The 72,089-nt window shown below is 39.2% G+C and overlaps 1 protein-coding gene across 3 annotated transcripts; it reads left to right on the plus strand.

Moving 5' to 3' along the window:
- The first annotated feature begins 18,587 nt into the window (after nt 1–18,587).
- On the plus strand, nt 18,588–51,323 carry LOC310648691 (lipid droplet-associated hydrolase-like). 3 transcript variants are annotated; one of them, XM_083376682.1, is made up of 5 exons: nt 18,588–18,707; nt 21,188–21,343; nt 29,162–29,296; nt 49,968–50,137; nt 50,748–51,323. In XM_083376682.1, exons 1-5 carry the CDS (start codon nt 18,671–18,673, stop codon nt 50,751–50,753), a joined length of 504 nt encoding a protein of 167 aa, XP_083232808.1. In that variant the 5' UTR covers nt 18,588–18,670; the 3' UTR covers nt 50,754–51,323. The 3 variants fall into 3 exon arrangements, with proteins under 3 accessions (XP_083232808.1, XP_083232806.1, XP_083232807.1); XM_083376680.1 differs by lacking the exon at nt 50,748–51,323 and having other exon boundaries at nt 49,968–50,264; XM_083376681.1 differs by lacking the exons at nt 18,588–18,707; nt 50,748–51,323 and adding an exon at nt 19,731–19,797 and having other exon boundaries at nt 49,968–50,264.
- The last annotated feature ends 20,766 nt before the right edge of the window (nt 51,324–72,089 follow it).

The raw sequence follows: 72,089 nt of genomic DNA on the forward strand, positions 1-72,089 counted from the left end.
GAGTAGACAGTCGCTTGTCTGAAATGGTATAGATTATTTTGCTTGAGCAGCAGGCTGGACTAAAAGACCTCCAAGGTCCCTTCCAATTCTATTCTATTCTATTCTATTCTATTCTATTCTATTCTATTCTATTCTATTCTAGTCTAGTCTAGTCTAGTCTAGTCTAGTCTAGTCTAGTCTAGTCTAGTCTAGTCTAGTCATTATGAATTCCAATGAACAATATTAATATATATCAGCTTAGTCTTTTAAAACATTATTAAATCTATGCTAAATATCAACAATATAGGATAATTTTCTTAGCTAATCCTTATGTCTGATAGAGCCAAAGTTCTTCATAATGTGTAAAAATCTCTATTTTTGGAATTTATTAGCAATTTCCCCAGTTTGTGTTAACTTGGAACCCAAAGTAAGCCATAAGGAAATATGAACATATGAGCCAAAGAGCACTCAAATTTATTTCAGAGCCAATGCAGAAAGTCTCATGTCCATCTTTTTTTTCTTTTGCATTTTCCATGTTGATTTTGATAACTGTCCTCAACAACATCTGGAGGACCACACATGCACCATCATTTTAAAGTATGAGTAGCCTGGGGCTGATTTATTTTTTGTTTCGCTCTGGCATCCAGTTTTGCTCAGTTTCTCAGCATCACTTGTAATCCCACACAGTTCCAGACATCTTTCTTAAAGCACCTTTTTATTGTTCGCTCACTGAGTATTCCTGTAATCATCCTTTTTAAAAATCCTATTTTCAGTTCAATTTTAGTTTTATGCGGGGCTGGGGGTTATGGCCATCATTTTTGGATATGACAAGATTCATTGCATTGCTGTTGCCAGCTGTGACAATACTAGGCTAGATGGTGATTCACCTAAGTTTCTAATTTATCCAAATTGTGAGCTAACTTATATCTTAGAATAAAAGTGGGGAGAGGCTTCAAAGTCTTACTCTTTGAGACAACAAAAGCTCCTATACACGTCAATAATCACTTTAGTTTTCCAAAATAACCACTCAAGTGCAAAGTATATCCATTCCAAGTTTCAGTTTCTCTAGATCAGGGGTGTCAAACTCAATTTCATTGAGGGCCGCATCAGCATTGCAGTTGCCCTCAAGGGGCCGGGTGGGTATGGCCAGGGTGGGCGTGGCCTACTGGGTGGGCATGGCTAGAGTGCATATGGCCTACTGGGTGGGCATGGCCAGCTCTACATCGTTCGCATCAAGGGTGCCTATGGGGGCCTGGGCAGGAGTGGGACAGATCTGAGGGTCTCTGGCAGAAGGAGGGTCTCTGGGCCAGGGCCAAGGCAGTGGGGGCCGTTCCCTCACTGTTTCCAGGATGGCTTCTGGGCCTTGTGTTTGACATGTCTGCTGTAGATGAATATAGATGGGTGGAGGAAAACCATGGAACATTTTAAAGTGGGCAGGAGATAAATGTCAGCTCACACAGGGTACCCACTGATTGGTGGAAAAACAAGTTCTCAAAGTCATGCATAAATAGTTTCTTGGAACTGACTTTCTGAACTTGAGACATTCTGTACTCAGGGCAGCCCCATATTAAATTATCACCTCTATGCTTTTAACCACATGTATGCCTCAACCTTCCCCTCCTTAAACACCCTCTGGATGTGTTGTGATCAATACCTAGAATGCTGAGTTCTGGGAGTCGTCTCAAAATGTCAGGATAGCTCAGGATTGGGAAAATCTGGTATACAGACAGCTTGTTCTATGAGATCCTTGTAATGAAACAGCATTCACTCAGTTCACAGACTCCAGCTATGCATCGTCGTTGTTTAGAAACATGCCCTCCGTTTTTTCCTTTCTGCTCCACAACCCAGCCAGCTGTCTTCCCTTATCTGCAAGAATGTCTTTCTGTGATCAATCTAGTCTTGTCCTCAGTGCTTTAAAATTTGTTTTTCTTGTGGCTTTCAAATATTATAAATGCTCATTGAAGTTTATTTTTAGGCCACCGGTTTATTTTCATGTGGCAAATTGAATGCAGCCATATATATATATATATATATATATAAAGCCTCTTCTTTTTCTGTGATGAAGTGCCAGCTGTCCTTCTCTCAACTATTATCTCTCTTTCCCGCCATCCTTAAAGGTTGTTTCATGAAAAGCCTATAAAAATGTCAGCAAGGGGCAAACTGCTATTGCTGTGGCTGCTGCGGCATCAAGGTTTTAATTAACCAACCGGTTGTGAAAGATTCAGCTTTTAGCTGGTACAGTTTTGTAGCCCTTCCATTCTCTTCTCTTGCTGTTGTGTTTATTAAAACCTGTGAGGTATATGGATCTTTTCACATTGTATGGAAAAGGAAGGAAGGAAGGAAGGAAGGAAGGAAGGAAGGAAGGAAGGAAGGAAGGAAGGAAGGAAGGAAGGAAAGAAGGAAGGAAGGAAGGAAGGAAGATAGATTACATTTACAGAAAACTCCATTTTGTTAATATAATATCCTTACAATGGGTGACCTTAGAAAAAGGTAAAAGGGTAAAGGTAAAGGTTCCCCCACACATGCGTGCTAGTCATTTCCGACTCTAGGGGACGGTGCTCATCTCTGTTTCAAAGCCGAAGAGCCAGCATTTGTCCGAGGACGTCTCCGTGGTCATGTGGCCGACATGACTAGATGCCAAAGGCGCACGGAACGCTGTTACCTTCCCACCGGAGTGGTCCCTATTTTTCTATTTACATTTTTACATGCTTTAGAACTGCTAGGTTGGCAGAAGCTGGGACAAGTAACAGGCGCTCACTCTGTTACGCAGCACTCGGGATTCGACCCGCCAAACTGCTGATCTTCTGATCGACAAGCTCAGCGTCACACTTATTTATCACCTCCTGTTTTATGTTCTGCTGAATGGGAGAAAAAGAAAAGTAACTTTTGGAAAGTATTTGGAAAACTACTGACCCCAATTTAAAATCTATAGGCTTTCCTCTGTATAAAGCTATTTTTGGACATGTTCAAATGAAGCTGCAAAAAAATAATATGGTCACTAGATGGCAGCAAAGAGTGAAAGTTAATTGTATCTCCTTGTTGCCATCTATTGGTCACCCTTGGTCACCCAAATGTTTACAAATCAGACTTGGTAGCTCTAATTTACTCTGATATCATAGAAAGACTGATAAATAGATGAATCTTTTAATTTAATACACAAAAAATCTTGTATTTTTCAATATAAAATTATTTAAAATTTTAAAAATGATTAAAAATTAATACATTAGAATAAGAAGGAAAAAAAGGAAAAAATAAAGACGGAAGCTAAAGTGCAAAGAGAAAAAAAAGAAAAAATGAGAGAAGAAAAAAAAAGAAAAAAATATAAAGAAGTAGCTTTCAATCTTTACAGCAGTTACAACTGCAAGTGTGGATTTATCTTTTTTTTCCTAAAGTTTCATAATGACTCTCTTCTTTCTATAATCTATCCTATCTAATCATCAAATCCATAGATCATAAGTTCATTTTTACAGTTTTAAGGAAAATGTCCCTTATGGGTTTCCAGTGAGCAATAAATGTAGATACTGTCTTTTCTCTAATCAAGTTAGCCAATTTGTCTATCTCAACGAGTTCATTCATCTTCACCAACCATTCCTCCATTTTAAGCATGTATGTACGTAGTGTGTATGCATGTATACATATATGTATGCATGTAAACCATTTTAGCTTTGCCAAACCTTTTCATCTTTATGTGTGCAATAATTTTGCTATGTTATGATATATATATATATATATATATATATATATATATATATGTGTGTGTGTGTGTGTGTGTGTGTGTGTGTGTGTGTGTGTGTGTAGTATACACACACACACATTCTCATGACTTTTTCCCAAATGTTTATCCATTGGTCCCAAGAGGAAAAGCATTGGTTTCAGTTGTATATTAAACTTGTTTATTATTCATTTGCATTAAAAAGTTATAACAGATATGTCACAGATCTTATTAAAAAAATAAGACCAATTGCCACTATTTATGGAGTGGCAAATCAGTGGCAGCTTCTCTCATCGTGTGAAATGCTCTTTATCATTTGAAATAAAAGCAGATTTTAATGTTTCCCATAAAATGTCCTTTCATTGAAGTAAAATTGTAGATTCTATTTCAGACTCTAGAGCAGACATGTCAAACTCGCGACGTCATGTGACATCGTGCGACGTATCAGAGCTTTTTCCCCATTGCCAGCAATGGGGTGGGTGCGGTTTCGGCGCAACGCGTCCGGCCCACGGGCCAGGAGTTTGACACCCCTGCTCTAGAGTATATCGGGCTGGGGAATTCTGGACACTGAAGTCCACACATCTTTTTTTATTGTTTTTATTATTTAATATATAAAATATAAAATAAAAATAAAAGTACGGGATTAAGGGAGGGAAAAGGAAAGGGGAAGAGGAGGTATGAGGTACAAGGGAAAAGAAAAAAAGGTGTTGACTTCCCACTCTTTTTAGCACAGTACAAAGTAAAAACACTCTCAACTTTTTGTTTTTACACATTATTATATAATTAGCCATTTCTATAACAGCAAATCTATCTAACTGACAAAACCAAATTCAATTTTTTTTTTCATCACAAGCACAAAATCCAGAAGTGGTATCCAAATGAAAAACATACCCAAGTACATTTTCCTCTTTAAATGGGACGATCCATTTGACCGTTCCTACTTTACCCTTGCTGTGAAAATAGTATATGTTTCTTGTTGTGTACTGGGTTCGTTGGGCAGGAATGAAGACAAGGTGAGTGAGTTCAGCAAAGAGCATGGTTTATTTCTTGCAGGATCTGAACTAGAGAGCTGGGCTGCAGATGCAGCAATTTATACCCTGGCCACTAGGCGGCAGCCAATAGGTTTGAAGCAACCCATTGCCGCCTAGGGGCAACCAATAGCAGCACTGGAGACGGGTTGTCTGAGGTGTTGGGAGCCTTAGCTAGCTCCAGCTTAAACAGCCTACCAGCTGTTACCACGTGGTGTTACAAACAAGGCCAATACATTACACCCCTCCCCCCTTAGAACGAACAACATTATAGCAACACAGAAAGTGATTATAGTAATACAATTTACAAAGACTTAACCCTGGTGTGAATAGGTTCCACTTAGCAGCATAATACAATACTTAACATTATAGCTCCATTGTTTAATACAATCTTGTAGGTCAGCAGTTAACACAAGTACATACAACATTATAGCTTTATTGTTTCAGCACATAATCTTGCAAATAAGCAGGAGGTTTGCGTGCCCTTGTGGAACACCTGAGGGACCCAGGCGCTTCCTGGCCTACCAGCTTGCCTGCCCAGCTGGGTAGGCCAGTGTCTCTCAGTTCAATTGATTCAGGCTGGCTTGGGTTTCTCTGGCTGGCCTTTCCAGGTTGGCCCATCCCAGAGTCCGTTTGTTCAGCAGAGTTAGCACAGCGGCTGTAAAAGTCTGGTTGGCTTTCTCCGTCAGGAGACCCATGTTGCACTTCTGGACCCCCCTTCTTTATGGCCAACTCCTCATTGCTTGGGCTATGTGAGCCGTCAGCGTCTATGCATAGGCCGGCTTGGCTGCCAGTTTGTGGGCCTTGGTAAGGACTAATGACGTAGTCCTCACTTAGTGGCCGTTCTGGAAAACGCTTCCTGAGTTGGTCGATGTGGCGCCTGACAACTCACCCACCCTCCAGGCCCACTTCATAAGAGAGGGGGCCTAAAGTTTTAGTAATTTTTCCTGGTACCCACAGATTCCCATGCCCATAGTTCCTGGCTCACACTGCATCGCCCACTTGCAGCCCCCTTGGGGGTTTTGGATGCAAAGCTTCTGCTGCCAGCCTATCTGGATGTAACTTATCCAGTTTCGTGATCAGCCACCTCCCCCAGCACAGCACTGCTGGGCTTTTCCCTGTAGCCGTGCAGGACGTGGAATGCTGGCAAAGTAAAAAATCTGCCAATCTGTGATGCCAGTCCCCAGTCACTATACGCTTCAGTGACTCTTTTGTGGTCCGGATCATCAGTTCAGCTTGACCATTAGAAGAAGGGTGAAATGGGGCCGACGTTGCATGCCTGATGAGGTTTGCTCTCAGGAATGCCTGAAATTCTGCCGCTGTAAATTGGGCTCCATTGTCAGATACTATGATGTCTGGCAGCCCATGTGTGGCAAAGAGTTTCCTAAGCACCTGGATGGTCCTAGCAGTAGTCATGTTAGCAACTGGAATTACTTCAAGCCATTTAGAGTGGCTGTCGACCACTATAAGGAAGAGCTGTCCCTGAAAAAGCCCAGTGATGTCTATGTGAATTCTAGACCAGGGAGTGTGAATCTCCTCCCACCTGTGAATTGGAGTCTGCGGCATTTCAGGCCTAGATTGTTGGCATGTGTAACATCCATGCACCTGGGCTTCAATGGCCTTGTCTAAACCTGGCCACCATAAGTAGCTTCTAGCTAAAGCTTTCATATGGACAATACCCGGATGACCCATAGGATACAACCCTTGTGAGCTGATAGCTCATGTCTTCTAGTAAAATAACTCTGAAATTCAGGGCCTGGGCTCTTATGTAGCCACCCTGTGTGCACCCAAGAAAGCACACTACTTAGTGTCTTATCAGCTGTTGTTTCTGCAGCTATGTCTCCAGCATGGAGGGGAAACTCTGGCAAATCCTGAATGGATAATATGCGGGCCGCTGGGGCCAGATCTGGTTCAATCTGTGGCAGTGGAAGCCTACTCAGGCTGTCTGCATGGCCCATTTCTTTGCCGGGTTTGTGAATCAGCTTAAACGTGTAAGCTGATAAAAAAATAGACCATCTCAGCATTCTAGGGGATAATATGTGGGGTGTCTTTTTGTCTGTGGTGAATAACCCCAATAATGGTTTGTGGTCTGTGAAGACCATGAAGTCCCTGCCATATAAATAGTTATGGAATTTTTTTAACTCCAGCTACAATGGCCAATGCCTCTTTATCAATTTGAGCATAGTTACGCTCAGCAGAGGACAACGTCCTCGAATAAAATGCAATGGGAACCTGGGTTCCATCTTTCTCTAAGTGACTCAAGACTGCCCCCACCCCGTATGGGGATGCGTCACATGCTAAACAGACTGGTTTAGACTCCCTGAAATGAGTGATAGTGGAACTGAAAGTCCTTCAGTCCTGAAAACTTTATCGTGAATGTTGGTCCACTTACAAGAAGCTTTTTTATCTAAGAGCCTGTGAAGCGGCTCTGCCACTGTGGCCTTGTTAGGAAGGAACGCGTGGTAGAATTTGAGGAGGCCCAAGAATGCTTGCAGCTCTCCTTTTGTTTTAGGACTAGGTGCCATCTGAATGGCCTTTATTTTGGACTCAGCTGGGTGGATGCCATTGGCATCAATGCGAAAAGCCAAAAATTCAGTCAAGGGAACCCCAATACTGCATTTGCTCTTTTTTAGTTTGAGGCCTGCTTCACGCAGCCTCTGTAGGATGTCTCTGAGCCTCCTTGCTAGCACTTCTGTGAATTCTCTGGCAATAAGCACGTCATCAAAACAGGGGCAAACCTTGGGATGTCTTTGAGTGTGTGTTCCATGATTCCCTGAAAAATGCCCGGGGCTACATTGACCCCAAATTGCAAGCGCTTTATTCTGAAAGCCCCCCTGTGGGTCACAATTGTCTGTGGTGCCGCCGTGGCCTCATCAACAGGTAGTTGCTGATAGGCCTGCACCAAATCTAATTTTGCAAAAGTGGTGCCATCCTGCAAAGATGCCAGGATGTGGCTCACCACTGGGACTGGGTATGCGTGCTGTTTAAGGGCCTGGTTAATTGTACATTTGTAGTCTGTGCATATTCTGACTTCCCCATTGGCTTTAAGTAGTGTTACAATAGGAGTTTCCCACTCCCCACCATCTACTGGTTGCAACATGCCCTGTTCCACAAGCTTGTCTAGTTCCGTGTCAATTTTGTGCTTGAGGGCAAAGGGGACCCTGCAAGGCTTAATCCTGACGGGAACCACATTTGGGTCTAATTTAAATGCTATTGGCGGGCCCGTGTAAGTTCCTAAGGCTGAATCAAATAAGTCTGCGAAGTCTTCACAAACTGATGCTAGACTTGCGACTTGTGTCCGGTTGATACCGGTTACTTGGATGCCTAGTGCATCAAACCAATCGAGCCCAATTAGGCTTGTTCTCTGGCCACCTACTACAACATCCAGGTGCCCTGAAAACCCTTTAAATTTAACGGCCAAGGCGGCTTCACCCTTGACTACAACTTTTGCGTTCTGGAAATCTGTTGAAAGTATGTCAGAGGGCCTCAGCTTGGCCCATCTCCTACTGCAACTGCACACGGAATTAAATGTGTCCAGAGAAATAATGGAAACGGCGGAGGCTGTGTCCAGCTCCATCTTACAGGGGACCCCTTGCAGCTCCACCTGGAGTCTATACTTGGGTTTAAGGGGGTGTTGGGCCCCGGTGCGACAGACATTTCTGCGGCTTGAGCAAAAACCCACACTGAATGGCCCTGCGGCCCCAGTACCTCTCCCGGTCGGATCATCTGACTGGCGATGTGATGGCTGGTCCCTCTGGAGACCTCTTTTGGCGAGCCAGATCATTCGGACGGCTCCACCAGCAGCTTCGTCCGCCATGACCTCATTCTGGGCATCTGCGAATGACAGGACCTCTCTGGCAAAAAGTTTTTGCTGCAGCTCTCGATTGCGGAGGCCGCAGACGAGCCGGTCTCAAAGTCGCTCTTCAACATCTGAAAATCGGCATAGGCGTGCGGCCTGCCTCAAGGCCGCGATGTATTTGGATGCGGTTTCTCCTGGCTGCTGTATTCGTTGTTCGAAGGCGTAACACCATGCAATCACCGACATCTTCGGTTGGAAGTGTTCTCCGAGCTTCTTGTTCAGCTCAGCGTAGGAGACGGATTCCAATGGCGTGGGCACAAACAGGTTTTCAGCCAGATCGAATGTCACTGGGCCGCACACACAGAGCAGTGTGGTGGCCTTTAGTCTGTCCTCTGCGACCTGGTTTGCCCGAAGGTAGTTCTCGACCTGAGACAGGTATGAGGGCCATCCTTCTGGTTTCCTGATGTCAAACTCTCGCACCCTTCTGACCTTGGGCATTCTGCTGGTCTTCGCAGCTGGCTTCTGCTTCTTCCAATCCTGCCTCTCCGTTGCTCAGGGAGTGCTCCTCTGAGTGCATGGTCGCTAGCATGGCTTGCTAGCCAACCGTAGGGGGAGGGATTGCTTTTCCCACCAGGCATGTGCTGCCTCTCCCCTAGTGACTTTCAGCTCCGATGGGGAAGCAGGATACCACCTTCATCGCCAGTGTTGTGTACTGGGTTCGTTGCGCAGGAATGAAGACAAGGCGAGTGAGTTCAGCAAAGAGCATGGTTTATTTCTTGCAGGATCTGAACTAGAGAGCTGGGCTGCGGATGCAGCAATTTATACTCTGGCCCCTAGGTGGCAGCCAATAGGTTTGAAGCAACCCATTGCCGCCTAGGGACAACCAATAGCAGCGCTGGAGACAGGTTGTCTGAGGTGCTGGGAGCCGTTAGCTAGCTCCCAGCTTAAACAGCCTACCAGCCGTTACCACGTGGTGTTACAAGCAAGCCCAATACATTACATTTCTATTTGCTCCTTTGTAAACTATCACCATTTCTGTTAACAAAATTAGTTGTATACTTTCTCAAATTCTTTGACCTTACTGGGAAAAGTACTTTCTTTTTCCACAACCCCCCCTTTTTTTAAAGAAAAATGCTAATGCTAGTTTTTTTTAAAAAAAAAAAACTTTGTGTTCTAAAAAGGATGTTTATAAAAGGAAGCGGAGGAAAATATATTATTCTATAAGGATAGTTTGGAGGGTGGGAGCTAAATTCAGTGTTGAAATTGAAAGTCTGTATGTTAAGAAGATAGTGGGGGGGGAGTATTAAAAAGTTTTGATTTTAAAAAAGTGCTTAAAGAAAGAAGTTCAGACATCTTCAAGCTGCCAAGGTTGAGAACACTGATATAGACCAACAAATACTTAAAACACACCATGTCCCACCTAGGTCACAATCCCTCCCCCTCCACACCCAGTTAACTGATTCCCAGCTTTTCTCTCAGATTATCACTCCATTGCCTTCTTTGTTCAGCCCCACATTGTTTCCATATACCTTTCCAAATCTGTCTGCAAGGCTACTAATCAAAAAAGGATGAAGCAAGGAACACTGACTATTTGATGACTTGCCCGGCATATTAAAAATACGAGTTTGACATCTTGCAGCATGTTGAACAGTCTTTTTGCAAATTACAGCATGGCTAAATACAATTAAGCTCATTCCGTCGTACACAATAACTGTTTAACATATGTGGCGGAGTTTGTGCTCAGATCATGACGTTGGACAGTTCTTCCTTTTAAACAGCTGTTAGTTTGTAGTCGTATTTAATGTGCTGAGGTCTCATTAGATTTCTCAAGATAAACAGGGATAAAACAGACTTTTATTTTATTAGTATGACAGAGAAACAACCTCCCCTATTCCCAAACAAAGCTACTCCAGGATATTGTCAAGGAAAAGGTTGTTTGAGGAGTAGAACCCATTTTTCTTGTTAGCTAAGTAGAAATCACAGGATAGTTCAATATAGTACTTTTGCTGACCCATTTGGTTAGATTACTATTACATATTTAGAAATTCCAGCTGGTCCAGATGCAATAATAAGATTCAGTAATGTACTTTGTAGATCATATGATACCAGTTTCCGGGCTGTATACTATTGATGCATTGACCCTGTGTCTCTGTGATGTCATAGTATAGACACTGAGCAGCTCAATCCATCCTCTTCTAACTTTATACTGTAATAATTGCAACACTGCAATTCCATGTGGCTTAGAGGAAGACTAGGTTCCTATATGCAGAAACTCCTGAGTCCCACCCTCCTAGATTCTTACATTTACCATTTCCTCACAGCTGGTATAAAACCCTCATATCCTTTATCCTTAAGGGCAGATTTACAGCTGGTAGCAGCTTTTTTAAAAAAAAACAACAACAACAACCTTTTGCTTCATGAAAATAAATACAGCAGAGGCAATAACTAGGTCGGGAGAAAGGTGTTACATACTGTATCTTTGTTGGCCACTGGAAAGAATTTTGGTTGGCTCAGCCTCAGTTTGCTTATGCTGAGATTGGCCTCCTAAAGTGAGGACATTGTTTGGATGAATGAAAGTACCCTTCAATTCTCAGAATATTAAGCTAGGACAATGGTAGCTGAGGCATTCTGTGGGTTGAAGACTACACATATGGAGATTGCCCTGGCTAAGGAAGATTGCATTACATCAACTATTCTGGCTTCTGTTTCCAGACACAATTCAAAGCATTGACTTTCACCTAAAAGTCATTATGGATTGAGACCAGAATATTTAAAAGACCACCTTCTTCCTCCAGAATCTGCCTATCATTGAGCAGTACAACTGAACATAGAAGGGAATGATAATCTGCTCATAGTCAATTACAAAACCAATGGAGACATCATTTTTTTTAAAATACAGAACCTGAATGTGGAGAGTAAATGTCAGTTAAATTTAAAAGTAGAAAGCGATTTAGATACTAAATTCCCTGAATGCCATTATCCTACTATTTCCCAATGAAATAGTCTTTATTTGTTTACTATTTGTAGCCTAATTATATATGTTTAGATGTGTTTAAAGTATTGGATATCTTACTTAAGAGAGGAGTTCAGAAATGAAATAGGATAGGACAGGACAGGACAGGACAGGATAGGATAGGTAGGGTAGGGTAGGACAGGAAGGCAACTCAAAGCTGCAAAAGGATCATGAAACGTAAAAGGCATGAATACAGGAAACCTCAACATAATGAAAAATAAAATGAAATTACCATAAATTGACATATAATGCATGAGCAAATTGAAATGGATTGGGATTTGGACCCTTTCAGTCAGAATATCATATTTTTTAATGCTTAGGACATGAAAAGCAAAGTAGAAAACAGCGTTGCTTTTTTTTTTGTTAGGAAGGGCATAGCAAGATCTACTGCTTGTGACTGGAAACTGGAATGCCAATGTTGGAAATATTAAGGAGGAAAATGAAATTGGATTGGATGGCTTAGGAAATGAAATTAAGAGGAGAATGACTTATCAATTTCTGCTACTCAAAATATGTTTTCATAGCTAATACTGTCTCCAAACAACCAGAGGAACTTTGGTTGTATACATGGACATCACCAGATGGAGTACATAGAAATCACATTGACCGTATTATTGCCAAAAGGAGCAAATTATAACATCAAAGACATGGCCAGATGCTGAGAGTAGAACAGATCATGAACTGCTCATGTGTAAGTTCCAAATTGTGTTAAAGAAGAACACTAACCAGATGCCACAATATGATCTTGAGCATATACCAACCATTTCCAAGGAGAACATCAGGAATTGCCTTGAAGTCCTGAACCTTATGGATGGAGAACCAAAGGAACTGTGGGATGACCTTCAAGAAATTGTTAAAGATGAATGTGAAAAGAGCTTGCTAAAAATGAAGAAAGAGAAGAAAGCAAATTGGATGTCAGAACATATCATGGAAATTTGCAAGAAAAGAAGTGAAGCCAAAGCCAAGCAAGACAAAAAATCTCAGAAAAGAATTTAATAAAGTTTCAGAGAATTGTTAAAGAGACAAGAAGCAGTATTCTGACAACATAAGTAAAGACACTGAAGATGGAAACTGGACACAGAAAAACTAGAAAAGTTCTCAAAAAGATGTCTAAACTCAGAAGGAGAACCTCAAATTGCTAGCTAAAGGATGCCAGTGCACAGATAGTAAGCAACTCATTCAAAGGCCAAAGAAGGACAGAAGGAATAAACTGAAATACTGTGCAGCAGAGATGTCAATATCCAAGATACCTTAAAAGATATTGCCGACTTACAAGAACCTCTAGTAGTACAAGTTGAAGTTAGGTCTGCACTCTGGAAAGAGCATCACTTACCTTTGCTGCCTTGAGTTATGTATGTTAAAAAAAAGCAGGGGGGGAAATTGTATAAAAATTCACTTTTTCCCCCTACTTCTCACAGATAATTCCCGTTATTCCTTACTATACATTTATGCCAGTCAATGTGACGTGTCAGCAATATTTGCAGATTTGGTGGAAAACGGTTTGAGCTTGCGTGACACTTTCCAGCCGCGCTAACTGATTTGATCATTCAAATAAATGGCAGGAAACTTTGCTATTACCCACGCCTTTAACCTGTGTCTCTCCCTGCACTGGAGGGTCAAAGGGCATTGATGAACAAAGCAGAAGACTGTTGTGAGAGAGTAAACTTCCCAAAATTTGGCTAGGACTCTTATATAAAATTACTTTAGAATGTTTATGGGAGGAAAAGTTTTTTTCCTTCCCCCATGTTCCCCGTACATCTCTCAGGAGGGCCTCTTAACCTTTCTGAGAATCTTTTTGAAGTTTGCGGTAGGAAGGAGGGATGGGAAATTTTCCATCCCCTAAGCTCTTAATTTAATTTCTCATAGGGTCCAAGCTAGGGATGACTGGTATATCCATTCCGGCTTCCTTCTGTTTCCCATTTTTACAAATTGGTGAGATTCAATTTATCCAACTTACACATACAAAAACAAAACAAAAAACCCCCAATTCAGACTGAATTTCATATGTATACCTCTAACCATAGGCATTTGCTTAGAAATTTGCCTACCCTATTTTTATTTTATTTATTTATTACTATTATTATTATTTGCAGTTTTTCTTAATACAATGCATGGAATGTTTTTGCACGGTCTTCTCTCTGGTGAGCATTTTTTTTCAAACTATCAGGGAACTGCCTTGCGAAGGTGAAAATCCAGATTTTGAATAATCGTTTCAGTGTGTAAGTTGGTTTGCAAACGTGAACTTTGATACATTAGCTTTCTTCTCCATCCTTAATCCAAGTCAAGCCACCCACTCTCTGCCTTTACATAAGGATGTGCTTATAGACCAAGAACCTGCTTATATCTCAATGGTACACAGGCTCCCTATACCTAGTATATATTAACTGGTAGCAATATATTAGGTGTAAGGGTAGATGGGAAAGGACCTTAGGAGATAACAGATTAATGAAGATGAAAAGGGAACAGTTAGATAAGAGACAACATAACCCACTGCTGGTTAGTAGGTGAGGCAAGAGACTCAGAAGGAATGCTCTCTAGTTTTTCAGGCTGTAAAGGACCCTGTACTTTCAGGCTTGCAAGATTCTGCTAATGTTTTGGGGACATGTATTGTATTTTTTTTTTGTAAAACTCTTTAATAAAAAAAATTGAATGAATAAAAAGAAAAAAAGAAAAAAGCACGGTTACTGGTGGGACAATACTGGAAGAAGGATAGTTTGCCTACCATAGAAGAATGGGTGTTTAAAGTATCGAATCTTGCAGAAATGTCTAAGATTTCTGCTTATTTGAAGGATCATTCACAAGAAAGATATATTTCAGTTTGGAGGAGATGGATAGATTATATTCAGAATAAATATGGGACTAAAAAGTTCCATTTAGCTTATGAGTAGATTTTAGAGGGATATTGTTATTAATTTTAGTGTTAGTACTTTGTATGTATCTATGTTAAAGGGGAGTTAAAGCACATTATGAATTTGGTTAATTTTATATTATGGATCATTTTTAGTTAGAATATGATTATTATATCTATAACCCTGCATTTAGCTCTGGGAAGCGGGGGGGAAGGGGGGTGGTTTGGGGTGGGTGGGTTTGGGGGATATGTATTGTAAAAATTTTTTTTTGTAAAACTCTTTAATAAAAAAAATTGAATGAATAAATATTCTGCTAATATAGCTTTACAATTAGCTTATCTGATTATATTTCCTGTCTAGACTACCTGGTAAGGCTGATATCAAGATTGCCGCCCTTCTCAACATCACTTACATCTTCCTTGATATAATGTGTCTTCTATGTACTACTTTTTGGTTTGGGCATCTTCCAGAATAGTACAGAAGAAAGAACTAGACACTGCAAATAGGAACTATTACTCCCTGTCCCCTTCTTCTAACGGAAAGCTTCACAAATTTGTTCCTTTACATTTGGAAGGAGGGAAGTCTGGATCCAACTTGTTTTCAAATTCCTCCTCTAAGGAAGTTTACCAAATTTTGTGATTATCAAGATTCTCCAGCAAGTCAGATGAAGTGTATAGTTGGGGTGCCTGGTAAAAATCTTCCACACTTTATACACGTAGACCTCCTCAGACTCAGAGTAATACGTATGGAGCTGATCTGCCACGGCATATGCGCCAGAAACAACAAACTGCATTAAATCAAACCCAATAAAATGTAATAGGAGTAGAAAGGGATATTTTCCAAAAAATCAAATGTTATATTTCTTCTGTAATATTGCTGAAAGCCGAAATGTTACCATGTAAAATGCAAGCAGTTTTGATAGCTTCTCTACTTTTTCTGTACAGCCGATCTGAATTTCATTATCTCGCTAACTTTAGATCATGAAGAGATTGGAAAGGATTCATTTTCACATCCTTATACTAACTACATGAAGTAAACTTATAATCATGAAAATTGATGAGAACCCACTGAACATCTTTCATCCACAACATGAAGTTTTATTAGTTTCTTCTTCAGCACTTTTCCCCATTTATGTTTCAGACATAAAAATATGCAGAAATAATTCACTCTGAGAATCAAGGTGGCCAGAGAGACTGATGAAGCCCAATCTGCTGGAAGCATTGCGTTGTTTCTAGACTAGAGCATGCCATGTTTTATTTCATTCATGTCCTCTTGAGTAGAAATACAGGAAGAGTTATTCTGGCACACACAGCTGTGTTAATCAAACATTCATCTCCACCTAACACATTATATGTTGGGACACTTTGAAGCCTTTTCTTTACTGTTATTTTATTATGTATTTGTTCAGTTCCAGTTCATGTTTCATGTTTTTTCCACATGTTTGATTCTTTCCCTGCCCAGATTGCTTTTTAAACTTATTTTCCATACATTCAGAGGGTAAAATTAACATAGGAGGTGCCATCTGTGCCTGGATGGCATTTGCTGTCACAACGGTTGACATGTAAAGTGAATTTTGTATTTTGCTTGGATACCACTGGTGCTTTCTTTGGAAGAGGTATTTTGAGCTGATCTGCAAAAATGGAGTAAAATCCATAGGTCATAGCAATTAATGCATTATTTACATTATTAAACTGCAAAACATATAGATCCTATAACTTTAAGAACCTTGGCCAGAATAACCCATCTCCTGTAGATTAGATGCTTTGAGATACTACCACAAACTTCTGAAACTCTTCCGTATGCCACTGGGCCTGCAGTTGTTTGCCAAGGAAAATACCTCAAGCCAATATGTTAGGACATTGATGTTTCTTTTGCCTTCTCTGGTAGCCAAGCACTGAAAGTGTTCACACTAAACTCTGCTGGCTCTGAACTCATGCAGAACCCCCACTGGGATGATGTAACAGGATCTACTGCTCAAGAAAGTAAGGGTGGTCTTGTTTCCTTGGCTTCCAATGCCACATTCCATTTGGCATTTGTACACCGAGAACTGATGTCGACTAGTCTGAGAAAAAGAAGGTTCATAAATGGGTAGTAGAGCATTTCTTTTGCAGACCAAGATCCCAAGTTCAATTCCTGGCATCTGCATGGAGGATGGTAAAACTTCGTGTTTGAAACCCCAGCGTATAGTTATCTTGCCAATGAGGTTGTATTTTTTCTTTTGCCAAATAGGCAGACCTCAACAAGCAATGCATCCACAGTCTGGCTAACTCTACCCTTAGGTTCCTTCTCTAAAAAAGTAAAGGTAAATGTGCACCTGTCCAAAATCATTTGGATGAGCTGAGAGGATCTCAAGGGAGATACTGTGGAAGGAAGCAATGTGATGGAAAAGTTGCTGATTCACTTGAGTTCAGCTCCCATCTGAGGCCTTTTCTTGCACAATAGCTATGTGCCACATTTAAGATGATAGACCTAATAGAATTGTGTGAGTGTTTTTGTACATGATACTTAAATTACAAATTCTGATTTTCCGCATTTGTAATGCCAGTAAAATACATGTTAGGATACCCAGACAATTAAAAATACCTCTCTTTTGCTTTTTGTCCAGCATTATGTACATAGAAGTAGTGCTAAAGAGCAGCTTCATATATAGTTTTAGACTTGTAAGAGGATTCCTGGTGCCTCTCTATTTTTGATAGTTGTAACCCTGAAAACTTGGGAACAAAGATTTCAGCAGCCCTGTTTAACGTAGGGAATAATATAGGGAAAACGGGGTAAGCGATTGAAATTTTGCAGCATCCCCAGTCATGTGATCAACATTCAGGTGCTTGATAATTGGTGCCTAGGTACAAAGGTTGCAGTGTCCCAGTGATGTGGGCCATTTGCAAATCAGGTTTTGACAAGCAAAGTCAATGGGGAAAGCCAGATTTGCTTAACAACTGTGTGATTCACCTATCTGCAGTAATTTGCTTAACAACCATGGCAAAAAGGGTCATAAAATCAGGCATGACTCACTTAACAATTGCTTTGTTTAATAACAGATATTCTGGTCCCAATTTTGGTCTTAAGTCAAGGACTACCTGTATATGACACTATCTCTGGTGCTAGGGAATATAAATAAGCCTGGTTCCTATACTTGGGCAGTCTGGCTGGCTATTTACTGCAACACCCTTCTAAGAAAGTGGGAAGATGGTAAATAATGCTGACTTAATACATAAATGTGTGATAGCGTGTGGCAAATGTCCTTACTGTATTAGAGGCAAATATAAATAGAAACCAAAACTAGGATGCTGGAGATTGCCATATGCCTATCCAGGGATCTAGGAAGAATACCAAGGTAGGGTGGTATTTGAGTTCAGGATTAGAAGCGAGAGGAGGCAGCATCCTGAGACTCAGAGGAACCCTGGGGCTCCCAGGGCATTAAAAGTGCTGTTTTACAATGCAAATGGGCTGGAATGGGAGTCTACTTTTAACCTTCCAAAAAATGCTCAAGACACGGCTTTTCCCTCCAAGTGCTGGGATAGGGTGGAGACTGGTAAAATGATCTTGTTGCAGGCTACATGGCAAAGCTTAACTGTGGTGAAAAGTCTATTGGTTTTAATATTTTTGGATTTAATATTTTAATTATAGATAGATGATACCTTATTTTTGGGTTGAAGACCTACCTATTTGAACAAGCCGGCCTGGCCTGATGGGGGATGTGCTGGGGTTTTTATTGGGGATTTTTATATTATTCTACTGTTTTTAGCTCGGGCTCTTATTTAATTCTCTTTTTAATTTTTGTATTCTGCATTGTTTATGTGCCCTGTTCACCGCCCTGAGTCCTTCGGCAGAAGGGCGGTATACAAATGAAATGAAATGAAATTTGGTGCAAGATGGTTGCAAGATAGTGCAAGATACATAAATGTTTTGAATGGATGGATGAGATGACCGACACAGAACATTAATGGATGGATGGATGGATGACAGACAGATACAGAACACCCAAGTCTTTTTACCTTTTTACCTACTGTAAAAGAAAGAGTCGCGAAGGAATAGTGAGGATTGCGCATGCGTGCATCAGAAGAGAAGCCTCCCCCGAGTGCGACCTATGCTCTGAATATCGGAATTAAGCGGCCTCCAAGGGGGAGGGGGGGCGGAAGCTTTGGAACGATTCGAGCCTCAACGCCCCGTTACGTCTCAGCCGGGCGGAAGAGTCACGGGTGCCGAGCGAGCATCTCGCTACTGTTTTCAACTTCCGCCCGGCCGAGCTTATGACGAACAGGAGCTGCTGCGCTTCTCCCTGTCTGAGAGATGCTGGGAGCCGGTCGAGAGCCGCTGAATGGGGAAGGTACGTGCTTGGCCAAGGATTGCCTCGTTGGTTTTTCCGCCGTTCTCCGGTGCTCCTCTTCTCCAGCCCCTGATATTAATCGCTCCCGTTTCCCACCTTCTTTTCCCAGGGTAACGATGGCAGAAGCCATCACGCTGTGCTTGTTTTCTGGACAGCCATCAAGCGGTCATAATTGCACTGAGCCTATGCTAATAATTGAACTTTATAGTTGAAATAACGAGGCTGATGGAGCAACTCAAGCGAGGCAATCTGGTGCGGAAAAGAAGAGTAACCAAGGAAGGTTCCTGCTCAGTGTCGCGTTTGCACTAAATGCAATATTTCCGTCTGTTTCACACACACACACACACACAAACAAACCAACAAACCCTGCGTCACTGCACTTTTGGATTAACTGCTGCTTTGTTTTGGCTATTGTTCCCATGTTATTAGCCTAACCCTAACTATTGGCCACGAGGTGGGCATAGTCCCGCGGGGACGGGGAGCGCCTGGTTGCCTCCCTTGGTTTTTTATATGTTATGACTCAGGCAAAAAAAAAAATACTACAGAAGACATTCCCTCCCCCCCTCTCCTCCCAATCCTGTTCTCTAACAGGAAAGAGGGAAAATCATTACTGCTTCCTGGACTGTTTTTTCAACTGTTAATTTGCAGAGAAAGCAACAGTAGTCTTATGATGTTGACTTTTGGAATGTAACCTCTCCTGGGTACAGTAAAATAATGTGATTACAAATATGTGAGAATAAACTACACTACACTTTGGATCAACATAGTTGCATCGTGCAATTTCTCTGAAGAGAAATTTTGTGCTTTGTTCCCTAAGGATGGTGCTGGAAATAATTTCCTGTTTGATTTCTCCTGAGGACAGGGATAAGGCTCACTATTGCATATGCAGCAAACTATACTCCGTGTCAAATGGTGCCATGATATTTTCTGATTTTTATTAGCAAAAGACATTGACTTGATGAAGACTGGTAAGATCATCAGAGATCTAAAAAGAAATATTCACCCCTTCCTCTTTCTTGGTACAGGTAGTCCTCGACCTATGACCACAATTGAGCCCAAAATTTCTGTTGTTAAGTGAGACATTTATTAAGTGAGTTTTGCCTCATTTTACGATCTTTCTTGCCACAGTCATTAAGTGAATCACTGCAGTTGTTAAGTTAGTAACCCCGGTTGTTTAGAGCCTTGGTGGAGCAGTGGGCTAATGCCTCCTTAAGTAACACCAGCTGCCTGCAATTAGTGCAGGTTCGCATCCCACCAGGCTCAAGGTTGACTCAGCCTTCCATCCTTCCGAGGTAGGTAAAATGAGGACCCAGATTGTTGGGGGCAATAAGCTGACTTTGTAATAATGCCGCTTGGGGGGGGGGCGAAAGCCCTAATAAGCAGGCACATACATAGAATGAAGGCTATTGCTAAGCACATTGGTTTGTGCTTTAAAATTGTAAGCCGCCCTGAGTCTTCGGAGAAGGGTGGGATATAAATGGGATTAAAAAAAAGAAGAATCTGCTTTCCCACTGACTTTGGGTGGCAAAAGGTGATCACATGACCCTGGGATACAGCAACTGTCATAAATATGAACCAGTTGCCAAGCATCTGAATTTTAATCACATGACCATAGGGATGCTGCAAAGGTTGTAATGTGAAATTGATCATAAGTCACTTTTTTCAGTGCTGTTGTAACTAAATGAACTGTTGTAAGTCAAGGACTACCTGTAGTCATAAGGAATACCCCCCCTTATTTTCAAGGGGTGGGGGAAGCACTCCTCCAAAGCAGTACCATACAATATTAGCTCCAGAGTGCATCAGGGAGCAAATGGAGTAGATTCCCTCCAGGCCTGATTTAATCCCATTAATTGAAGTTTGTTTGTTTTTTATTAAAAAAGTTGGCACTGAAGAGTTTGAATTTGGTAAATTAAATCTGAGAGTTTATTTTCCTTGACAAAGTTTAAAATAAGTCTGATTTTTCCCCATTACTAATATACTAGGAATAAGAGCCTTGATTTGCTACCTTGCTCATTGATTTTTGTTTTCAATCCACATGCAACAAACATCAGGCCCTTGATCAGTGGTGGGATTTAGCCAATTCACACCACTTCTGGTAGCTTCCAATTCACACCACTTCAGGCCCAGAATGGACTTCCGGAAGTGGCATCCACCCAGAGAACCAGTTGTTCACATATTTGAATCTCACCACTGCCCTTGATTTAACTAGCTTTAGTAAACATTCTGTGCTTGTGATATTGTAAATTACCAGTTCTAATTCTGATAAGAATCAGTGCCTCTTCTGAAAGTATTTAATAACATAGGAAGCTGCTGTTAACCTTACTTGTTCGCTACATGAGAATTTCTGAAACCATCATGTAGGAGTTGACAAAACTCCTGTATCTTGTTTGGACAGAAAATAGCCAAACAAGCCAAACAAGTATGGAATGATTATTCATAGCTAACTAGTTACCTTTAAACTCTCTTTATTGTCTCTTCAGCAACAAGCATGGAATCAGATTCCAAAGAGCAAGATTTGATACATGAGGAGTTCACTTACATTTCTGGAGCCCTTACACAGATTCTAAAGTGTGGCCCTTGGGAAGATCTCTGGAATGATAAAAGTGCACCCAGACTTCTATTTCTAGTTATCCCTGGTAAGTTTCACATGGTGATGGTTTGACATGTACGTTTTCTAGATCAATCGGTTCTAGAAAGTGAAAAGGGGAAGGCTTGAGTATAATTCCATAGAACAGATTTTAATAAAGGCTTGTTTTCTGAAAGGGCAGAGAGGATATGGTAATAAGGATTGAGATACTAGTTGGAAAAAAAGCCCTAAGAGGCATTTTCTGATTTATCCCTTTGGGGAGATGGTGGAGCTAGAATGAGGGTTGTTTTTATCCTAGTTGCTCAGTTATGGGAGAAAAAATATTAAGTGACAGTTCTGCCGAATAAGAGAAGCCTGTCGATCAGAAAGTCGGCAGTTTGGCAGGTCGAATCCCGAGTGCTGCGTAACAGAGCGAGCGCCTGTTACTCGTCCCAGCTTCTGCCAACCTAGCAGTTCGAAAGCACGTAAAAATGCAAGTAGAAAAATAGGGACCACTCCGGTGGGAAGGTAACAGCGTTCCGTGCGCCTTTGGCATCTAGTCATGCCGGCCACATGACCACGGAGACGTCCTTGGACAAATGCTGGCTCTTCAGCTTTGAAACGGAGATGAGCACCGGCCCCTAGAGTCGGAAACGACTAGCACGCATGTGCGGGGGAACCTTTACCTTTACCTTTAGTGATAATCAAGTCATCCTTTTTCAAAAAAGGCAAATAGCAGAAAAATGAGACTGGAGGGTGGAAATATTTATTATAGTATTGGAATAAGTTTTTCGGTGCCTCGTAAGGCTAAAAGTTTAACTTTTTCTTCCTGGCAGAAATGTTCGTGACTATTATCAGATACTGGTTTTAGAATAGAATAGCTTCTTTGGATTTTGGTACTTGAATATTGTGGCCACTGGTGGACAAATATTGCCTAGATTTCTAGTTTCCTCATTTAAAAAAAGGTAAACCTGCTTTCTCAAGTTTAAGCATCTCTGTATTGATGAGTGAGCTATTCAGACTAAAGGGTTACTAAGGCTATAAAAATGGATATCATGATATGAACCAAGCAGGCACAAAACATGTTCTTCCGATAACAGACATGTTGCTTCAGGAGGATTATGCTATATACACTTCAAACAACATAAATCTTCAATTTATGATCAGTCACTTAATGACTGTTCAAAGTTACAATGGGTCTCCCAGAGGTCTTTAGAACCTGTGTGTGGAGTTACAACAGTTGCAACCTCTTGCATCATGTAATTATATTTTGGAGGCTTGGCAGTTGGCTAACTTTTGTGGCTGTTTGCAGTGTCCCATGGTCACGTGACCACAATTTGTGATGTTTTTGCCAGTTTCTGGTTCCCAGCAAAACCTGCCCATTGGGGAAATAGATTCATTTAACGACCACCTTATTCATTTAATGACCATAGCATTTTATTTTTTTTATTCCCATTTATATCCCGCCCTTCTCCAAAGACTCAGGGCGGCTTACAATCTAAAGCACAATTGTCATAAAAAGTGGTTGCAACTTAAATTTGGTTAGGTCACGGGTCGGCAACCCGCGGCTCCGGAGCCGAATGCGGCTCTTTGAGCTGTCTCCGGCGGCTCCCAGTCCTCTGCCGGCGGAGGTTTGCAGAGCTGCGCGCGCAGCTCTCCAAACCTCCACTGCCCCGTTTGCAGAGATGCTTCGTCCATGTTTGACGAAGGCAGCAGCTCTCCAAACAGCTTTCCAAACAGTTTGCAGAACTGCTGCCTGCAGCAGAGGTTTGGAGAGTTGCACACGCACTCTCCAAACCGCCGCCATCCCATTTGCACAGCTGCCACGTTCATCCATGTTTGGCGAGTGCAGCACACGCACCTCTCCAAACTACCGCCGTCCCGTTCAGAGGTCTGCCGCGCTCGTCAAACACGAATGAATGCGGCAGGTCTCCAAACGGGCGGCGGCAGTTTGGAGAGGTGTGCGCGCACTCTCCAAACCGGCGCCATTCCGTTTACACAGCTGCCGCGTTCGTCCATTTTTGATGAGCGTGGCAGGTCTCCAAACAGGTGGCGGCGGTTTGGAGAGGCGCGCACGCACTCTCCAAACTACCACCGTCCCGTTTGCACAGCTGCTGCGTTTGTCCATGCTTGACGAACGCGGCAGATCTCCAAACGGGACGGTGGAGGTTTGGAGAGGTGCACACGCACTCTCCAAACTACCACCGCCCTGTTTGCACAGCTGCTGCGTTCGTGTTTCTTTCAAACGTGGAGACATGCAGCAGCTCTGCAAACGGGGCAGCTCTCCAAACCTCTGCCTCCACATTTGGAGAGCTGCTGCATTCATCAAACGCAGAGGTTTGGAGGTCCCGGGAGAGGGGCAGGGCGCTCGGGTGGCTCTGGCGGCGCCCGGGCTGAAGGCACCGCCGCAACACAGTGCCCGTCACCAGGGAGACCCATCGCCGCCGTCGCACAGGTGCCTCACGACTCGAGGGAGCCACGCTGCAGGAGACGCTTGCGAGGCTTCCTTCGGCTGGGGAAGGGCCCGTTGCCTCTGAGGGGGGCCGGGCAGGATCCTCTGAAAGGCCGTTTCCTTCCTCAGCCTGCGAGTCCGTCCCTCCCCCCCATAAGCTGGCAGCACTGGGCAGCGCCAGGTGCGTGCGGCTCAGGATGCGGTGCGGGCATAGGGGGGGTGTATGTTTTTGCTTGTTCTGCGCATGCGCGTGCGTGCCCACATGCGCGTGCACATTTTGCGGCTCCCACTTTTTTGTGTGTATGACGGAACCGGTTCCGAGTGGCTCTTTTGCTGTTTCGGGTTGCTGACCCCTGGGTTAGGTAATGCCTTGACTTACATCCATAAAGATTTGTAGCCTAATTCCAGGCTCAATTGTGATAGTAAGACAAAGGATGACCTATAAATGAAAGTAAAGTGAGTTCTAAATCTTCACCATATATGTTCATTTCTCCCCCTCGACACTGCAAAAGACCAAAGAGAATGAGATAGCAGTAGTTAAGACTGTAGGAAGAGCAGGGTTCAAGTCCATCCTCAGCCACAGAACCTCACTGGGTGACTTTGAGCCAGTCTTTCTCACTCAACCCAACAGACATCCCAGGGTTGCTGTTTTGAGAAAGAACAAGGAGGAGGAAACACCATACATACCACTTTCTGCTCCAAAACAAAAGGAAGAATAGAATTTTAGATACGTAAATACATTCATTTATTCCCAACCACCGTATTACTGATTTCTGTAGAATGCTCACTAATGTCTCTGAAAGGAACATGAAGTCTGTAGTTCAGAAGTAGAATCCCAGGCAAGTTCAGGTTTTATTTCTCTGGGTTCTCCCAAATAAAACTGGGAAGCACTCCAATGGTTCAGTGATCTAACTTGTTATAGCGCAGTTTCCAAAATTTGTACTTGAGAACGTGGGAAGAGCCTTGGTGGAGCAGTGGGCTAATGCTTCCTTAAGTAACACCAGCTGCCTGCAATTAGTGCAGGTTCGCATCCCACCAGACTCAAGGTTGACTCAGCCTTCCATCCTTCCGAGGTAGGTAAAATGAGGACCCAGATTGTTGGGGGCAATTAAGCTGACTTTGTAATAATGCCGCTTGGGGTGTGTGTGAAAGCCCTAATAAGCAGGCATATACATAGAATGAAGGCTACTGTGCTAAGCTTGTAAGCCGCCCTGAGTCTTGGGAGAAGGGCGGGATATAAATGGAATTTAAAAAAAAAGATTTGTGAGAAATCATGTGAAATTATCAAGTTAATGAAAATGATGCCTGAAAAAAATGTAATACTTTATTAAGTCTCTTAGGTTGCATGCAACAAAGTATGCATAAAAGAAAAAAATATCCAGATATATTGTAACGATGGGCACTGCATGTACAAATTGCAGCCACATTCTACATGGCACCCTTCCCTCCCTATTTTCTCTGGATTACAGTAATACATGGCTACAATACGTGCCAAACTAAAATGCCACTTTTGGAAATGGAAGCTGATATGTGCTCAGCTGGAGATGCTGTTTGTTCTGGAAGGAGTTGTATGATCTTTGAACAATCACATTTGCACTTGGGAGTTTTTGGTGTTCTATCTGACATTTCAAAGGAAAGGTGTCTGGTCCTTTCTCCTATATATTTGTGTTAATTGGCTTTATTTGGATGTGATGAGAAGAAGACTAGCATTTCCTAAGCTTGCATATTTTCATGTTTTCCTTGAGCATAACAAGGAGTTCTAAAGCTCTCTTTTGCATTTTAGTTTGCTGTGTTGTCACACTTCACTTAAATGAAATTTGAAGCATTTGATCTTAGAAATGATGGTAGTAGACTGCTGATGATGTTGCCAAGTTTAGTAATGAAATGTCTGCAAGAAAACAACCAAGCTCAAAAGGCACTAAGCATCCCACAGTTTAACTCTAAGCTATAAGTATTCTCTTCTATCATATCACAGTATCATTTTATAGTCAATGACTTACGAAGAAATCAAAAATACAGTGAAGTGGCTAGAAGCTTAAAGCTTTTGCAGTACGGATTTGCCTTATTTTGTTTAAAGATTGCAGTGGAATCTCTCTTAATGTTGGGATCAGATATATTTGTTCAAAGCAGTTCTTGTTTTGCAGATAATGTGGCCTATTCTACATTATGTCAAACTGTCAGGAACTGCTAAATAGGCGTTTAAACCAAACCAAATAAAGTTTAATAATGCCCAAGACAATTGTGCTTTCTGACTATAATGTAGAAAGAAGTATGCCAGAAGATGGTGCTGTTTTAAAGATAAGTACAAGGGGTTTTTTAAAACTATTTTTTGGAATGGAGAACTTGATTTTTCAATAATGTTGGAGGTTCCAAAGAGCTGGTCTCACTGCATTCTTCCAGATATTTAAGTTGCCATGTATATGATATACTTCTTCACAGTCAAAGAGCATTTGATGTGTCTGAAGCTAGTTTCTGGGTCATTGGTTGTTTCCCATGATTAGATTTTTCTCAACAGTAATCCCAGTGACAAAAGACTGAAGACTGCCGCTTCCAAAATTGATTTAGTGGTCTGCTCTTCAAACCATTGCATCTGGATGTGGAATTATTTCATTATCCCGAACGATACACAATGCTAAAATGATAATGAGAAAAGTTCAGAAGTCTCTACATATTCTGCATTAAGTCAAACTGTTAGGGCATTGGCACCAAGCTAATTAAAGGATCCATGCAGTGATTTTTCCTCAGTGGAGTAGGTAGAACAAGAATGTGGTATGGAGCATTTTGGGGCAGCCTCTCTATCTCTTCTCCTACATTGTGTGTCCTATATAGGTTAGCTTGGGCTCTTACTATTCCCAAAGATGGAAGATAAATGAATATGTTTATATGAGAGAGAAGAATGTGAGGTGCATTGTTCTTATCTCTCTCTTTTTTAATTGGGTGGTTATAAAGAATGCTGAGATTATGCATGTTGTTTATTTCGTACAGGGTAACAAATAACAATTGGTTGCCAAGGTTCTACTTTTAAACGACTTACACAGGGCCAAAATACTTCCTCTTGCTCTATCGGATTTTTGGATGGGATTATGAAATAGTGAGAATTCCCACTGAGATCTCAGCGTATTTGAAGGACCATTCGCAACAGACATATATTGTGGAGTGGAAAAAATGGATTGATTACATCCAGAATAAATATGGGACTAAAAAGTTTCATTTAGCATTTGAATAAGTATTGATGTGATATTTATATTGCTTGTAGTCATTTTATAAGAGTTAAAGTGCGATAGACTTAATAGTTCATTGTTGTTTGCATATGGTAGATTATGATTGTTTCTACTTTTATACCTTGTATTTAGCTCTGGGAAGTCGGGGAGGGGGATGGAGGGAGGTGTTGGGGAGGGTTGGGAAGAGGGGAGGGGGTTGGGAGGGGTTTTGTTTTGTTAAAGATAAAATGTACTGTAAAACTTTTCAATAAAAAAAAAAAGAATTCCCACTGTTCACAGAGATTTGAATGTATCCTTGGATTTTAATCTTGCTGAACCAGACTTTGTGACAGGTTCATTTGTTCAGCATGCTACCAAAGACCAAGGACAATTCACATTTTGTGGCAGAAAAGTTTTTGTCTTGCTTAAAAGAACAAAGAGTGATAATTTAATAAGCATTGTAAGGTACCGAGTGCTCTTTTGGACAGCATACATTAAAAAGTGCATTCACATTTGTGGCTCTTGTTTCTACCCCTTCAAAGTATTTTGCAGTGTCAGTCGCATGTTGTATTAAGTGATCTATATGATTATCTTTTGTAATTGCTCTTTTCCTCCTCTTACACTTGCCTTATTTTGTCTGTGATCTTTTCTATTTCCTTTCAAAAAAAAAATCAGGTAGTGACATAATTTATCAGAAGGTAGAAATCTTCCCTGTCAGGGGAAAAAAAAAGATTAAAATCTACACTGAGTGATTGACTACAAAGCTTAACAAAAGTTGTATAAATCTTACTTTCACTGTTCATCTGATGATGGGAATGAGACAAATATTCCATACTCCCCAGTGGAATGAATAGGGAAGAATAAAAATCTGTGACGAAGTTACAGCTCAGGTCTTTTAAATAAATTCTTCTCTTTCATATTATGGGAAAATGCACGCACATTATGTGAATTACAAAAATATTATTTTTTCTAAACACATTTTGATTACTGAATATTTTCACAGTGACAAAAACCCCAGAAGTAAACTGTTCTAATTTGGGAGGAACAGGAAGTAAACATTCTAGGAACTTGAAAAATGTGGATAATATACTATATTTGAAGTCTACATTGCTGGATAGGTTTGTATCACAAAGCAATACAATGAAGGAATTAAGTTCTACTTTTTCCCCCCTGAAAACTCATCCATGTGGGTTAAATCTTTAGAATAGAATAGAATAGAATAGAATAGAATAGAATAGAATAGAATAGAATAGAATAGAATAACTTTATTGTCACTTTCAATGTACATTGTCACACATTAAAATGAAATTTTGTTGCATTCAGCTCTCAAAGGGTTACCACCTCTGAAATACACTACATAAATATGACAAAAATAAATAAATACAGAATTATGCATATACCCACATATATTATATGATAGAGAAAAAACAGTCTAGTTCGGGTTATGTACACATGTGAATGGTGAATCTTGCGAGTTTATCAGATGGATGACGTAGGGAACAAAGTTATTACAGAATTGGGTAGTCCTGCTAAAAATACTTCGAAACCTCCTCCCAGAGGGGAGCAACAGAAACAGACCATGAAGTGGATGTGTGGGGTCTTTAATGCTTTGAGCTCTAAGCATAGAGCGCTTATAAGCAGCATCCTGAATACCAGGGAGTGAGCTTCCTATGATCTTCTCGGCTGTCCTTACCATTCTCTGTATGGACTTTCTATCTGAGGCATTGCTGCCACCAAACCAGAAAGTGATGCAGTTTGTTAAAGTGCTCTCAATTGTACCTCTGTAAAAAGTGGCCAGGACAGAAGGAGACAGATGTGCTCTCCTCATCCGACGTAGGAAATGTAGGTACTGGTTTGCATGCTAAGGATGATGTGTGGAGAGATCAATTCAGATTGTTAGTTATCTGCACCCCCAGGTACTTAATACTGTTGACCACCTCTACATCCTTGATATTGAGTGGAGTATAACATAACTATGCTGGCCCTTTCTTTGGTAAGGTGAAAGTTGCTTGCTGAGTTGCAAAATTATTTTTAGACAAAAAATGAGAAATGCCATACAGTTTAAGATCTATTTTCATTCCGAGTTCAAATATGATGTATAAATGATCCATACAGTGAAAAATATTTGATAAATATAATTTGCACAAGATACAAGATGAATCTTAATGTTTCAATCTTTTCAATGAATTGTGTTTATTTGTGGCCTATATTTTTAGTATATTTTTCTCTCTTTTAGGTAATCCAGGATTGGTTGGCTTTTACCGGACATTCATTGAGGCTTTATATTTTAACCTGAATCAGCAGTATCCGGTGTGGGTCGTTAGCCATGGTGGACACTGTAAAATTCCTCATAGCATCAAAAGAAAAGAAGGTAGTCTTAATATTTTTCTTCTATTAGATTATTTATCATTGATGAATGCTTAGCCTATAGAGGTCAGCTGACAAACGTGTTTTATGCTAAACTGTACGAAAATGGTGCCATAGATTTTATTGATATTTTCATTTATATGTCTAAGACTAGTTTTAATATTTATTTAGGTGCTTACATGGCTGTTCCATTCAAACTCTCTGATGCTGGGTAGTGTACAAAAGATACCCCATCCCCAATTTAAAAAAAATACAAAATATAGCACCTGAAAACATACTAAACCAGACATGTCAAACACAAGGCCCGGGGGCCGGATCCGGCCCGCGAAGTGGTTTCATGTGGCCCGCGAAGCCATCCTGGAAACAGTGAGGGAACAGCCCCCACTGCCTTGGCCCCGGCCCAGAGACCCTCCCTTCTGCCAGAGACCCTCAGATCTGTCCCACTCCTGCCCAGGCCCCCATAGGCACCCTTGATGCGAACGATGTAGAGCTGGCCATGCCCACCCAGTAGGCCATACACACTCTAGCCATGCCCACCCAGTAGGACATGCTCACCCTGGCCATACCCACCCAGCCCCTTGAGGGCAACTGCAATGCTGATGTGGCCCTCAATGAAATTGAGTTTGACACCCCTGTACTAAACCTTAAATATTGAAGACTGAAAATGTCAACAACCTACCCAGGGGTACTCACCTCAACCCAGCCACAAAGCTTGGTAGAAGATCCAGATGTTAAGCACCTTCCTAACGGGAACATCTGGGAGGTAGATCATTCCAAAGAGCAGCCAATAATAAGGAACTTAAAGATTAGGTAATACTCCCAAGACACTTAAAAAGATGAATACTGTAAATGAGAACTTGTTTAGAAATCAGAGAAATGTGGAAGAATGCAAACAGCGGATGAAGGATTTTTTTGAGATTAATATGAATAAGGGTACCTCTATGGATATGGTTTGGGATGCTAGCAAGGCCTATATGAGAGGGGTGTTGATATATATGAATAATAGACATAGACGTGCAGTGGAAACTAGAAGGAAAGAACTGGAGAATGAAATAAAGGAAAAAGAAAAGGTTTTGATTTTGAATCCAGAGGATGTGAAGATTAAGGAGGCTATTAGACTGCTAAGAGGACAATTTGATAAATTAATGGCTGATCAAGTGGCGACCAATCTGCGGTTTGCTAGGCATAATACTTTTTGCAACGCTAATAAACCAGGCAGATGGTTAGCTTATAGACTGAGGAAAAAACAAAGGGCCTCTAATATAGATAAGATTGAGTATAAAGGAAGGGTTGTGTTTCAACAGAATCTTATTAAGGATGCTTTTGTGGATTTTTACTCGAAATTATATACTAAAGAGGAAATTAGTGCAAAAGATATTGATATATACTTGGAGAATGCTAGCATCCCGGTTCTTACGCAAGTACAAAAAGAGGGGATTAATCAACTGATTACAGAAGAAGAAATTTTTACAGCAATTAAGGAACTGAAGGTGGATAAAGCACCAGGCACGGATGGCTTGACTGCGGCCTATTATAAAAATTTACAATTAGAGATGATAAAACCGTTAAAGGAACTGTTCCAGACAATTCAGAGGGGGGGAAAGGTGCCACCGTCTTGGAGAACAGCTTTTATTTCTTTGATTCCGAAGGAAGACCAGGATGCTACTCAAGTTAAAAATTATAGACCGATATCGCTTTTAAATACAGATTATAAGATATTTGCTAAGGTTTTGGCTAATAGACTGATGAGGGTTCTGCAACAGGTGATTCATGGGGATCAAACGGGGTTTATTAGTGGTAGGCAAATGAAAAATAATGTGAGACATATAGTTGATGTATTAGAGTTTTTGGAAAGGAACAACCAGATCTCTGCAGCGCTAATCTTTTTAGATGCTGAAAAGGCTTTTGATCAATTGAATTGGCAATTTTTGTTGAAAGTTTTAGATAAAATGGATTTTGGGGAAAATTTTTTACAACCGATTAGGGCATTATATCAAAAACAAACTGCCCGAATTATAGTTAATAATAGCCTGACAGCAGCATGTAATATTGAGAAGGGCACAAGGCAAGGGTGTCCGTTATCGCCCTTGTTATTTGTGTTAACTTTAGAGATATTATTGGTTAAAATTCGGAATTCGGAAAAAATTAAGGGGATACAAGTTGGAGATCAGGACTATAGAGTGAGAGCATTTGCAGATGATCTGGTTGTTACAGTGACCCAGCCAGAGAACTCTGTTGTGGACCTGATGGAGATAATAACACAATATGGGAAGGTTTCTGGATTTAAAGTAAATGTACAGAAAACCAAAATTTTGGCTAGAAATATGACAGTTTCACAGAAGGTTCTTTTAGAAGGATTAACTGGATTTGAGATTGTTAAAAGGGTTAAATATTTGGGGGTGATCTTATCACCCTCTAATACAAAGTTATATAAAAATAATTATGAAAAATTATGGGGGAAAATTCGAAAAGAATTGGAGAGTTGGGAAAAATTGCAATTGTCTTTGTTGGGACGGATTGCAGCAGTGAAAATGAATGTCCTGCCCAAATTTTTATTTTTATTTCAAATGATACCGATTTTTAAGAAAGATTCTAATTTGGAGGAATGGCAGCGTGGTATCAATAAATTTGTGTGGGCAGGGAAAAAGCCACGAGTTAAACTTAAGATTATGCAGGATACTCGTGAGAGAGGTGGCCTTAAATTGCCTAATTTTAAATTATATTATGAAGCTGCTGCATTAGTAGGAATAAGTGATTGGATTAATTTGACGCAACCGAGGTTATTAAATCTTGAGGGCCATGATTTGTTGTTTGGCTGGCATGCATATTTGTTGTATGATAAGAAGGTAGATACTGTGTTTAGGATGCATATTTTAAGACAGGCATTGCTGAGAGTTTGGAAGAAGTATAGACATAAGTTAAACTGCAAGATACCATTGTGGGCAATTCCAAAACACGCAATAGAAAATATACATGCTGGTTTCAAACATGATGTGACTACATACAAGGAAATTTTAAGCTTGGAAAGGAATGTTTGGTGTTTGAAATCATATAGCCTCTTGCGAGAAGAGAAGGTTGTTCAAACTTGGTTTCAATATATTCAGTTACGGGCCAGGTGGAAAGAAGACCAGAAAAATGGATTTGCAATGACTGATGAAAACTTGATAAAGCAAATTAGAAATCAGGGACCAGCACATATTAAACGGATATATCTTGCATTGATAGAGATTGATTCAGAAACAGAGCTTGTTAAGGATTGTATGATAAAATGGGCCCAAAACATTCAGGAAGTTATCACAATGGACACGTGGGAAAAGATTTGGGTGAGGAACGTAAAATTTACTCAAGCTCAAAATCTAAGAGAGAACTTTTACAAAATGTTTTATAGATGGCATTTAGATCCTAAAAAGCTTGCAAGTATGTATCCGAATTATCAGCCTAAATGTTGGAGGTGCGGTGATGAAGATGCAACATATTTTCACATATGGTGGACATGTAAGAAGGTTAAGGCTTTTTGGATAAAAGTCTGGTGGAATATGCAGAAGATTTTTAAACAGAGGATAAAGTTTTGTCCGCAACTTTTTTTGTTGGGAATAATTGCCGACGCTACAGTTGTGGACACCAAGATGATGTTGAACTTAATTACGGCAGCAAGACTTTTGATAGGCCAATATTGGAAGAAAGAGCAACTGCCGACCATAGAAGAGTGGACTTTAAAGATGGCGAAGATTTCGGCCTATTTGAAAGATCATTCGCAAGAACGTTATATTATGGAATGGAGAAAATGGATTGAGTTTATCCAGAACAAGTATAGGGTTAAGAAGTTTTATGTAGCATTCGAATAAGTCTTCTTTCGTTTTCTTTTTTTCTTTTTTTCTTTTAGTTTTTTTATATATATATTTAATATTGCTAAGGTTTGTTTTATCCTATATAAGTTAGAGAGTGATGGATTTTAGAATTTATAGTTGTTAGTATATGGTTGTTTATGATTGCTTTTTTTATATATATATATACCTTGTATTTAGCTCTGGGAAGTCGGGGGGGAGGGGGGGAGGTAGGGGGGGGAGGGGGGAGGGGGAGAGGTAGGGGGGAGGGGGGAGGGGGGAGGGGAGCTTTTTAAAGGAAAACTGTATTTTAAAACTTTTCAATAAAAAAAAAGATGAATACTTTTCCAAATTATTACTGTAGTATTGGCTTATCTTGGATCAGCTTTTGGGATATGAAGCATTTTTAAGGACAAAAAAGGAAACAAAGGATTGACCTGAAAGCAGCAGTTGTGTCTGTCTTATACAAAATATTAGCTACTTGACTATGTCCACAGGTAGGTGGTTATTTATTTTGGAGCAGAAGGTCATGGAACAATAACACATTTGAAATGTATTGCTTCCTTTGGTTATCACCATAAGCAGTATGCTATCTTCATAGCTAGAAGTGCTGCATGTAAAAGGCAGGGTTTTTTTAATTGCCATTTATTATGGACCTACTTAGCACAGGCAGGTGGAATCTACTAAGCTAATTATAGCTGAGCTGCCAAAAACGGAGGCTGGTTGGTATGTATTTGCATGGAAGAACGTCAGAACAATCCAAAATTGCAGACTGTCCCCACCTCTAAACATTTCTCTGCTGATTTTCAGCCTGCTTTCCAATTATTTTAGGAGGGGTTAGTGGTTTCTCAGGAATTAATCTTCTGAAATAGAAGCAGTTGTAGACCTAGTCCAGTCCTATTTTTTTCATACACCTTACCCTGAACACTTTGGAACCACTTCCAGCTTGGAGAATTAATTTCCAGAAAATCGCCTGCCTACCCCAGGAACCGCCAGAATGACACGGCCTGAGAAGGAACAGAGCATTCTGCAATTCTCTGGAAAATTCCATTCTGGGATTGATTGTTTTTATTCTGTGTATCACAACTCCTTAGTCTTGATGGAATTTAAATTCATGCTCTGTTATTTACACAGTGAGGATACACACACAAACACACACATGTCTGTACCAAAAGTCAGGCTTCATAGACAGTTTATTACATAAATCACATTAAATGTTCAAATTGGTTGTCATTTTCTTCCAAATATTTCATTATTCATTTGATGCATGACCTTTGAACATTCCTAAGTATACGGTAAATAATACTATTGGACAACATACGGAGAAATCAAATTGTGATTAGCCTGTAGAGGCTGACTTTTGGTGCGTTCTGTGTATGCATGAGTGTGTGCGTTTTCCTGTTATACTAACACACCCTTTGGTAAAATATTAGTGCTTATAATGCTTATGACATTGCAGCTCATTTTGGCATAGGTTTTTTTATTGAAAAGTTTTAAAATACATTTTTAGAACATATACCCCATCTCCCCCACCCCCCTCCCCTTCCCTCCCTTCCCAACACCACCACCCCCCCCGACTTCCCAGAGCTGAATACAGGGTATTACATCATACAATCTTACTCTAAAATATTCTAATTACTATAATTACTCTTTAAATCCTATCGCACTTTAACTCTCCTTAGCCATACCATAGAAAAAATAAATAATATATCCTCTAATTATAATAACTAATAACTATTCATATGCTAAATGATACTTTGTAGTCCCATATTTGTTCTGAATATAATCAATCCATCTTCTCCATTCCACTATATATCTCTGTTGCGAGTGATCTTTCACATATGCCGAGATTTTGGCCATTTCTGCCAGGTTTGAAACTTTCAAAGTCCATTCTTCAATAGTAGGCAGATCCTCCTTCTTCCAGTATTGCGCTACCAAAAGTCTTGCAGCTGTTATTAAGTTCAGCATCAATTTAGTTTCTATAGCAGTACAGTCAGTGATAATACCCAACAAAAACAATTGTGGTGAGAATTTTATCTTTTTCTTAAAGATCTTCTGCATGTTCCATCAAATTTTGATCCAAAAAGCTTTAACTTTTTTACAAGTCCACCATACATGATAATACGTTGCATCATCACAACCACATCTCCAACATTTTGGCGGACAATTTGGATACATACATGATAATTTTTTGGGATCTAAATGCCATCTATAAAACATCTTGTAAAAATTCTCCCTTACGTTTTGTGCCTGTGTAAATTTAACATTCCTAACCTATATTTTCTCCCAAGGATCCATTATTATTGGTTCTTGAAAATTCTGGGCCCATTTTATCATACAATCCTTAAACAGTTCCGCTTCTGAGTCAATTTCTATCAATGCATTATATATCCTTCTTATATGTGCTCGACTTTGATCTCTAATTTGCTTTACCAAATTCCCATCTGATATTGAAATGCCAATTTTCTGATCTTCGTTCCATCTGGCCTGTAACTGCCCATACTGAAACCAAGTTTGTACTATTTTTTCTTCTTTTAGAATATTGAAAGACTTCAATTGCCATTCATTCTTTTCCAATCTAAGAATTTCTTTATATGTTATCACATCATGTTTAAATCCCACATTTATATTTTCTATTGCATGTTTAGGTATTGCCCAAATAGGAATTTTATAATTCAACTTGTGTCGATATTTTTTCCAAACTCTCAACAAGGCAGACCTTAATATATATGTATTTTAAAAACTTTGTCTACTTTTTTATCATACAATAAATAAGCATGCCAACCATATAACAAATCACACCCTTCAATATTCAATAAACTCCTTTGTGTTAAATTAAACCAATCACTAATTGGTGATAATGCTGCCGCCTCATAATATAATTTAAGATTGGGCACTTTGAGATCACCTCTTTCACGTACATCTTGCATTATCTTAAATTTAACTCTCGGTCTCTTCCCTGTCCAAATAAATTTATTAATACCTCTCTGCCATTCCTCCAAATTTGAGTCTTTTTAAAGTACAGGTATCATTTGAAATAAAAATAAAAATTTAGGTAAAACATTCATTTTCACAGCTGCAATTCTTCCCAATAAAGACATTTGTAATTTTCTCCAACTATCTAGCTCTTTTTGTATTTTTGACCATAAGAATTCATAATTATTCTTATATAATTTAGTATTTGAAGCTGAAAGATGTACCCCCAAATATTTAACCTTTTGGCGTAGGTTTTTAAAAACACCTGAGTACTTAACTTTGTATCCTTTTTAAAAATGTACAAAATAATTTTGTAGGGCAACATGATTTTTATGTACATATCTGGATTCATACCTGCAGTATATTTGAAGTATATATGACTATTTAGCCAGGGAGTTGAAATTTAACACCATTAGGAAGATTGCCCACCCATGTTTAGTGGGATTGTTTGGGACTACATTTCCCCTTTGGCAGCCAGAAGGCTATCTCAATTGACAATTGACTTAGTATACACAATAGGGCAACCAAATTTGAATTTACAGCTTGAAGGTAAGGTGGGTGTTAATGGCCACTTTCTATAAAATCTAGATTAACAGGAGTCACTTCCTTATGTGATACTGACTTAGTGGTCTGCCTTGTCAGCCTGATAAAGCAGGGGTCCTTAACCCTTGGGCTTCAGACCATTCTCATTTGGGAATTACTACACCATAATCAAGTAATGGTAGCACTGCATATTTTGCATTCTAAGTCAACATTTATTTGCACAGCATCTTAATTTAGGTGTGCCTGTTTGTAGTTTTAGCTACTGTTCATTATGCTGATTGTTAATTATCTTATTGTTTAACGTAGTGTGACTAATTTCAGTGGATATTTTTGACTAACAAAGAATGGCTTTTGTACTTTTCTTCTGCATCTATAAATAGTATCTAGAAACTTTAATACACAAATATTTAAATAATATTTGTAACAAATAAGAATGCATTCAGCACTTCCAATTATAGAACATGAAAATTATATTTAACTTTTCATTATCACTAACTTCTCATCTGGATTCTAACATCCTACTTCCTGTACTACTAAAGCTGAAAGTGAAATCTGAGGTATCATGGTATTTTGTTTAAATTGCTGCTGATCATTGTGGTCAAATGTCAGATTCTAAAGCAAACAATAACAATTTGGCATTGCAAGGGGAAAAAATATTTCTCAGCTTTCAGATTGATAATAAAACTTGAGAACTAGCATTTGCTGGCAAGTCCATGACCTTATACAGTTAAAAAAAAACCTCACTGTTGATTGATAGCTTGAAGTCATGTAAGCTTAGATTTTATATTTAACTTTTAGTGCAATTGCCAGAAAACTCAGAGCATGTATCCCCTGATCATTTATCAAATTGATCTCCAGTATAGACACAGTAGGGGGGGGGGAGAAGCCCTTTGGTAGATGAATATTAGAAATTAAATTATTTGGGTATCTTAAAAAAATAAATAATTTATTAATAGTTTAGTTTGATTTTTTTCAAAATTAATTGTGAGCAGCACAATGTAAGACCGCCTAGGCCCTAGGACAGGGGTGTCAAACTCAATTTTATTGAGGGCCACATCAGCATTGCGGTCGCCATCGGGGGCTCAGGTAGGTGTGGCCAGGGTGGGCGCTGTTGTGATTCAGTGTCAGCCTGTGATACTGGCAGCTGAGTCTGATGATTCTGAAGAGGAGGAGGAGGAGGGATTTGGAGAGCCTTTGGTGTCAGAGGGAGGCTCTGATGCACTGCAGGACTCTCAGCCTGGCCCCTCCCATCATGTTCCTCATCAGACTCAGCTGTGTGAGCACAAGGTATTGGATGTAGATGATTCACAGCTGGATCTATTCAGGGACGCTAGGAGCAGGAGGCAATCCAGCAAAGTAGAACAAAGAAAGGCAATGAGGCAACTCGGTGAGAGGAGGAGAAGACAATGAGAAGCCATGCCTTGGGACTGCTGATAAAAGGGGAAGTTGTGGGAGGTGCTGGTTGCTGAAGGAAACCATTTGAAGATCTTCTGCTAGAGTCCTGGTCTGTTATTCCTGTTTAACTCTTGTTTGAACTTTTGATTTCTTTGTAAATAAATTTGGTTGGGTTTTTCCAGCCTGTTGACTATAAAAAGGGGTTGTCCCTGACATTCAAACAGGGCCGGTCATAGGCTGGAACAGAACAGGCGCAGCCTACTGGGTGGGTGTGGCTGCAGTGCGTATGGCCTACTGGGTGGGCATAACCAACTCTACATCATTCACATCAAGGGTCCCTATGGGGGCCTGGGCAGGAGTGGGACAGATCTGAGGGTCTCTGGCAAAAGGAGATGAGACCGGGGCAAGTGCGAAGGCATGGTCCACTCTCAGGCCATGCTGGTGGTGGGGCTGGACGGTGGTACGGAGGTCAAATGCCCAGCCCAGCCCTCAAGCACCTGCGGCACTAAGCCCAGCCCCACTTCCCCAAGGGGGCGCCCAGCTGCACTTACCTCCTCCTCAAGGCTGTTGCTGCTGTGCTTGCTCTCCTTAGCCAGGTTGCTCATGATGGGTACGAGGGCAAAGTCAAGAGGGAGGCCCACTCCCTCTCCATGTGAGGAAACCTGGCTTTGTATCCAAAGTTTCCTTAGCAATAGGATGGGAGACCGCCCCCAGGATAGGCCAGGGAGAGGGGGCAAGAGGATGGTGAAAGGGCAGCAGGGTAGGACTAAGGCATTTCAATCAGAAATTTCAGTCAGAACTGAAGAAGCTTCTTGGATGAGAAGCAAAATGTCTTCCTCAAGGAAGAAACAAAGTCCAGTTTACCTTTCAAAAAAGCATGTTTGAGATAACTTGAGAAACATTACTCACTGTAAGATTTAATGTTTTATATTATTGTGTGATTTAATTTGATTTGTATCTGAACGGCCATTATTTTTTATTAAAACCTGTAACTTCCTCCAAGGTGTGTTGGTGTGCTTGGGCCAGGTTGGGCTGGTCACCTGGGAAAGGGATAAAAGCGACTGATTGCCAGTGGCCCTTTCAGGGGAGGTGCTACAGATGGATTTGCTAATGCTGACTTTTTGGTCAATTCTTGTTCCAAAAGATAATGTCATTTATACTGACATATTGATATATACGGAATGTTATCAAATGGTACAGTATAGTTAACTATATATTTGAGATCTCTTTACATCCGTCTAGCTACCTACCTTGAAAGCTGAAGTACTCATATTGAAGTATTTAACGAGGCATTTTGTCATTCTGCTTAAGAAGGAACGATCTATACATGCTGAATAAACATTAGCAGAATCATTAAATGTTGCTTTTTCCTCTGCACTGCCCAGTATTGACACTTTGACTCATTACATTTTCCTAAGGGTTCGTTTGCTTGACTGCAGATGCTACTTATGAACAGCTCCTTTTATAACCTCATAAGCACCGACTACTTATTTATATCCCGTAGTTTTGTCCATTACAACTTGCATATTATTGTTTTTGTTTGTGTCTCTGTTTTTATATGGTAAAAGAGTTAGAGGATGTTAATGGCATATTTGGATCGAAAATGGCAAGCTTAAAAAACAAGGAGGGGGTAATATTAAAATGCCTTCTTGGATTTTTTTTGTAATCAAGGCACAGCAATCCTTGTTTCTTTCTTAAAATAAGCAACTGAAGCTTGCCCACAGTGCATTTATTTTTGCAAGATTATAGGGTTTCCCTTAACGTATCTCTTAACATTTGGAACAGCTTTTATTTAATTTGGTTTGAGAGTTTCAGTTGTATTTTGTTTGAGTGGTGTAGTGGTGAAGCAATTTACTTTCTTGCTCTTAAGCTTGAAAACATAGATTTGGAAAGTTTATTTAAATGGCATGTTAGTGCTTCCTCTCAGAGGCTTTTTAAAATACATTGTACTTCAGAGCCCTGGCTTTCAAAACAGAAGCTACTGATCATATGCTGCTGTCAATAAGGTCATGTTCGACTAGAGATTAAACAATTAATCTTTTATTGAGTTATAGACACTATACATATATTGCTTTAAACTTACATATATTGGGTTTATCTTACTATATTGAAATTGTATTAGAATCTTTACAAATAGTTACATTAACACTTTATATGCCACTCATAGCCTCACATTTAAAACTTTGGCTGAACATCAATATTGTTGTTATAAGCCACCTTGAACACATTTCTTAATGAAAAGGGAAGACAAAACTAAGCAATAACTAATGTGGAAAGTCACAAGGATAATGTTGATACAAAATGCTGTCTTTATTGGTTATATATTTAAATATGAAATAAAGAATTATACTGTGCAATTTTGGATATCTCAAATTCATCGCATAGAAATGAATTTAATTTTTCAGAGAGCTTTTGTATGGGATACCTAAAAAAATGTTGAACCTGACTGACTAGGATCCAGATAACTGCTTTATCCAGTGTTCTCTGAACAAACAGCCAAAAATGATGGTTGGACAACTGGGTGATAGTCATTTAATTCTTATTTAATTCCTATCGAGTCCAGGCTCGGCCTCTTAAGGAGAAATTATGCCAACTTCCTTGAAGGCTATTGGAAATATTTCCTTCTTTAAAGAAGTATTAACAATCTAGTCCAGTGGATGCAGAGAACTGTACCAGTTGTTCCAAGAGTCTAGGACATTTAAGAGAACTCCCTACCCAATTAATCATAGGTCATAGGCTAAAATGAATTCCAAATAATCATTGTCCTGATCACTGCTTTAGATTTTGCCCGAGCGGGTTAAGATTCAAGCAAATTTGAGCAACTTTACTAGTCAAATGCTGAGCTAAATATCACTATGGCAAGGGATGTGGGCTCCTTCCAAAAAGGGATTAATCACCCCTAATTATGCTTTGGACAATAGTCCCCCCCCCACATGCAGTAGGAGAAAAATAATAAATAATTTAGTTAAGGGGGCTTGTTTGCTCCATTAAGATACCATTGTGAATGCAGTAGCTAATCAGCCACACTTGAAAACCTATAAATTCCCTATCCCTGTCAAAAAAATTTAATACACAGCTGTTAAATTGTTTTGGGGATAGGATAAAGTCATATTTAGCCCTAATTCACTTCAACTATCATGCAATTGTCCATAAAATATAACCACGAGTGGAAAGTTGTGTTCTTGGGGAGCGGGGCAGCCATTTGAATGAGAATGTACACTAAAAATGTGCATTTGTTCTCACTTTTTTTTCTCTCTGGACTTTTGTGTAACATCCGAGTCCCCAGACATGGAGGGCAACCATCCATTCCCAAGATGGTATAGCTAATCAGCTTGTCCCAGAGGTGCTTTTTGAAAAAGCAACTGGACTTTGTTTTTCCCTGAAGGCATTTTGCTTCTCATCCAAGAAGCTTCTTCAGTTCTGACAACCATGACCGGGATGACTGAGAACCTCCATTGACAACTAATCAGCTTGTGTCAGTCTTGCGGGGTAAACCAGACAGTAATCACAACCAAATAAGCTGATTTTTTACTTTTTTGTAAAGATACATTGACAGAATCTTACAAGTCTGAAAGTACAATCCTTTCTTCCCCTCCTATCTCTTCCCAACCTGAGAAACTAGGAAGTCTCTTCAGAGTTTCTTATCCTGCCCATTATTCAACTTCCGTCTATGCTGTCTCTTATCGGATGGTTCCCTAGGCAGTTCTTTGACTTGTCTCCCCAAGTCTTTCTCACGTATCCTTACAGGTTGGAAGGGCTGTTTAGGTAGAATAGTCCCCTATTTACATGTGGAATGGTCTCCCATTTAGCAGTTATCTCTCCCATTTTGTTTCACTGACTGCTGAGATAGTAACATCTCAGTATCAGGTTTTCAGGTCTTAGCTTCAGCCTCAAGATTAATATCACATCTGATTTGGCTCTGATGAAAGCAGCAGCAACAACAACAAATAAATGCAGGTGAAAGAAGTACTGGGTGTGTTAATGAAATTACATGGTTATTTCTTACAGTATCTTAGCAAATAGTTTGCTTAAAATGCCTGTATTTCATAATCCTCATGAATTTTCATGAGGTCTACATAATGCTAACCAAACAAGTGTTATATAATGAGAAATGAATGATTTACTCTGTTGTAGTGTCACAAATATACAAGAATGTTTTTTTACTACAGAATATGTCTGATGTTTCAGTATAGAGCAGGAGCTTCCTGTTTATAGGACTGTTTAATATATGTGATGATTCACTTTCAAAGTTCTGCAGGCTATTCGTCAACAGTGAAATATTACCACATCAGTGTGTGAGGAAGAACGGGTTGTTTTCATTTAATGTTTCAGAAACTGCCTCAGCATGTGGTGGTGCTCATCATAATGGTTCAGCCTTTACTGCTCAGTTTGACTCTTCAGGAACTTTAAAGGACATTTGAAAGCATAAACATGCATAATAATTCATTAATATTGATTGGAAATGGACAAACATTTTGTGCCAGGAGTTAATATGGAATATACTGTGGGGAAAATGCATCAAATTTTCAGCTGCTTTTTTTGTCTTTTGATTTGCTTTGTGTTTGCTTGTAATCTGTCATATACCCACATGTACACAAACACATGCAAATGTCTATTTGTGGTATTTTTATTCTACAGTCATGGCCGAAATTGTTGGCACCCCAGAAATTTTTTCAGAAAATCAAGTATTTCTCACAGAAGAGTATTGCAGGAACACATGTTTTGCTATACACATGTTTATTCCCTCTGTGTGTATTGGAACACAACAAAAAAAGGGAGGAAAAAAAGCAAATTGGACATAATGTCAAACAAAACTCCAAAAATGGGCCGGACAAAATTATTGGCACCCTTAACTTAATATTTGGTTGTACACCGTTTGGAAAAAATAACTGAAATCAGTCACTTCCTGTAACCATCAATAAGCTTCTTACACCTCTCACCCAGAATTTTGGACCACTCTTCCTTTGCAAACTGCTCCAGGTCTCTCTTATTGGAAGGGCACCTTTTCCCAACAGCAATTTTAAGATCTCTCCACAGGTGTTCAATGGGATTCAGATCTGGACTCATTGCTGGCCACTTCAGAACTCTCCAGCGCTTTCTTGCCATCCATTTCTGAGTGCTTTTTGACGTATGTTTGGGGTCATTGTCCTGCTGGAAGACCCAAGATCTCAGACGCAAACCCAGCTTTCTGACACTGGGCTCTACAGTGCGACCCAAAATCCTTTGGTAATCCTCAGATTTCATGATGCCTTACACACATTCAAGGCACCCAGTGCCAGAGGCAGCAAAACAACCCCAAAACATCATTGAACCTCCACCATATTTCACTGTAGGTACTGTGTTCTTTTCTTTGTAGGCCTCATTTCATTTTCGGTAAACAGTAGAATGATGTGCTTTACCAAAAAGCTCTATCTTGGTCTCATCTGTCCACAAGATGTTTTCCCAGAAGGATTTTGGCTTACTCAAGTACATTTTGGCAAACTGTAATCTTGCTTTTTTATGTCTCTGTGTCAGCAGTGGGGTCCTCCTGGGTCTCCTGCCATAGCGTTTCATGTCATTTAAATGTTGACGGATAGTTCACACTGACACTGATGCTCCCTGAGCCTGCAGGACAACTTGCATTCCTTTGGAACTTGTTTGGGGCTGCTTATCCACCATCCGGACTATCCTGCGTTGCAACCTTTCATCAATTTTTCCCTTCTGTCCACGACCAGGGAGATTCGCGACAGTGCCATGGGTTGCAAACTTCTTGATAATGTTGTGCACTGTGGACAAAGGCAAATCTAGATCTCTGGAGATGGACTTGTAACCTTGAAATTGTTGATATTTGTCCACAATTTTGGTTCTCAAGTCCTCAGACAGTTCTCTTCTCCTCTTTCTGTTGTCCATGCTTAGTGTGGCACACGTAGACACACAATGCAAAGACTAAGTGAACTTCTCTCCTTTTTATCTGCTTTCAGGTGTGATTTTTATATTGTCCACACCTGTTACTTGCCCCAGGTGAGTTTAAAGGAGCATCACATGCTTGACACGATCTTGTTTACCCACAATTTTGAAAGGGTGCCAATAATTTTGTCCAGCCCATTTTTGGAGTTTTGTTTGACATTATGTCCAATTTGCTTTTTTTTCCTCCCTTTTTTGTTGTGTTCCAATACACACAAAGGGAATAAACCTGTGTATAGCAAAACATGTGTTCCTGCAATACTTTTCTGTGAAAAATACTTGATTTTCTGGAAAAATTTCTGGGGTGCCAACAATTTCGGCCATGACTGTATATAAGAAATTTTGGTCCTACAAAAGTTAATGAACTCCTATGATTCCTTGATACTGGCTATGTTGGCTAGGGATGCCACACTGAAAAGTCAATAACATGTGAAGGCTTGTAAGTTCTTCACCCTGATTTATCCCATTAACTTACTAAAATTTAAGGGTATACAAACCAGTTCAACTTCAGGAAGTTTTATACTTGAACCATCTCCCAGTTCTAATTTGAAATGGATGGTTTCAGCCATTCCAGAAGTGTTCTAAATTTGAAAAGAGCCTTTGCATCAAAATGAAAACATCTTGCAAAACCATTTGTAGAATGTTTGAAATAACCCATTTTGAGCTTAAAACATTATGAATTCAAAACCTTTTGCAAATGTCTACTAGAATTGTATAACTGTCTTTGCACATATAACACAGACCTTAGGCTTGTCAGCAAGAGTAGAATTAAGTTGAAGACTGCATAAATCAGTTGGTGTGATTTAAGGATAGCAGGTAAAATAAGAAGATTATCCAAAATAACACCAACATTACTTTTCTTGTATAAATTAAAAGATAAGCATAGAGGTTTACTCCTCTGTGATAATTCCCCTTGAACATATTTTATTTTGGAATCGGTGCAAATAATACTGAAACATTGCAATTTTAAAGTATGTTTGGTTTTGATTTGTTTCAAACAACCTACTTCTTAAATGACATACATATTCAGCAATATTAAACATTTATTTATTCATTCATTCGTTTATAGGGGGTGCGGTGTCTGAGCGGTTAAGACACTGGACTTGTCGATTGAAAAATTGGCAGTTTGAGACTCAAGTATTCTGTAAGTTCCTGTCCTTGCCCTAGTTCAGGGGTAGGCAACCTTGGCTCTTTTATGACTCGTGAACTTCAACTCCCAGAATGTTCCAAGCTGGCTCAGGAATTCTGGGAGTTCAAGTCCACGAGTCATAAAAGAGCCAACGTTGCCTTTCTCTGCCCTAGTTCCTACCAACCTAGCAGTTTGAAAGCATGCAAATGCAAGTAGATAAATAGGTACCACTTCAGTGGGAAAGTAACAGCATTCCATGCACTTCAGGATATAGTCATGCCAGCTGCAGGACCACAGAAGCATCTTTGGACAACACTGGTTCCCTTGGCTAGGATGAGCACTGATCTCTAGAATCAGATATAACTGGACAGGGGAACCCCTTTACCTTTTTACTTTTCATTCATTTGTACCCTGTCTTTATTATTTTCACAAATAACTCAAGGCAGCAAACATATCTAATATACCTTCCTCCTCCTATTTTTTCCATAGTAATTCTGTGAGGTGGGTTGGGCTGAGGGAGAGTAACTGGCCCAAGATCACCCAGCTCTGGTTATCTCTCTAAATAACTTGTGTGCAAATATACCAAGTACACTTTTTGCCCCCTTGCTTCATGCTACTGTAACTATAATATTCATTTTACTGTGGTTTATTTAAAATCACATTCTCTATATTAGGCAGCACATTGTGTTTACCAGTTTATTTTGCTAGTAATTTATGTAATTTGTAAAAATAAGTTGGCTGATCTTGTGTTAAAAGTAATGTTTCTTCTCCATTCTGTTCCCCACAAACACCCCGTATTTTTTTTGAGCAAGAATATGGATTGGAACACTTTTCTTTTTTTCAAATCTTGTACTACTTAGGCCTTTTATTATCCATATTTCTCTTAACTTTGGGCCTAGGTGTGTGTGTGTGTGTGTGTGTGTGTGTGTGTGTGTGTGTGTGTGTGAGAGAGAGAGAGAGAGAGAGAGAGAGAGAGAGAGAGAGAGAGAGAGAGAGAGAGAGAGAGAGAGACCGTGACTGTGTGTGTGCATGTGCATATTGTTTATGGATATTTTCAGCCTTTCACTCCATGACATAAGTTGTTCTCTAGCTGATACCATCACCCATTCTGTAATTGGATGCAGATGATATCCTAAGTAAGGGAAGGCTGAAAGAAATTTCTTCATGAATTTGAAGCTTGTGGAAAAGAAACATTTATATCTTCTGGTATCCCAGTTTCAGGGGGTTTTGTCACAGTTCACTGAGATGAGTAATACTGTGGTTTTCAATTTATATTCTTAACTCCCTCCTTGAGAAACAACAATGTGCATTACTTCCAAAACAGCGAACTAGAGATTTGAAAAGGCATTTTGTTTGGAGAGAAATCCCTAGAAGACAAATCATGTCCCAATTCATAGTTCATTTGTATGAACTATGAAGGGTATATAAGATGTCAGCAAGATGCTTGCTGACTTCTGGTGCTAAATGAATAAGAGAAGGGGGCTTCAACTAATTTGATATTCTGAATATTAGTGGCTGCCACACATGTGCTAAAGAATACAATACAAACTCTTTCCTATGCATTTGCACTAATCTTTACAGAAAATTAAAACTGTGGATAGGATCTAAACTACAATGCCTTCTGTGATCTCTTTTCCTGCTCTAGGTGTAGAAACACATTGATAGCTTTGCATTTGTGGTTTAAATGTAATTAAATTAGCTCAGTTTCACCTTGATGCTTTTAGCCTTTTCCTTTTTTCCTCTTTCCTTTAGGGTGGTGTATCTTTGTGTCTTTTTTCCCCAGTACAACATTTCCTCTATTTTAAGACGTTTTCCAACATAGCAAATGTTTTTTGAGTTCCATTTTACTCTGTATGTAAATTAAATAGATAGGATGACAGTATGCAATCATGACATAATCTTTTCTTGATTTTGAACACATTAGTTCAGGGGTGCCAAACTCGTGACATCACGTGACGTGTCGCGACGTATCATGACTTTTTCTCCATTGCCGGCAATGGGGTGGGTGTGGTTTTGGCATGATGCATCCGGCCCTTGGGCCAGCAGTCTGACACCTCTGCATTAGTTGAAGATGGGGTAGTCCACTAGGTCCATATTTTTAAAGACTATCCACAATTGTTTGTAGTATCCACAATCAAAGGCCTTATTATGCACAGGAAAGAAAGAAAAAAAAACCATTTCTTTTTCCTCTTCTATTTTCTATCAGATATTTGAAATGTGATCCTAGGTGTCTGTCGCTTTTCTGAGACCAGTTTCTGCTTCTATAAAAAATTGACAACCATTAGTTTTATCTTAACTAAATGACTTTTTAGGACCAGAGCAGAAAAACCAATATACATACTCGGGGTACATGAAGATACTACTTTCTATACCTTTATCGTAATCATTTTATTTAATTGTTAAATGAATAAGGAAAGACATGAGAAATGATCATAAACATGTCTTAAGTTTGGGTTACTTGAGAACTTCATATAATTCAGGACAATACTTTTCGTAGGATGAATTAGATGTTCAGCTTACAACACAATACTTGGCGATGGACTGGATGAAAAAATAACCAGAGCAACTTGGCCTAAAAATAGGCCTTCATCTGAAAACAATGCTTTGGCCTTAGGCCTTTGCTACAAAACTTTTTATTTTCCATTACCTGTATAATAAGTGAAAAAAAATAAAACAATTATTGGCAAAAGATTGCTTTCATCTTTTTTTTTTTTTTTGAGGAGGTAAAGAAGAGGGCACATGCCGTTTATTTCTGCCTTTCTCATTCTCCTTTCCGCCTCTTCCATTTTTAATTTAATAGCATAAATCATGGCAGGATGTTTCTAAGGACAGTTTACCAACAGTATTAATTGGCTTTCTCAAAGCTTTCTCTGTGGCCATCCCTGGTTTAATTTGTTTAAGATTTGAACAAAAGGCTAAACACTGAACACTAAACAATAAACAGTAGAAGATCCTGTTTCCTTGAAGCAATTATCATTTTATACCCAACAATTACTTTTTTGTGGCATTTTTTAAAAACAACTAATTATGCGGGGACTGTATGAGAGCACACTCAATAAGTGGTTCTTCATGTTCTCAGCATGGTGCCAAACACGTTACCATAGACAACCCTGTGCAATATAGCCTCTGAGAAACTTTAAATAGTGAATGTCATCCCGCCTTGACTGTCATCTGAGCAACTTACGAAGAGGAATACTAAACAGAAACAGATTCTCTTCTTTGTTTTTCTCTCTCCCTCTCATTGTTGACTGGATTTGAACCTGGATCTTAGTCTGACTTTCTGCTATTTACCACACCAGACGTAGTCTGTTAAAATGGAATGAAGGTTTGCCATAGAAGAGAATATTTGAATGAGATTTTTACAAGTATTTTTTTTAATATACTTTTACTTCATGGGGGAAATGACCCAGAGTGGAAAAATGCACTTGAAATTATATTATACAGTCAATGTCTCCAAGACCATGAGTATTTTATTTTATTTATTAGTTTTATATAGCTGCTCATTTCACATTGCAACACTGGGCTTGTACCCTGCATCCCCTGGAGTTTGGACATTTTTCCGAAAAACAAGAAATGTAGATTCTGAGCATAAGAAAATTGGCCACCCTTTCTTTAAAAACAGTTGGTTCTTAACTAAGTGCATATCTATCACAGGTGGCCTTCAGAAGTAGGCTAAGTAAGTCACTTAAATGTTCAGGTGTTTAAAATTTACTGTAAGTAATAAACATAATAATGAAATGCTTATGTTTATGATTTTCCTAGAAAAGAAAATTCCAGATTGTGTTTGATATAAAAGAAAGTTCTTTAGTGAAGTATTGGAGTGGGAAAATAAAGTACAAAAGATTGACAACCATTTAGGTCTTGAATAATATCAACATTTTCCAAACTTTTGATGGCTGAAACCAGTGCTTTTTTTGTAAAAAAAAAAAAAGTGCTGGAACTCATACATGTCATACCACCCGCCTTGCCTACCCTATAAGGCAGGGGTGTCAAACTCCCGGCCTGCGTCATCCGGAAGCCAGCAATGTAAAACTGTCCCGATACGTTGTGCAACGTCACATGACGTCGTGAGTTTGACATGTCTGCTATAAGGTTTACCTTTGTAGTTGGAAAAAAAACCCTTCAATTTTTAGTGTATCTAAAAGACTAGGATTTTGTTCAAGGCAACTCTAGAAAATCCACTGAAAAAAGGTGCCAGAACTCTGTTCTGGTGCGTTCTATGACAAAAAAAGCCCTGGCTGAAACATACTAATTCTCTGAATAAAATAAAATTTCTAAAATTGTGGGATTCCAATTCTTTAATAGAGTGGGACTTAAGATGCAAATGGTTAAGAGTCATCACTGTAAAGATAGTCTAGCAACATAATTCTTACTAACTGTTACCTGAAAAAATTCCGCTGCCTTTTGGTTTCAGGATTCAGTTTAAGATGCTGCCATTTTGTTGGCTTTTCTACTTTTTAAGATCAGCATCTATGGCTTGTTTTCTGTTCCTACAGGAAAAACAGAGATTGGGGATATTACAACAGGGTGTCCTTTATGGTAATTCTACATCTTTCTTTTGTCTTCCTTCAGGAATTCAGAATGGTCCCTTCTGTTAACTTTCTGGAAAAGCTTTTATATTATATTTGGTTAACTTTGCTGTATTGCAAATTTAAATAAGTTTTAATTACTGTTACTATTTTATTGGTAATATTCTATTTAGTACAAATAATTGAACAACATTAATTATCACTAAAAGAAAGTCTATGAGTATTCTTGGTAATTTCTGGATTATTTTGGAAAGCAGTTATAAAGAACAACAGTGAATGCAATGAATCATCTTCAAAGCAAAGGATATAATTTTATTATTTTTTGGTTGTTTATAGAGATGGTTTCAAATGACACTGATGATGTTTTTGGACTTCATGGGCAAGTTGAACACAAGTTGAACTTCCTTCGAAAGTATGTGCCAAAAGATGTCAAGCTCATACTTATTGGACACTCAATTGGCTGTTATTTTGCTCTTAAAATTATGAAGCACTCACCAGAACTGGAGGTATGTCAGAGATGTATAAACTTATTCAACATTTTCTTTCTCCAATCCCCCCATCCTAAATTGACCGTATTTGTATAACAATAACCTTAATTCTCAATCACAGAAGATGGCCCTGACAGGAAAGGGTTAATACACTTGTATTAACAATAATAATAATTATTTTTCTGTCTGGGAGATTCCAATCATCTATTTTTTTACTTTCTATTTGTGCTATAGAGGATGTAAACTCAGTTAATCATCTGCAGTCCTGGAGACCATGTTTCCTTCACCAAAATCGGTTCAAAACATTATTAAACTCTTGAATATGCATTGCTTTTTAACTAACACTTCTGCTAGGACTGGAATTGGGCAAAATTGATGATGAAGAATAAGAAAAATAGAACATTCTAACTTCCTCCACCTGAAGGAAGAGTCACAGATTGTAGAGAGGGGATTTCACCAAGCATCACAGTTATAGGAAAGAAAGTCTTAACTATCACAGAGGCAAGGAATCTAGTGGCTTCCACAAAGAGTAAGAGATGTGTGGTGGTGATTGGTGACTCCCTACTGAGAAGAAGAATCAGCAGTCTGCAGATCAGACATCCTATTAAAACAGTATGTTGTCCCCTAGGTATGAAGATCCAAGGTGTGAAACAGAAGCTGACCCAAGTAATCAAATCTATTAACCACTATTTCATGTTGAAACAAGTGAAACTGCCAGAGACAGCTTGAGAAGAATATTGAAAGATTATAAGACTTTCAAGTCTATGAGCAAAATAACTTGGGGCACAGGTGGTATTTTCATACATACTTCCAATCTGGAAGATATCTCGCTAAGGTTATCTGGACAGCTTTAAACTAAATTTGGAGGGGGGCAGTGTCATCTTTTCAACATAGACCAGACTAGGAAAGCAAAGTCAGGCAGGTCACCACTACTTTTTATTATAAAGATATAGAAATAAAATCATGAAAATCAGAATGCATTTCACATACACACAAGCAAAATTTGTAAGAACTGGTGAAGGTCATGTCTAAGACATTTTTTCAGATTACGGTTCTGCTCCCAGGCTCAGGTTTCTTTTATCTGACCATTATCCTGGTAGCAGCTTTTCCTCTTGTCCTCCTAGGCCAGTGTTTTATAAAGTACTGGCCTAAGACCCCTGCAGGTCCCCCAAGACTTTGTCTGGGGAGTCCACAAAATCAAATTATTTTCCAATCTATGTTGAAAAAGAATGCAGTATTAACATCCAGTCGAACAATTGTGAGAAGCAGCAGCAAATGCACCGATTTTAATTTTTAATGTGGTAAATATCAGGAAATAAAAACCATGCAAACAAAAGAGCTTTTGGGATTTACTGTGATTTTTTCAAAGTGGGGAGGGGTCCTGAGAGGAAAAGTTTAAGAAACATTGCTCTAGGCCACTCCCTCTGCCTATTATAGAGAGGAGGACCACTGCCTAGAATGGAGATAGAATTTCAAGATCATGGGAAGAGATAGTCCCAGTCTATGCTGTACTGGTCAGACTACACTTAGAAAACTGCTCCCTGTTGTGGAGACCACAATAAGAGAGAATTTTGGTCACCATATCACAAAAAAGATGTAGAGAGTTTGGAAAAAATTCAGAGAGGAGCAACAAAGATGATCAAAGGCCTGGAGACTAAAACATACAAAGAACGGCTGCGGGACTTGGGTTTGGCTAGTCCAGGGGTAGGCAACCTTGGCTCTTTTATGACTCGTGGACTTCAACTCCCAGAATTCCTGAGCTAGCATGGCTCAGCTTGGAAACCTCTCCCTTTCCCCTCAGCATGGCTGGCTCAGGAATTCTGGGAGTTGAAGTCCACGAGTCATAAAAGAGCCAAGTTTGCCTACCCCACGGCCAGTCTAAAGAAAAGAAGAAATAGGGGAGACATGATAGCAGTGTTCCAGTATCTGAGGGGCTGCCACAAGGGTGAGAGGGTCACATTATTCACCAAAGCACCAGAGGGAAGGACAAGAAACAATGGTTGGAAATTGATCAAAGAGAGAAGCAACCTGGAATTAAGGAGAAACTTCCTGACAGTGAGGACAATCAACCAGTGGAACAGCTTACCCCCGGAAATCGTGGGTGCTCCATCACTGGAGAGTTTTAAGAAGAGACTAGAATATTCACCTGTCTGAGATGGTATAGGTTCTCCTGCTTGAGCAGGGGGCTGGACTAGAAGACCTCCAAGGTCCCTTCCAGCTCTATTCTATTGTATTCTAAACAGGAAAGAGAATAGCAAAAAAAGATGGTAAGAGGCCTGGAAACTAAGTCTTACAAAAAGTGGTTAAAGGAATTTGATGTGGTTAGCCTAAAGAAGAGAAGACTAAAGGAAGATATGATAGCAATCTTCCAATACATGAAGGGATACCACAGGGAAAAGGGTATTGATTTATTTACCAGAGTACTGAAAGCTAAGACAAAAATCACGGATAGAAGGTTTACAGTGAGTAATCCACATTTGAATTAAAGAAGGAATTTCCTAACTCGTGAGAGCTGTCAAGCAATGCAACAGCAGTGCCTTCTCAAGCTGTAGATGCTCCATTACTGTCCAAGAAAAAAAAATTGGACAGCTATTTTTTTAGAGATGGTATAAAGGTTCCAGCAATAGGCCGAGGATTGGGCTTGTAGACTTCCAAGCTTCTTTCCAATTTGATTCTAATTTTTTTTTTGGGGGGGGGGAGGGGAATATTCTTTATTTCCAATCCATGTGTTTTACTGTACAACACAGGTCTCGCAAATTCATTTGCAAAACAGATGGCACTAGAGTGGAGGCAAGGTGGGATATAAATAACTTGAGAAGAAAGGAGTGTAGATATAATTAGTCACACTTTTATTCTGTTTATGGCTCATGATCATTCATTAAAACAGTGTTGTTTTTTTCTGTTGACTTTAGCAAATACTTTATGAATTGTACAAAGTGGACCTATTAAACTTTTATTTAAAGTTATTTTAAAAAATAAAATTAGTATTTAAGTGTGAGAGTATGTATGAATTTATTCCTGTAAATTGTTCTCCTTTGATTGAAAGCTTCCTTTTTGTTAAGCTGAAACTATAAATCTATAGATCACACATTAGCCTATACTTCAGACCCAACCCAGGAATTAACATGGTTAACATCCAAGCTCAGATACAAACTCCTATCTATTTGTCTGTCTGTCTATCTGTCTGTCTGTCTGTCTGTCTGTCTATTTCCAGGAGAGAGATAATACACTGTATTATATTTGTAATTTACGTAATTCTAATATTAAGGGACGCTCAGTGGGTTAGGACGCTGAGCTTGTCGATCAGAAGGTCGGCAGTTTGGCAGGTCAAATCCCGAGTGCCGCGTAACAGAGTGAGCGCCTGTTATTCGTCCCAGCTTCTGCCAACCTAGCAGTTCGAAAGCACGTAAAAATGCAAGTAGAAAAATAGGGACCACTACGGTGGGAAGGTAACAGCGTTCTGTGCGCCTTTGGCGTCTAGTCATGCCGGCCACACGACCACGGAGACGTCCTCAGACAAGCGCTGGCTCTTCGGCTTTGAAACTGAGATGAGCACCGGCCCCTAGAGTCAGAAACGACTAGCACACACGTGCGGGGGAACCTTTACCTTTAATATTAAGGGATCTAGGGGAAAAACCAGCTTATTTTACTCTAATAGTTACCTGGTTTCAATTATATTTGATTTGTTGAATTGCCTTCCCCCTTCACATGGCCCCAAAGATACTGCTGGCACAGTAATGATTTGTCAGTGGGTTGAAACTATAGATATGTTTAGGATGATTTGAGAGCACAACGTGCTTGAAGTTAAATTATGACAAGCTGCATTTAAGATAGGTCAACAATAAAAAAAATATTTGCGTAAGCCAGTTGGTTGCACCACTTCTGCCCAAAGTAAGTTAACCTCTATATGTTATGATATGAAGTGTGATAATAAGAAACTTGTGTTTCCATCTCTTCTCTTATTTTTATTGGAACATTTAATTCTCAGGAGAATTCAAGTCCATAAGTGTAATTTAGTAGCTTGCTATGCATCTGTGTGTGTTTATAGCTACTTTCAGTGTTTGCCATGGAATTCTGGTGTTTTTAATGTACAGCTTTCTAAATGGTTTTTCAATGCAATGTGTTTCTTGCTTCGAACTACTTGGTTGTTATTTACTAGTTCCCTAATTTTCTGTTTTCATTCAAAGTGGACCTATTAAACTTTTATTTAAAGTTATTTTAAAAAATTGGAAAACCAAGATGCATCTTTGGACTGTGTGGGAGGAACCTGGACCAGGATTCAAAATGAATGTTCACACAGCTGACCCTGTCACCCCCCACCCCTGCCCCATTGACCTGATGTTGTTGTTTTTATTAAAGAGTTTTACATAAAAAGATTTTACAATACATATCCCCAAAACCCACCCACCCCCCTTCCCCCCCACTTCCCAAAGCTAAATACAGGGTTATAGATATAATAATCATATTCTAACTAAAAATGATCCATAATATAAAATTAACCAAATTCATAATGTGCTTTAACTCCCCTTTAACATAGATACATACAAAGTACTAACACTGAAATTAATAACAATATCCCTCTAAAATCTACTCATAAGCTAAATGGAACTTTTTAGTCCCATATTTATTCTGAATATAATCTATCCATCTCCTCCAAACTGAAATATATCTTTCCTGTGAATGATCCTTCAAATAAGCAGAAATCTTAGACATTTCTGCAAGATTCGATACTTTAAACACCCATTTTTCTATGGTAGGCAAACTATCCTTCTTCATTGACCTGATGTTTACATTGCTTTGAACTAAGAAGGCACACCAAGTTACCACCGTGCCTAGATTCAGTTATATAAACTTTCTCCTTCAGGTCTGCAGCTTGGAGATGCACAACTGGAGTCAAAGTATATGACAGCTTATATCTAGAGGCTCTCCTAGGTTCAAGAATGACTTACATTTGCTTGAACATTTAACATATATATTTTTACATACAGAAGGCATGTTATTTTATTGCTTTAGTGGGGGGGCAGAATAAAAGGGGGAGAGAGAGAGAGAGAAGGGGGAAAAACACCAAAAATATAAAGAAGAAAGGGGAAAAAACATGTTACATATAAGAAGTTATTTTTCCTAGTTTTTAAACTGATCATTACACCTTGACCGTGTGAAATAATATTGATTGGGCGGAAGCATGTTAAAGCCAACCTAAAAGTAAGGAGAAATTTTCTGACAGTGAGAACAATTAATCAATGGAATAGCTTACCTCTTGGAGCAGTGGGTGCTCCATTACTGGAAGTTTTCATAAATAGACTGGATAATCATTTGACTGGGATGGTATAAGGCATCTGGCATGAGCAGGGGCTTGGACTAGATGACATCCAAAGTCTCTTCCAACCTCATGATTCCATGTTCTATGTTCCATTACACTGATAGAAAACTAACTGATAAGCAAAAAGTGAACACCCATCAGTCATACTGCACTGTAAATCTGTGTTTGCACTGTCTTTCCAGTGGTGAAGAGTTATCTTTTGTACTGCGCTCCATGTTTGATAAATCTCTAGTTCTTCATATAGCAATGTAGTTCCAAACCTGTGATAATTCAAAAATACCCTCAGGTGTCTAAATTGAATTGATCGTTGTAACACCAGAGAAGCAAATTTAATAATAGTGAGACATGGTTTGGAATCTTGTAAATGCCGTGATTTGATGTAGCTGATCGGCACTTCTGAAGGATTACAGATTCCCAACTTCTGCCATCTTGCCTGCAGCTTTCAAATGTTAAAAAAGGGGGGGTATGATAATGTTGTCCTTAGCGTTTAATCTTAACTCAGTCAGCTATTGTGCATGTGTATGTAAAATATACCCATTGCTTGGAAAGTAGTGTTCTTGGAGGAAAACAATGCTGTATAAATCAGCAGTCCTCAACCTTTTCGGCTTGGTGGACTGGCGGGGGGGGGGAGGAGAAGAAATGGTTCTGTGAGAGCAGCTGGTGTGCGCACCTACGCATACAGCTCCATTTGCCTGAGCGGCAGGCTCGCACAAATGGACCTTTGTATGTGAGTGCGAGCACTCAGAGCTCTGCAGCTCTTGTGTGCGAGTGCCTGCCTCTCATGCAACTGGAGCTCTGCACACACACTCACCCACTTCTTGCGCAACCCGGTTCCAAATGGGTCCTGGCCCGATTCTGGGCAGGGCAGGGGCCTGGGGGTTGAGGGCCCATGGTATAAATGACATCTTTATTATTTTTGTGCAATTCTGTAAGTTCCTGGAAAGTTTTCCTGATGCCAAGCTGGCTCCCTTAACCTCGGTTCTCAAATTCCTATCAACTTTGCTATCTACCATGCCTTTCTTGTAGCATCTGGTGATTCATTCCACACTGTTCTGAAGGCTGCTTAAACCCTGCAGAAAGAGTTGGGGAAGGCATGAGAACATAGGTGAAGGAAGACACCTGTAAAAGGTACATCCCTTCTTTTGCTAGAGCAGTCATGTCAAACTCATGACGTCACGTGACATCGCACGACGTATCGCGACTTTTTTCCCATTGCCGGCAATGGGGTGGGCGCGGTTTTGGCGTGACGCATCCGCCAGCAGTTTGACATGCCTGTGCTAGAGTGAGCTAAATGTAGTTGCTAAATGCCTTATATAATAAATAGCTTGTTACACAGCTTCAGGCACAATTATGAAGACCTTGGATTCCTGTTTCCAGACAGGTTTTCATGAGTACACTGTGCATTTTCTTTGCTACTAATTATTGTTACTAATTATTTTTATGGTATCACCAAAGGAAGTAGATAAGGCTGACTCAAAGGCATATGAACTGATCTTCTATTTGCCTCCTTGGCAAACACTGCTGTTTTAAGTCTTTTCAAAGTGCATGCATTTGTTGTTCCCAGTGTTTCTGAGTAGTCACACATTGAAAAGAGCTACACTGATACTAATTTATTGCTTGAATAGGCTCTAATTTGCAATTTGATTACTTTTTTCCTCTCTTAAGAGACTCCCACAGCATATATTTTTCCAATTCCCATTCCTTCAAGAAGTTTTGTTGTATCCAAATGATGGTAGATGCTAAGAAATTGGCTTCTATTCCATTTGTTGCTTAGTCAGATTGCAACCATCACTAAAGATGCTTATATGCTACGTATATTTTACATAGCAATATGCTTATATTATTTTTACCCAGGCTGAAAATCAAGAAAAATTGCAATAGGTTTAAGCTAATGAACTTAATAAAGTACAGTAATTGCATACATCATAAATACATTATTTTAAAAATAGGTACAGGTTTCTGTTTATTTTTATTTATTAAATTTATATGCTGCCCATCTCACTATCCAAAGCAACTCCTTTTTAAAATAATTACAAGAAGGAGGAAGAAAGTTGTGTTTGTATTACTACAAATAAGAAGGATGTATTTAAATGTTCTTTACATGGAGATGGTAAAAGCTTTCAAGTTCTCAATGAAATCTTCCTCATGTTTCATCTGGCTTGCTTTGAAACATATGAAGAGTGAGAATTATGTTGTTTAAAAAAGCCACTTAAAACAGTCTTTTCTAGGAAGTTACATAGTCTGTTATTCCGCTGCTGTAGTCCAAGTACAATACGTCCAACTGCTGTAGTGCAAGAAAAGAGGAAATGGAGAATTAAGATCTGAATGACCGGTAGAATAAATAATATTAAATGGACTTCAGTCCCAGTCTTAACTCTTGTGTTCAGTCCCACTGAGATGACAGCAACAGTCAGGTCAAATAATATTACACAAGAAAGCAATTTGAGCATTGATCAGCTTGCATTACTTTTAGTTTCTGTTACCAGCATTATTTGATTTGATTTTTGATTTTTTCCCCCCTTTGTGGTAACGTTTTCTCTGTAATCTTAAGACATCCGAGCTTAAAAGATTTAAACCTATAAGACTCAAACTCACTTCTACAAAAGTTACAGTAAAAAAACAAACAAACTGGATCTTATTTTTATTCATTAAATTTATTTATGGACATTTCATCATTTCTTCAGCAAGTTCAAATGGACACATACAGCCTCCCCCCTGCTCCAAGGAGTCCTCAATTTACAAGCATTTGTTTAGTGACTGAAGTTGCAAAGGCAATGGAAAAAGTAACTTACGACCAATATTCACACTTATGACCATTGCAGCATCCCCATGGTCACATGATCAAAATTCGGGCACTTGGCATCTGGTATATATTTAGGACTGAGCTTAAATGGACTCCAGAAGATGGTAGAGGACAGGAAGGCCTGGAGGAACGTTGTCCATAGGGTCGTGATGGGTCGGACACGACTTCGCAACTAACAACAACAACAACAAATATATTTAGGACAGTTGCACTGTCCCAGAGTCACATGATAACTATGTGTAAACTTCCCAGCCAGTTTCCAACCAGTAAAGACAATGGGGGGGAGCCAGATTCACCCTAATCACTGCATGATTCACTTAACAACTGCAGTGATTCATTTAATTGTGGCAAAAGTCATAAAATGGGGCAAACACTTAAAAACTGTCTTGCTTAGCAATGGAAATTTTGGGCTCAGTTGTGGTTGCAAGTCAAGGGCTACCTGTATTTAGTCACATGGGAATTTCTGCAAATGAGATTTAGTTAAATGACAACAAGTAACCTGAGGTGATTTATTTAGTTTCATGACTCAGTGGCAGTTTGATTCCTATTTTAGAGTCTTAAGTGATCAAGGAGTTGATGCTGGGTCTGCTTATTTTAAAGGAGATTTTGTTGAGCTGAGTAGTGACTGACACATAGATTGGATTATAGAACAGTTAAGCAATTAATGGTTTAAACACAACTGCAGGACTGCACCTTTTTTTCTGAGTTGCTGTATATAAATTTGTAATTATAGCAATGCATGTTGCAAAACTTGTATGAAGGAGCATTTGGCTTGCTGGAATGAGGAGCTCCTGAGATAACAGGAGCAGTTACATATATCAACAGTTGAATCTATGTATTTATTGCAATATTAGTAAGTAGGCAGATGGAAAAAAACATCTTGTTAAATAATAAGAGATATTTCCCAGCAAAGCTGGAAAAAAATAACCTGAACTTCCAGGTTCTCAATAAAATTTCTGGGAAGATAAGTCACCAGAAAACAATGGCAAGGATGTTTCTTGGTCATTGCTTTCTACGGGTGAATATCTAAATATTTTACTTACTAAACAATACTACTATAACTGGGCAAGCCATGAAAAGGAATTAATGGTAGATGGTAAAACATTTCAATCTCTTTAGCAATCCTTAACATAACATTTTGCCTTTTTCAGAAAAGCCTCTTCAAAATTAATTTACAAAATTATTTATATACATTATGAAAGAGAAATTATCTAAACTGACAGCATGAAGCATCTAAAGCAACATTAGCAAAAAGAAGTGAATGTTCATTTACATAAAATCAGAGTAGAAATCTTAAGTCCTTCAGATCTACTTACAAATGACCAGCAATGCTCCTATTCCCTGGGAGGGCCATTCACAAACATTGAACTACCACATAAGAAGCTCTATTCCGGGGTGTGTGTGTCAAACTCACAACGTCATGTGACGTGTCGTGCTGTATCGCGACTTTTTTTCCCATTGCCGGCAATGGGATGGGCGTGGTTTCGTAATGATGCATCCAGCCCGCGGGCCGGCAGTTTCACACCCCTGCTCTACTCACTGATTTTTTAAAAAAAATCCTATTTATATCTCGCCCTTCTCCGAAGACTCAGGGCGGCTTACAATCTAAAGCACAAATCAATGTGCTTAGCAATAGCCTTCATTCTATGTATATGCCTGCTTATTAGGGCTTTCGGGGGGGCCCCCAAGCGGCATTATTACAAAGTCAGATTAATTGCCCCCAACAATCTGGGTCCTCATTTTACCTACCTCGGAAGGATGGAAGGCTGAGTCAACCTTGAGCCTGGTGGGACTCGAACCTGCACTAATTGCAGGCAGCTGGTGTTACTTAAGGAGGCATTGGCCCACTGCTCCACCAATTCACATTACCAGAAAGGCCCTTCAAAAATGAAAGTGGGGTAGAAAGTGTTAAGATCATATAGAAGCAAGCAGCTAGTGGAGTGACTCTTTATACTGAGCAGTATTTTGTCACTGTGATATTATGAGCCACATTGAACTGGCCATGGAATAGATCTTTGGAGGAAAATAATTGATATTTGAGATTGGCATTTAAAAAAAAGTGGCGTTCTGCAATCAAGATGTGCTTCCTTATTAACAACACTGGAAAGTTTTTCAATACTTTTCCTTGTTATTCTTCCTTGGATTGTGTGCAGAAATATGGTTGTTAATGTGGTCAGAATGCTAAACTTTGTTGTGGTAAAGAGGAAAAAAAGAAATTTGAGTGAGAATAGGGGCCAGCAACAGGAGCTCTTGGCTATAGTTCTGTAGAAACTGCCTTTTCTGTACCATGCATTTATATTGATCGCATTACATTTTATTTAGTTATTTTGGGAAGAAAATACTTGTACATTACTTTTCAACTCTTAAGAACATTTTCAGAACCTGGTTCAGAACCATTAAAATTAAAAGGTTCTTGTAAAATAAACATGTCCACCAGGTTCTGCCAGGGGTGTCCAACTGGCAGCCCGGGCTGGATGCATCATGCGCAGGCCACGGCCACCCCGGCTCCTCAAAGGCAAAAAATGTCACGATATGTCATGTGACGCGATTAGGTTTGACACCTGTACTCAAGATGAGTGAGCTCATGCCTTTGCGGGTTGAGGGCTGTTTTTGAGTGGTTTATTGGGGACCACAAACCATAAATTGAGCGGGCTTAGACAAATAATCTATATTTAATTTAAATGTCACGTCAATGCAATTTTTAGAATTATGCCTTGTGCACTCAATACTTTTTCTGTGTCACATTAAAAATACAGTTCAGTGGCAATTTTTTTTAAGGGAAAGCCTCTCTTTATGATTTGTGGTTATGTATCCAATCTTTGCGCTGCTAAGTAAGATAAAAAACCAGCTCAGAGGTCAGCCCCCCCCCCAAAAAAAGCTTTACTTGGTAATGGAAGGATAAAAAGATGGAGCTAAACAAGTTTATTTCATTTCATCGCCTACCTCACTGGGACTGGTATAGAATGAGACCCAGGGAGTCATTTTAAAGAAACAGCAAGGGTGAAGATGAAGAGTACAAAAGGTTGATGCGGCAGAAGTATGGAAAGGTTAATGGGTGGAGAATGGGTTGAAGTACAGAAAGAAATTGAATATATAATTACCAGAGTTCCTTCCCTAAGATTACTGATAATGGTGTGGTACTCTGATGAATACCATGAAATATGTTCAGAGCATGCCACCTGCTTTAGATGATGGTATGCTACTTCCACTTTTGTTAAAATTTCATTGGTGTATAATCAGGAAGTGTGATATATTCCTTACATAAAATGTATCTTGGATAAGATGAGGCTTTAAAAGAAATAATAGTCTGAATGGTATAGGGTTTCCTGCCTGAGCAGGGGATTGGACTAGAAGATTCCAAGATCTTTTCCAAATCTGTTATTCTGTTAATAACAAATATTATAATACCTAGGGAATAATTTGGCAATAGACCATTAAGGCCATGGCAAAGAAAATTAATTCATTTGCTTAATTTCTTTAGACTTCAAATATACCTTCCATAGGATTCTACAGAACAGCTAATTAAATTGTTTGGATTTCATTTTTGTTCATTTGCCAACAATGTGCTTATCTATCAGTCAATCATTTTTATTTGGTCATAGATCAGCAAATAAAATTAATTAGGTAAAAAGAAACAAAGTTCTAAAATATCTTAGAAGGATTAGAAAAGAAACCGTCATACTGTGCAAACTATACAATAGTACTTTGCTCTAGTCAAAGAAATAAAATCATTTTAACCCATGGCACAGAAGAGCAGAAGGATAAGTGGAGATTAAGTTGAATCAGGCACACAAGGAAGCTGTTTTTCATTCAGAGAAAATACTTTCCAAAGTAGCCATTTTAGCCTGGAGCAGGGAAATAAAATGTTACATTTGAATAAGAGGCCATCCCAAGTACAAGATTATTTCTCCCAGTTAGAACCAGCTTACAATCTTCTTCCTGCTTATCTTTTTTTTTCTTATGGTTGAGAATCAGTTGACCTCTTTAAAGTGCTAGGTTGGGTTCTTAGCATTCCCTGAATTAAAAATTCAATGTGTCTGGACTATAACCCTGGCTCCTTTTCTTAATGCATATGTATTACATCCAACAGAATTCAGCAGCCCTGCAACATATTTTGCTAAACTTTGATGAAGCTAACACCGTCCAGATTTAGATGTGTCCTAAGCAGAAATATAAAAAGGCATTTAAGGAGATGACTTTAAATGGCCAAAACATAGAGACAAGCCACAGGCTACAAGTAAAGGGACATGCATCTGGAATACACTTCACCAGATGAAATTAGTGCCTCAATTCTGAATTTTCATGACTAAGTCTAATTTATTCATAGCAACTCATTCTTTCCAGACAGTATTACCACAGCAGCTATCAACCTGGGGCTGCCATTGAAAAGTTACAACTCAAGATTCTCCTGTTTACAGGAGTGGGTCATTGAAAGAAGGTTGGAGAAATTCTGGAATGATTTTCTTGGCTTACTTAGAACTTTTGAATTTGAAATGAAATTTAAAAACTGTAAATGCTGTTGGGTAGGCTGTATTTTTTTTTAAAAAAACACATATGTAATATGCTTCAGCTATTGAGCAGTTTAAATTGTAATAAAACAAATAAAATATTTTACGTACTTGAACTGAAGTTCTACTAACTTGATCTAATGAAAACTGACCTGGGATCAAATTGATCAGTGTCTTTGTGAACTTCACTTTATGGGTAATTTCATTTGTTAGGCACAAATAACCAGGAGCATTTATTGAGTTCAAAGCACAAAGTTTATTACTGCTACCCATACACAAGAATCTAGTCAACCAATGGTCAAAGCTTAACTGGTGCCAGTTAAGGCTCAATCAAATTCATGGAGGGGCTGCACTTGAATCTTTTATGGCAACACAATAACTCTAAACTAATGACAAGTTTAACTCCACATTTGAACTCAACCTGTTCTTCTACACATTTTGCTTCTTCAGTATTTGGCAAAATCGTTCTTTCAGAGATCATTTGTATTTCTCAAGAATCCTAGCTGAATTCTTTCATTTTTGGAATGTCTGTTTCTTTTTCTTAATGAGAAACCTTTGGATGGGTTAGGAGAGTTGCATTCTTCTATTCATACTATTTTTTTCATAGAGCAAAGTTTCCATAGAAACTTCTAACAGCTTCTAATTGAAAATCTTAGGTTTTCTAACGCATATAGGGGAAAGGCAAACTAACAATTCCCAAACTTGATTTCTATCCAGTGATACATACCATACACTAAACTGCACAGGGAAAAGAGCCCCAGGATTATATATTATGATGGATAAATGTTTCTGGTATATTTTAACAAGAGTGTAGGTAGAAGAATGAATTAATGGCTTTTCTTATATCAAGTATTTCCTATCCTCTGTAATATTCTAAAAGGTCTGTTAAAATTCCATCTGGATTTTCTTTAATTTTAGGAGACTAGGAGAAGCAGAGGAAATTTGCTAATAGTAAATGCAGCTAAATTAGCTAAATTAGCACTCGGTCTTTGAAGACAAGATTTCAAAAGAAAAAAATGCAATAAGCAATCCTGTTTAATAGAACAAGATGTGTAACAGTTTCAGTAAGAACTTAAAAGCACTCAACAACTACAGTTGATGACTTTTACTAAAAAGGTAAAGGACACAAACAGATTTTTTTTTGTATCCTGGTATATTTTCATCTGTCATGACAAATAAATCATGCCCTATGTAATTTATAGCATTACAATAAAAAGAAAAAATGCTAGAGATCAGTGCATATGTTTGATAGTTTCTTAATATATAAGTAAAGAAGATTGGAAGGTTTTTTGCATATCTCTCTGCTGTAGGGTGGATCATTAGTTTTAAGAAATACACATAGTACAAAGGGTTAGAGTAAGAATGTCAGTTGATTCTAATCCTTCTCAGAGCATCACAAAGATATTTGTATTCATATCAAGCTAAACAAGTTCTGCCTTTATTGCAAGAATATCAGAATGAATATAAGGAGAGAAAGAACTGGCTGTTATGTGTAGAAGGCCTCAACAAATATGATGGCTTTTTGATATGTTACACTTTTAATTGATAAGGTAGTTACAATCTGTCTCACTGGCAACTTACATCTATATAACTGTCTTTCTCTCCCCTTTTCCCCCCACCACACACCAATTTAAATCTTAGATCAGTTTAGTCATTTGATGCATTGGATGAAGTGAGCTGCTGCTACTCAGAAAACTTAAATCTCTTGATAAAATGTATTACGGTAGTCAGAAAAGGTGCCATCACACTCCTTCTGATTACAGGTAGTCCTCGACTTTCTACCACAATGGAGCCCAACATTTATATTGCTAAGTGAGACAGTTGTTAAGGGAGTTTTGCCCCATTTTTCAACCTTTCTTGCCACCGTTATTAAGTGAATCACGACAGTTACTAAGTTAGTTATATGATTGTTAAGTGAATCTGCTTTGCCCACTGACCTAAGTGCATCTGGTTTACCCATTGACTTTGCTTGCCAGAAGGTCGCAAAAGGTGATCACATGATTCCGGGACACCAACTGTCTGAATTTGATCATGTGACCATGGGGATACTCCAATGGTTGTGAGAATGAAAAATGGTCATAAGTCACTTTTTTCAGTGATGCTTTAACTTTGAACAGTCACTAAATGAAGGACTATCTGTATGTGTTCTCTGCTGCAAATATATATCATGTATTTCTGTTATTGCAGTACAAAAGCTCTAGGTCCAACCTCAAGACTGCCAAAACTATACTTTTATCTTTATCATCATATCTACTTTCTGAAGAAAAGCAAGGCAAGTTTCCATGAGGGAGCTAAATCATGTGCTGGGAAAGAATAAGATTTGATCATATATTTCATAATATAAACAGAACAAATTTCTCTTGGAAAGCGATGATTGATATTTTTCTACAAAAAAATTGTGAATGCCATAATGGTAGTAACTGAAAAGTTTATGATATGTAACTATGACATATTTCAATATGAACTTTGTACCACAGTCTTCAGGCCAATCAAATACCATTCCTTTCACTTTTTACTTTGACCTCTTTTGTCTTTTACTGTTCATATGTTCCGATATTAATAATTGACTTTCTCAAATGACCTCAGATTCTGTCTCTTTCCTCTTCACTGCCCCTTCTTGAAAAGACTTGATCTAGATATAAAGGGATTCTTGGTTAATAAGTATTTCTGATATATATGGGATGGAGGCTTTTTGCTGCCTTAAAAGAGAAGTACCTTCTTCCCCCATTGGGGAAGTGGGATCACCCACTAACCCTGCAGAACTGATCACCTGGGGTCAACTCAATCACCTTGCAATATTAAGCTGGAATATTTCATAGAACTCCTGTCTGGAGAACCCTTGATTTGCCTACTTCATGCAGCAAGAATTTTCTATGATGTAGCTAATCACTTAGTCCCCTTTTTCACAGCTGGCTGGTCTGTTAAGAATTGGGGAGAAAGCTAAAGAGCTGGGGAGCTGGCTAAGGCATCTTTAGAGTCATGGTCAAAGTCACTTTCTCACACAGCTTCTTGTAGTAGGCTGGCATGTGGAACTTTTGGGAATAACTATCTTTGGATCCTGCTGGCTGCATTACAAGTGAGACTATCCATACCCATGGGGAAAAGATACAATCAGGTGCCCCTGTAGTATAACTTTTAAGAAAGTAGACAAAGAGAACCAGAATCAGTTCTCACACTCACATCTGTGCTGATCTGGTTTGAATGTTTTGATTGTGCGTAAAAACCTGACTCATATTCTGATTTTTTTTTTCATCCGTTGTGAAAATGGGATTTCTTGCAGTAGAAGAGGGCTAAGCTAAAATGATCTGTTCCAACGTTGTTATTCCTTAGTAAGAGATACAAAATGTTGTCTTTTCTTAAGCAATGACCTTGTAATGCTAGCACAGAGTGAAAATATCTGTGCGGATAGGTTTGTTTTTTCCCCCAAAACTTTCCTATCTTGGTCTTGGTCTTGGTTGGGATTTCTGTGCTGTAGCAATTATGAGATACATATTAAAAGACTATAAATCACAGAGGCAACCATAAAAGCTTGTGGCTTCTCTTGTTATATCCATGTGACTTTTCTAATAAGCTTCTAGGTGCAATTCAAGGTGTAGGTTATCAGCTGTGGAACCTAACATGACATAGGAATGGATTATTTGGAGGATCATCTGCTTCCAAAAGTATTTACCCATTTCACATAATCCAAGAGATCTGGGTCTCTCTGTAGAAACAGTATCACTTTGTGGACCCTAGACATGTACTTTCTTGGTGGCCATCTTGCCCTTTGCAATGACCTTCCTTTCAACATATGATTGGCCGTATCCTGCAGGCATTTCAAAAGACAGTTATGACTTGGCTCTTTCCCTGGCCTTTGGATCAGGAGAAGCAGAGATCCTAATTTGGTGGGTCATAGTATATTTTTGTTCTGAACGCTATTTGCATGATTTAGTTGATTTTTAATGGCATGTGTTGCTTTCTTTTGTAGTTGCTCAATTGCTTTTTTATAATATGTTACATTACAATTTAAAAAAACAACCAATACAAACTTTAAAAAGAAAAGTTAGGAAGAGCAGAAACAAAAGAAGAAAGAAATTACAGAGAGTCCTCCACTTACAACCACAATTGAGCCCAAAATTTATGTTGCTAAGCGAGACAGTTGCTAAGTGAGTTTTGTCCCATTTTACAACCTACCTTGCCACAGTTGTTGAGTGAATCACTACAGTTGTTAAGTTAGTAACACGGTTGTTAAGTGAATCTGGCTTCCCCATTGACTTTGCTTGTCAGAAAGTCAAAAACCTAAGGACACTGCAGGCCGTCATAAACATGAGTCAGTTGCCAAGCATCTGAATTTTGATCACATGACCGTGGAGATACTGCAATAGTCGTAAGTGTGATAAGCAGTCATAAGTCACTTTTTTCAGTGCTGTTGTAACTTCCGAGGGTCAGCAAATGAACTGCTGTAAGCCAGGGACTACCTGTATAAAGAAATGACTTCCCCTTCATAACAATAAATTTAAACAATTTTAGCAATTTGTCATCTTCTCTTAAAATGTAACAAATGACCTCTTCTTCCCATTATCTCATCTCTTATCTATAAACAAATCCTTAAAACCCCAGTGTTCAGTCTTGGGAGCAGAAGTCCATTAAGGGTGATCAGAGATAGCCGTATATCTATTTTAACCTTGATCAACTAAACCAACTTTGTATTCCTGTATTTACTTTTAATAATCTTGGGTTTTTTTATATCCCTTCCCCCTCAAATAAAGTTATGGAATCTGATTTTTTTCTCATTTTTTTCTTCATCCTTTCTCACAAAATTCTTCAGAACATCTAACAGATCACTTTTATAAATCCAATTGCTTGATGATATCTTGTATACCACCCCAGCTAGACAGTCATATAAATGTTTCAAATAAATTAAAAATTACTCAGTTGTGACATATTTTAATAGCCTGACAAGAGAAGAGAAATTGGGTGTCTGAAAACAATACTTATGTATTTATTATTGCCGTATATGAGTGAATGACCAGCTGTTTTCAAGTCTAATAGAAGCATATAGTGCTGCATCTTTTCTAGGCACAGTGTAGATCAATAGATATGATATACATAAACAATCTAAAAGGAAAATAAATTCTTTTTTTATATTGTCCACTTGCACTGTAATAGAAAAATTCATCCCATGATCTCCCAAGATACCAAGACTGTAACTTTTTAAAAAAATTAATGGGATGCTACTTATTTTTATGTTGTCAGGTGGTTTCTTTAAAGCATTAAACAAAGTCAGGCTTCCATAAGGGATCAATTAAAATGTGATGGTTATGCACACAAAATTTGATTTAACTGTCCAGGTTTGGCAGTTACAAAGTAAGATCAACTGATAAGCCAGCATGTGATATTAAGGACTGCAGAATAAGTAGGCTTTAATGTACTAAAAAGACTATAAAATTAAAAACTAAGCCTTTTTCTCTATGCATATTTTAAAATTCCTTTAGTAGCATTATAATGTTCAATCTCAGCTCAACTCCTCTCACCGAGTTGCTGTGGCGAAAGCAGAAGGAAAGCTGTATATGCCACCTCGAATTTGTGATAGAAAAGACAGCATCCAAATCTAATAAATAAATGAAAGTCTACTTGTGCAGCATATAATACTCGGAATAGTGTTGTTGTACAAATGGTTCTGTCATTTTGAAACAAAACAACGTGGATTCAGAGCAAAGCTTTCAGAACTCTATATGCCTCAGCCTCAAAGGAGCTTTTTCAAAAGGCAACTGGATTATTTTTTCATTGAGGAAAATATTTTGCTTCTCATCCAAGAAGCTTCTTAAATTTTTTGGGGGGGAGGAGGAGGGGTAATCTTCCTCAAGGAAAAAAACATAGTCCAGTCGCCTTTTGAAAAAGCACTTTTGAGCCAGCCATGACCTGGATGACTGAGAATCTCCACAGACATATATGCCTCAGTGTTAAACATGGATTAAATGTATGCCTGGCTTACATATTTAGGAATGCTTTTTAAAGCTCCAAATCAGATGGAAGTTTTTCTACTATTAAAATACATTAAGCACCCCTCATCCGTAACAGCATCACCCTTTAGAATTCTCTTTTATCAGTGTGGTCACTGATTTTTGTAAGCTGAAAATGATGTGTGTGCGCGGCGCACAGGTTAGGAATTCTGTTATATAATTGAACAAACCCGGCCAATGGCTTTTACTCAGTACCTCCCTCCTGTTTCTGCCACTAGACAGCCCACGAACTGAAAACAGCCAATGTCTCATAAATTGGCTGGGAATTTCAATTATGTATGCTGTGCAGAATAGTAAAGAATGATCGGGGAGGGTGTTGGTGGGTTTTAAAACAGATCACCCATTCTACATTGCTTTCTTTTTTCAAATCTCCAGAGAAGCAATTTAAGTGGTCTGCATTTGGACACTGCCTAACTCTCCTTTTCCTTCCATTCCAATCGATTTATCTCTGGTTTGCTGGGCTCAGGTAACAGTAATGTCAAACAAGTGAAGGTTTGTGAAGGTAGTCATTGTATCAACTTCATGCTTGTAAAAAGCACATTGGTCTCACTTGAAGGCATACAGAAATCTGCAGGAGTGGTCAGGAATGATATAGGAAGTATGGCAGTGTGTAACTATGTGTGTACTTCCTGCTCAGCATGGTATTCTGTGAAGTTCAGAAAGGATGAAGAAATCTAAGATGATTGCAGCGTTGTTCTGAATGGCAGAATTCGCTTGACCTAGAAATCCTGAAATTTTCAGAAAAGAAAAAAAATAGTTTTGCAGGAACCCAAGGCAATGAGCCAATTCAGAGAAACAGTGCAAAAACTGCCTTGGTGTAGCTGAAGTGTTCATACTGCAGTGACTGTAGTTTCTTCACTTGAAGATTATTTATTCTTATATAATGGATAAAAGTACCAGCCAGTTGCGTTTGCTACCTGAAATTAAGTGAATGGAATAATACTTTCATCCTGTTACCCCAGGGATACTGATCTGTATTATCAAATGTTTTAAACATAAATTTGAAAAGCAAAGCAGCTCATTTTATCTACTTTGCCAATTTAATCCATTTTTAGTTTAGGTTTTTCAGTACTTTTAGCACATGAACCAAACTTACTTATAGTATTTTCTTTGCAAATAATGCACCATTTAAGCATTTTTAGGGATTGCAAGACAGTCTATATCAAGTAGTTTTATCAACTGGACTGATACTCAGTGTTTAAATAGTTCTGTTGAAGTTCTAAAGCAGCTGTTCCCTTCCATATATCTGATCAACGTATCTGTCTAGAGTAGCCCCATGGTGAGGTAGACAGCAAATAAATTTAATAATAATCTGATCCTTCCAGAATTATCACTCCTATTTAGGATGGGCATTCCAGGAGTTTAATTCCAACATCTAATTTTAAACGGAAATCATCTAAGCTAGGTCAGGGTATATTAATTTAGACATCCTACAATATTCCCTTCTACGTGTGGAAGTCTATAAGATCATTGTATTTACCTTCATGTTAATGAGAGTATGTTTGCCTTTCCATTAAGCAATGGCAAAGAGCATTAAAAGACTTCTTACAGGTGATTAAGTTGGAATCTTCAACAGTTGCTTTGGCATTTACTAAAGCACTGTATTCATTGAAAGGTAAAATTTTATTGCAGAGGGGAAAAAGGGAATTTAGTGTGAGAAGTGTAGGATTTTCTTAGGAAAATCTGTAGGTTGTAGACTGTACCTGTAAATATTGAGCAAATGCAAAATATTAGTAGTATTAGTATCACTAGTAGTATTAGTATCACTAATTAAAGCAGTGATAAAGCACGCTGGGAGGAGAGAGCAAACATCTTGACTAAATCAGGACAGACATATGTGTCTGTGAGTGTGTGTCCTTACATCCCAATTTGGCAAAAGTCATTCAAGGGTACATTTTCTGATGGCCCCAAAAAATGAAACTGATAATGTTCATCGCAGTATGCCTGAGAAGCAAGGACACTCCCAATGGAAATAACAGAATAACAGAGCTGGAAGGGACTTCACTTGGAGATCTTGTAGTACAACCCCCTGCTCAAGCAGAAGACCCTGTACTATGTCAGACAAATATTTCATCCAAGATTTTCAATATTCAGTTGTGCATTCAGCATATTTTAATGATATGAAAATGTTCAACGTGCGGGATAAGAAACATAATAATTCTTTGTGAAAGTAGAACTTTTATCTTCTTGAAAAGGGACTTTAATACAGGAATTTTCCTGGGGCTCAGTAATTCAGTGCAATGTTAGGTCAGTCTTTAAAGGCACACACTTTATCCATTCTGAATGAAAGGGCATGACGTCATGATTCCAGACATACTTGAGCAGCACAGATCACATGGATCCTTTAATTTGGGTTATGTATGGATTTATTTATTTATTCATTCATTCATTCATTCATTTGGAGATCTTAGGCCACCCAGCTTAACAGAACTCTGGCTGGCTCACATATTAAAAACAACCCAAAATATAGTACATTAAACCCTAAAGAAAAAAGATAAAAGATTTATTTTATTTATTTATTTTATTTTATTACATTTCTATACCGCCCTTTCCCGGAGAACTCAGGGCGGTTTACAGGGTAATTAAAAACCAAAAATACAAAAGTTAAAAACCAAGTTTAAAAAAGATTAAATTTATCCCTGTATAAATAAAACCCCAATTAAAATAAATTAATCCTCAGCCTGGGCCAGAGAGCTCGAAGAGCCAGGTCTTCAGGCCCCGGCGGAATGAACGGAGGTCGGGGGCAGTCCTCAGCTCCACTGGCAGCTGGTTCCAAAGGGCAGGCGCCCCCACTGGGTGTTACCCGCCGGCAATCTCTTACCGGTGGCACCCTGAGAAGACCCTCCCTGTGGGAGCGCACTGGACGAAGGGAACTTGATGCCGGCAGCAGGTGTTCCCTCAGATATCCCGGACCCAAGCCATGTAGGGCTTTATAGGTCATCACCAGCACCTTGAATTTCACCCGGAGGGCAACCGGAAGCCAATGCAGCTCGCGGAGTAGAGGTGTTACATGGGAGTATCGGGAAACCCCCATCACAACTCGCGCGGCTGCATTCTGCACCATCTGAAGCCTCCGAGTGGTCCTCAAGGGCAGCCCCATGTAGAGAGCGTTGCAGTAGTCCAAACGGGAGGTCATGAGCGCATGAGTGACTGTGCGTAGGGCATCTCGGTCCAGATAGGGTCGCAACTGGCGCACCAGGCGAACCTGGGCAAAAGCCCCCCTGGTCACGGTTCCTATATGGTCTTCAAAATTGAGTCGTGAATCCAGGAGGACGCCCAAGTTGCGAACCCTATCAACGGGGGGTAACACCTCACCCCCCATCGTTAGAGATGGAAT

This window comes from Vipera ursinii (assembly GCF_947247035.1).
Source record: "Vipera ursinii genome assembly, chromosome: 1".
NCBI lineage: Eukaryota > Metazoa > Chordata > Lepidosauria > Squamata > Viperidae > Vipera > Vipera ursinii.

Bases quoted from the DNA above. Each gene is read 5' to 3' on its own strand.
- LOC310648691 (XM_083376680.1), top strand. From the start codon at position 18,671: ATGCTGGGAGCCGGTCGAGAGCCGCTGAATGGGGAAG. The intron at 21,344-29,161 runs GTAAGTTTCACA...TCTCTCTTTTAG, and splicing joins TCTATTTCTAGTTATCCCTG to GTAATCCAGGATTGGTTGGC. The intron at 29,297-49,967 runs GTAGTCTTAATA...GGTTGTTTATAG, and splicing joins TAGCATCAAAAGAAAAGAAG to AGATGGTTTCAAATGACACT.